General features: G+C 47.0%; 1 protein-coding gene across 2 annotated transcripts; it reads right to left on the bottom strand.

The window, feature by feature from the left end:
* SSUH2 (ssu-2 homolog (C. elegans)) lies at positions 309 to 25,483 on the bottom strand. 2 transcript variants are annotated; one of them, XM_003358510.4, is made up of 12 exons: positions 25,418 to 25,475; positions 17,696 to 17,794; positions 17,255 to 17,336; positions 15,592 to 15,721; positions 13,774 to 13,834; positions 12,244 to 12,368; positions 11,088 to 11,150; positions 9,213 to 9,298; positions 7,791 to 7,883; positions 6,685 to 6,790; positions 4,829 to 4,936; positions 309 to 728 (listed from the first exon to the last, which is right to left on the bottom strand). In XM_003358510.4, the coding sequence occupies exons 1-12, from the start codon at positions 25,443 to 25,445 to the stop codon at positions 582 to 584; spliced, it is 1,128 nt and encodes a 375-aa protein (XP_003358558.3). In that variant the 5' UTR covers positions 25,446 to 25,475; the 3' UTR covers positions 309 to 581. The 2 variants fall into 2 exon arrangements, with proteins under 2 accessions (XP_003358558.3, XP_005669800.2); XM_005669743.3 differs by lacking the exon at positions 17,696 to 17,794 and having other exon boundaries at positions 25,418 to 25,483.

Below are 72,089 nucleotides of genomic sequence, written 5' to 3' on the forward strand. Positions count from 1 at the left end.
AGCCACCCCTTCCTTCAAATCTTCCAGGCAAGGCCCCAGACATCATGGGGCAGAGATCAGCCATCCCACCATGGCTCCATCTAAATTCCTGAGCCACAGAATGAGGAGTACAATTTTGTTTGTTTCTGCAAAGTACACTATTTGTTGTGCACTATTTGAAGCGCACTATTTGGCAACCAATTCCTGTGTACCTTTCAGTCTCTCAAAATCACTCAGCTCCACAAAAGACCCACACTTGCAGAGACACACCAGAACTGAGACGGACCCAGGGAAAAACAAAATCAGCCCCACACTCAATCAGGGCTTTTGCTCAGAGGCCAGAGGCAAAGCCCCCACCCTTTAAGGGACGGTTCCTAAAGGACTGTGTGTAGTATGAATTCTCGTAGGTTAAACACATGACAGATTCCAGCAGAGGGGCTCCAGAAAGACTAGTCATTTGACAGAGGAGTTGAATTTTCTGGAAGGACACACTGGGGTTTGCATGTAATTGTCCAGAGCAGTCAACAGTGAGTCAATGCAGAAACCTCCGCAATCCTCGATGGCAAATGTGAGTGGCAGACGCTGGGGGCAGCTGTGCGATGTCAGAGTATGGTGCAGCCGCAGCAGTACTTCTCGGGGTAATCCACCACGTACACTCTGTGGTCAGTGCCGTAGATGTAGTAGACATAAGTCTTTCCTTGGTACCAATAACGAACTTCCGTGAGAGGGACCAGCTCAATGGTCTGGCGCTGAGCAAACAATCGACCGAGAAAAACCTTAGTGTTCTGATCAAGTCACTCGCCTGCTCAAGAATCTTCAGTGGCTCCCTACTACCTGTGGGCTGAAAGTCATGCTCTGGAGTTGGCCTTTTGGCTCCAGCCTGCCTTCTAGATGCTTCTACTATGCTCCTTCACACACCCTAGCCCTGGCCCAAACTGACTTCTCATCTTTAACCATCATCTGATTCTAAGTTTCATGAGGTAGGGATGCAGACATCCCCAGGGGAGTTTCAGGAGGACTGGAAAGCCAACGGCCAAACAGGACATCTTCCTCATGTTTTTAGGTGGGGAGGGGAGGGGGCAAGGCAGAGAAAGGTGGATGTAATGTCATTTGAAACATTTTTATAGTAAGACAACAATAGAGCTATTAGGGAGTGGATTATATAATTGGGATGAAATCTTAAGAGAAAACCTAGACACCAAAGAAATTCCAAAGTTTGGTGGGCTGCTTTCTCCAGGCTGTTTTCTCAGACCCTTCCCCCTCTACCCCAGGATTTTCAGTGAGAAAAGACTTTAAAGTTTCCCCTCTGTTTACAAATGGGGAGACTGAGGGTCACGGAACTTCGAGTTTGGAAGATCATCCAGGTCAAGTTCCACCTCTGGCTATACCTGCTTCAAGCTCAAATCTCCTCCCTCATGTCCACATCTACCTGAGAGCCTGGGGGGCACCCCACCCAGGGGTCCTAAATCCCTCATTCTCTGATCCCTTTTCTGAGCAGTTTCTCAGAACCTCTGGACAACTACCTGCATAACCCACATGATGAAGTTACTCCTCATCCAGCCACGCTTTCTCAGGACGTACTGCAGGCCAGGCTCTGTGCCAAAACCCCATGTTCCTCCACACAAGCTACTCCCCATCCCAGACTCAGATCTGGGGATCCCAACCCCAGAGGGAGGTGGTATGGGTGGCTCAGGCTCAGACCCTCCTACTTGCAGGAAGTCCCCTCCTTGGGAAAAGAACCCAAGACTCCTCACAGGAGGTGACAGTCCAGAGTCCCTGGGAGGAGAGGGAAACAGGCCAGGGAGGGGACCTCAAGAAGCAGGCTCCTTTGGGTATAGACAGAGGGTGAGTGACACTACAGCCAGAAGAGAGGACTCAGCGTCTGGGCATTTACTTCCCATGAAGCGGTCTGTGTGACCTCCCTCCCTCTTCCTCTCTCTAGGCCTCAGTTTCCTCATCTGTGAAATGGGGATTAAAATTTCTCTATTGCAAACTTGTTAAGAAAACTGAACAAGATCATGAGACTGAGTTTTCTCCATGTGCTGGAAACTGACCTCCAAGCAATACTTTTGGAGATAAAAGAAGATCCCCTTGCCTTGTTGGTACCAGAGACCCAAAATGGGAGCTAAGAAGTAAGAAGCAATGGGAACCAACATGACTGCTTGGAAAGCCAGGGGTCGTGGGTCAGAACCACCCTTGTTTCCAGACTTTTCTACTAAGATCAGATAGCCCAGCAAAACCACACCCGCGTGCCTCTATTTCTGACTGAAGAGGTCTCAGATTGGAAACCACAGGTTGGTCAGGACACCACCTGCCATCCAGCGGTTATCTCATCATCATCGGCCATCCATCTGCTTGCACGCCTTGGCCGTGGCCCTGGAATGGGCAGATCCCAGGTCTGAGAGGGGAGGCCAGGGCACTACACAGTGACAGCTGTCTCCTCACGTGGTTCTACTCACTAACTCCCCAAACCTGAACAAAATAGCAGCATGAATCTTTGTCTATAGATCCAGAGTCAAAGGACAACTTAGGAAAAATATTCACAGAAGTGGCCTCTTCTCCCATTACATTCCTTTTTAAAGGAAAATGCATGTCTGCCCCTGGTTCAACCCTCCCGGCTCTGGACTGACTCACAGATGGCTTGTGTCACCCGAGATGAGGCTGTGTCCTCAAGGAAAGCCCAGGAGACCCAGGGTCTAGACAAAGGCTTGCCACTAAAATGCTGGGTGACCTCAGGCTGTCACTGCCCTCCGCCTAATGAAGGATTCAAAAAGGACTCGAATGGTCAGCCTCAGCAGCAGAAAGGTCCAAGCAAACCACTTGTGCTAAAAGCACATCCTGATCCTCTTGTCAACTCCAGAGTGGACACCTCAATACTGGGGGCTCTTCACTTAATGCCCACCATCCTGTTCCAATGCAAGGGCCCTTACAGACCCATCTGGGGTCTTCTGTGTATGGGACTGAAGAGCAAACATTAGCTCCAGGCGAATGGCCACTGAGGTGTGACTGACACTCAGGGAGCCACTGGCTATACCCCCCACTCCATGTGGCCTGTCCCTCTTTCTTCCCCAACTCCCCCACCCCTTTACCTATCTCTCCTGGGAGCCCTTCCTTAACAAATGATTCACACACAGATCCCCATCTCAGAGCTGCTTCTGTGGAGCCCAACTCAAGGCAAGGTCCAATCGCACCCATTTTACAGATGAGGACATCAAGGCCTACAAACAGAAGAGAGGGGCCAGGAGCCATGACTATGGCCAGAGCTGGAAGCAGGTCCTCACCTGGGAAATGACTATCCCTGCATGTCTGCTGGATGACAAGGGCCCTGAATCCCAAATGCAGCTGATGTCACTGCAAGCCTACCCTGGCTTTCAGAGAGTGGCTTGAGTACCCTGAATGCAGGTGATAATACCATTTCCATGGAGTTGGGAAATTGTTCTACTCCTGGGCTCTTCCACTAAGAAGCTGTGTGAGCTTGCCTAAATTAATCCCACTCTCTAGGCCTCCGCTGATTTACTGGAAGAGTCATGAGGGTCAGCTAGACCAGGGGTAGCCAACAAGGGCCACAGGCCAAAGCCGACCCATCAGCCCGTACAGTGTTACTAGCATTATAAAAATGTTGTCCTCAATACCGGAAAATTTGAAGGTTTCATCTAAAAATCTGGACTTCAGAAAGTCTGAAATCTCTGACCCTGTGCCACACAGAATTGAGGGGAGGCCTGATCTGCCTTCTGGATAAGCAGGCCTCCCACCCACAGCACCACCCACCCACCAAGCCTTTGAGTTTGCAGTGCCCCCATTCCATGCTCTCTGAAGTTCATTCCAGCTCCAAGATGGTCAATATGAATTTTAAATTAAACACATGCTTCTCTCTTTTGCAAAGAGGGGAGGTGTGCACAAAGGAGGTGAACGTTCACTGCCAAAGGAACAGAAGGAACGGGCATTGTGAGCACTGGCTTCTGGCTTTTTGAGCATGAAAACACATGAGCTCATCCTTTCAAAACCTTCTGAAGAGGTCGGAGCATCTTTTTTTCACAGGTGAGAAAATGAACTTGAAGGAGGAGTTCATAACTGGCCCAGGACCACTTCGGGATGTGGGAGAACCAGGATTTGCACCCAGTGTGGAAGATTCAGACCAACACCACCCCTGACGGACCCCTCATGACAGACCCTCGCAGAGCGCAGGTGCTGGATATTTCCTGGTCAAACCTTCATCTTCTACCTGCATTTCTTTCACCCCCATTCCCTCCCATCCTCCATCTCTCTCTCTCTCTCTCTCTCTCTCTCTCTCTCTCTCACACACACACACACACACACACACACACACACACACACACCGACTGGCTCCTGGGAACGCAAGGGGCACCACCGCCATCTAATGCCCATTGATAAGGCTGCACATCAACCAGCGTGAGTCTTGGGAGGCAAGGAAAAGACAGGCCTGGGAGTAAGGAAGACCTCTGAGGGGCTAGACACTGGGCTACAGTCCTGCCTAGGACTCTAGATCTGCAACTTTCCTTTCCCCTCTCTGAATACCAGAGAGTGAGAAACCAAAATCACTCTGAGCCACATTCCCATGCAAAACCCTACAAGTTTCCTGTCACTCTCAGGATAAAATCCAAACCTCTCACCGAGGCCCCAGAGTCTGGCCTGCCCAGCTCTCGCCACACAGCCCCAGGTCTCCAGTACTCCCTGTGCTCCTCGGTCTGGGGCTCCTCCCCTCCACCCCCTCCCCCATCCTTCTGCCCTGCCACTTTCCTGAAGGAGCCTCCCAGCAGAGGCAACAGTGACCTTGGAGCCCCAGCAGCTGGGCAGCTCACCTCCCACCGGCCCCAGCCCACTGGCTCACCTGCTGCAGGACGCGGGCTCGGGAGGCCAATGCAGCGCTGTGCTCGGCGATGCCCCGCTGAGAGGCCAGAGAGATGTCCCTCAGGGGGAAGTCCACAATGGGGTACACCTGGGAGAGACGCAGACCCCTGCCCTGACCTGGAGCCCTGGAGGCTGATGCTGACAGACTGCCAGAGCACCAGCCCCGGGAGGGAGGGCCCGGGTCCTTGGGGAGAGAATGGGTGGAGCTTGTTAAACCTCTGCTGACCCTGTTAGAGCCTCGGGAACGCCAGCAATTAAAAAGAGGTGCTGTCGACAGGAAACTCCCCCACCCTTCCGGCCTTTGCTGCCACCTAACTAGGGATGGTGGTGGGCTTCTTAGAGGGGTGATGCCTGAGGTGAGCCTTTAGGAAGCCAAGGGAGGGATTGGGGCAAAGAAAGGAGCAACTATTATGAGAACTATTATGCAGCAGTGAAGAAGGGACTCCTGCCATTTTCAACAACATGGATGGAAGAGGGCATTATGTTAAGTGAACTAAGTCAGAAAAAGGCAAATACCCTATGAGCTCACTTACATGTGGAATTATTAAAAAAAAAAAAAAAAACAGAAACTCCCAGATACAGATAATTGATTGGTGGTTTCCAAAGATAGGGACTGAGGAGATGGGTGAAATGAGGAAGGGGGTCAACTTCCAGTTATTAGATAAATAAGTCTTGGGGATGTTATGTACCAAATAGTGAGTACAGTTGCTAATTCTGGATCTGATATTTGAAAGTTGCTGAGTAGATCAAGAAGAAAAAAAAATCTTTAACTGTGTGGCAATGGATGTTAACTAGAGTTACTGTGGTGATCATTTCACAATTATACAAATGGAAAATGATGTACACCTGGAACTAATATGTTATATGTCAATCATATCTCAATTTTTAAAATTCATACTACAAAGTGAAAGAAGCCAACCTGAAACAGCTACATACTGTAAAAAGAGAAAAGAAAAGGAAAGAAAATGAAATGAAAAAGGAAGAAAAACTGACCCTCCCAAAGAAAACTGAAGGAGGATGTCCCATAAAGGCCGAATTCCCTGCCAAGGCTGACAACAGGGAGCAGCAAATCTTTTCTATAAAGGGCCAGATAGTAAATACTCATGCTTTGAAGGCCAACTACTGGACTCTGCCCTTGCACCTCAAAAGCAGACGCAGACAATATGTAAACAAACAGGCTGTGTGCCAGTAAAACTTTATTTATAAAAGCAAGCCAAGGGCCAGAGTTTGGTGACTCCTCGTGTACAATATCTGGCTGCTGGCAGCTCTCAGCTCTTAGCTCCTTGCCCTGCCCAGCTCCTTGCCCTCCAGAGTCCCTGCCCTCTGCTGCTCCTCAGGACCTCTGTTCCTCAACTGGATACCATTGCCCCCAGGGTCACACAACCCACTCCCCACTGCCCTGACCCCCACCCCAGAGGAAACACCCCCACTTCCTGTCTCTCTACTTGCTTGTGTGTTTCTCAAAGACCCCAAGCACCAACTGACACAGGTGAAAATACTATTATTACCTTCCCCTCACTGAGTGAGAGATCTCAGGGCAGGATTCTATTTTATTGCGTCCTCATGGCCTAGAATAATACCTGGTGTAGGAGGAAGGTCTCAAGGTTCGTGCAAAGGAAGGAGGGGCAAAACAGGGAGGGAAAAGGAACAGAGAAAGAAGGGAAGATCAAATATGTAAAATTCAAGACAGAACTGGCCCCTTGGTGGCGTCCTGCACAGCCTGTCTTTCCAAAGGAATGCAGTGCCTCCAAAACACCAGAAGACCTCACCTCCCTGGGGCTGGGGGCTGGGGGTGGGGGGCACACCCAGCTCCCCTTGTGGCAAAGCCCTCCTTACCATGGTGTTTTCATCCTTAAAAAGGATCTCTCCTCTGGCTTTAGCAAGCAGCTCCCCAGGGCAGTCCAGCTGGTGCTCAGATACAAACTCAAAAAGGTTGTTCTTCCTGGAATTGAAAAGGATGAGGAACAAAGCCCGTGGGTCTGTTAAGAACATAGGTTATGGGAGTTCCCGTCATGGCGCAGTGGTTAACGAACATGACTAGGAACCATGAGGTTGCGGGTTCGATCCCTGGCCTTGCTCAGTGGGTTAACAATCCGGCATTGCCGTGAGCTGTGGTGTAGGTTGCAGACGCGGCTCGGATCCAGCGTTGCTGTGGCTCTGGCATAGGCTGGTGGCTATAGCTCCAATTCGACCCCTAGCCTGGGAACCTCCATATGCCGCAAGAGCGGCCCAAGAAAATGGCAAAAAGACAAAAAACAAAAAACAAAAAACAAAAAAAAAAAGAAAAGAACATAGGTTATGGAGTTCCTGTCATGGTTCAGTGGTTAACAAACCCAACTAGCAACCATGAAGATGTGGGTTCAATTCCTGGCCTCACTCAGTGGGTTAAGGATCCGGTGTTGCCATGAGCTGTGGTGTAGGTCGCAGACATGGCTCAGATCCCCCATTGCTGTGACTGAGGAGTAGGCCAGCAGCAACAGCTCTAATTGGACCCCTAGCCTGGGAACCTCCATATGCTGCAGGTGCAGCCCTAAAAAGACAAAAAGACAAAAAGACAAAAAAAAAAAAAAAAAGAACGTAGGTTATGGAATCAGGTAGACCAAGGCTGGAGTGCTTGTCTGACTACCAGTGGGACCTTGGGAAAGTGCTTTAGCCTCTCTGGGACTCAGCATCCTCACATGGAAAATGGGAAAGTAGTGAAGTACAGACAATTCTGTTACCTCCTGTCATCCTCACCTGTGATGCGCTTATTATCAAGGTGCCTGACAAACTCTAATGCACTGGAGCTTCCCTGACGTGGGGATTTAGGACCCTGAGACTCCTCTCTAGCAGGTCTCTGCACTGTGAAGCCCCCAGTCGAGTGGGGCTTCTCTGTGAAAACCAATCCAGGTCACATCCCCCAGCCACCCCACCAGGCCACGGTGTCAAGAGCTGCCACATACCACGCGATGACCAGCTGGATGAAGTGCAGCAGCTTCTTCTCCCCCTTGCAGGTGGCACAGGTCTTGTTGCCCCTCCCCGAGCATGTGCTGCATCTGAGAGGAACACCATCAGTACCATTCAGTCATGGCATCCTGGTGGCCTCCGAGCCCCACCCCCACATCCCTCCTCTGAGATGTGGGCTGTGATGGGCAGGGATTTCTTCCATGGCCCACCATCCAGACCTCCTGCTTCTCATAGCAGTGGCCTGATCTCCCATTGGAGACCACACTTTTCCTGCCCAGCCTACATGGTTCCTGAGCTTATCCCCACCCCTTCTGTGACCAGCTTGGGACCTCAGCCAGCCAATCAGCTTATTCCATCTCTCTGGTCACTGCAGCTGATACAAAGATTGACACATGACCCACGTGAGTGCCCTGAGATCCACCCCAGAACTTTTGTTGAAACTATCAGGAAAGGGCCACCCTCTTTCACTGAGGTTACTAAGTTTGGAGCTGCTGGCCCCTCTGCCACCACAGGAGACAGCCTGCCTGAGAATGAAGCTGACACAAAGGTAAGCGGAGTGAGGGATGGAGATAGATTGCTGGTGACATGGTTTAAGCACCTCGATCCAGCTGTACCTGAAGTCATCCTGGAAATATATTCCTAGACTTTTCCATTACATGGGCCTAAACATTGATTTTTTTTGGCTAAAGCTAGCTTGAATTGGAGTTCTTTTACTTATAAATGAGAGAAACCTGAGTTTCCTTCCAAATCAAAAAACTTATTTACCCTCCACAGGTGGCAGGTGCACCCCAGCCTCACCATCTGGCTTGTTAGAGATGGCCTGGGTGTTGTTAGAGATGGCCTGGGTGTTTGGCCTTGATGAGCCAAAAGTATCATCAACTAACATAACTTTGAAAAGTCTCACTCCTCATGGTTTCCTGTTTCCTTTTAAAGATTTATAAATACATGAAAGGACATCATGTCCTAAAGGCAACGGCCCACTGTTTGCAAAGGCCTGTGAACAGGGATGGCACTGTGTTGATTTGGTCAATCAACCGACCTTCCTGGAAGACTCTGCAGTAGGTTATAAACAAGGGTTTGCCTAGACCCAGAATTTTTGGATGATTAAGAATCTCACATTTGGTTGGTTTTCCATATTCACTTCCCCTCCACATGAGCAGGAAGAGGTCTCCTTAACCCCCTGCCTCCCTTCCTGCCTATAGTGCCTCGTCCCTGCCCCATGAGCTCCACCCCCACCTCAAGATACCAGACCTCAAGAAATTCTTACCTAAGTGACGGCATGTCCAATGCACAGAGCTCTGGGGACACAGGGGTGACAAGAAAGACAAGGTGCCCACTTGCCTTACCAAGGGCAGGTGGTAAAAAGCAAGAGCGCCACTGGGGACACTCAGCTCTGTGCCAGGAGGCCCCACTCTTACCTCCGCCGGCCGGACCCTGAGCACATCTGACAACGCCGGGCAGGCTTGGCTTTGCGCTTGGCCCCGCTACAGGATGGGCACCGCACCTGTGAACACATGCAGCCTCAGCCCCCAGCAGCCTCCCAGGGGAGCAGGCAAAGGGCATCCTGAGACCTGGTTCCATTCCAGCCTGTGATCTTCCCTGAGCCATTTCTGTACCTCTTCTCCCTGGCCCTCAGGCCCCTGGTCTGTAACTTCAGAGGGCTAGAGGCAGAATGCCTTTGGACCCCTCCAATTGTAGCTTTAAAGACCCTGCATCCTAACATCCCTGCTCCTCCTGAGACATCAGCCTTCCCTGCTCCTCTCTGACCCCTATGACTCCAGGGACCATCCCCAACCAAACAGCCATGGCTGGAAGGTGGGGGGAGGGGTGGGCTGGGGAGGAACTTGGTGTTGGAGAAGATTGGAGTTCATCTTGGAAAGGCCCCCAGAGATGGGTCAGGCTACACCCCCACAGTGGGCTCAGGAGGGCCCCCAAGACATTCCAGTAAAAGCCTGAGGAAGGAAAGAGCTGTGGAGCAGGTAGAGGGGCAGGCATGCAGCAGGCAGAAGGTGGGCACCAGAAGGGCAGAAGGGCAGGTGGGCAGATAAAGGATAGAGGAGGCCCAGCTTAGAGCAGCAAGTGGTCAGTGTGTGTCCAAGAGATTGGGCATAAATGGGAAGGGGGAGAGCAGAGAACAGTCAGGGACGTGGCCTGACTGCTGGGACCACTAGTAGCCTAGAGATTTCTGAGAGAATGCTGATGCCACGAAGGCCTGGTTGGGTGCCAGGGAGCCACACTGGGCCGAAGAGTGGACTCTTTCCCCATCCTGGAATTTACATCTACCAGAACCTGAGAGTGTAACCTTATTTGAAAATCATCTTGGCAGATGTCATTAGTGAGAGTGAGGTCATACTGGGAAAGGATAGGCCCTACAGCTAATGACTGGTGTCCCTGTCAGGAGGCTGTGAAGTGATGCACATGGAGAGAGGCCAGGAAACCATGGAGGCAGGCAGAGGCTGGGCGATGTGGCTACAAGCCAAGGACCACCAGCCACTGCCAGGCCAGGGGAAGACAGATGGCTTCTCCCTCAGGGCCTCCAGGAGGAGTTACCCCTGCTGACACCTTCATTTTATTTATTTACTTACTTATTTATAATTTTTTTTTATAATTTTTTTTTTGGCTGCACCCACAGCATATGGAAGTTTCTGGCCCAGGGATTGAATCTGAGCCACAGCTGTGGCAACACCAGATCCTTTAACCCACTGTTCCAGGCTAGGGATCAAACCCGCACCTCTGCAGCAACCCAAGCCGCTCCAGTCAGATTCCCAGCCCACTGTGCCACAGAGGGAATTCTGACACCTTGATTTTAGTCTTCCAGCCTTCAGAACTCTGAGCAAATAAATTTGTTATTTTAAGCCACCCAGTTTGTGGTTATTTATTACAGAAGCCCAAGGAAACTAATCCAAAGCCTACATCTATGCTGTCCCTGGAAGGCCCCGGAACTTCACGTCTTGGCACTTGCCCTGTGGTCACTTGTTAGCCTGCCCCACAGACAGAGGATCTCTGTGAGAAGGACCGTAGGTCTTAGTCCTTCTACAGCAAGCAGGTACTTAAACACTCGTAAGTAGAGGAAGAGAAGAAAGAAGAATTAAAATCATAATGCATCAAAGTCAGTAGAGACTGCCCGATCCAATGTTCCCATTTTACAGGTAGGAAAGTGGAGGCCCAGAAAGGGAGGATGAGTGGTCTGAGGTCATCGTGTCCGGGAGCCCCAGGCCCCAATCCAGCCCTACCTCCCTCCCCACGTGGCCTCGCTCCCACATATCACTTACCAACAGCCACACATGACTCACCGTGCCAGCCCCATGGCAGCCGCTGCACTTGTAGCGTCCTCGCCCGTGGCATTTGTGGCATTCCTGAGGGTGAACACTCTCCTCCATCTGGTTTCCCAAGTACCAGCAGCTCCTGGTTTCACCACCCTTACACTCATCCCCACCCCCATGATGTCACCATCCCACACACAGAAGTCCAGCAGTTCAGGCCAAGGTGGGAGGATGGCCATTCACTCTTGTTTGGGACTCTCAAGGGCCTTGAATGCCAAGCCAAGGAGATCACGCTACCATCTCATCAGATCCCCAGCTCAGTCTGTCCTGGATGCTAAGATGGGAGACTGGGTCTCGAGCTCCCACATCCTAACTCACACCCCCAGGCTAAACCACAAAAGCTAGCATCCTTTGCCCACTAGGAAGCTAAAGTGGTCTTTGGGGATAGAAGACATAAAAAATGGAGGGCATTTTTGTGAATGGCAGTGAGCTAGCTACTGGAATTCAATCACTGAATCAAAATCACTTTTCCACCCTGGAGAAAAGAAGGAAACACTTTCTTGATCTCTCAAAGCCCCCTTCATTTTATGATGCTATGAAAACTCATAGGGTAAAATTACATGCTTGAATCAAGTTCTAAAGTGAAAACAAGGCAGGTAATTAGATGAGAAGATAACATAAAACATCTCAGCTGTGTTTTTGTAACACATCAGGCTACTCCCACTGCCTGTCCTGATTATAATTCTATAAAATAGTATGGATGTCAACTTCTGCTCCCCTAATGACTTTCATGCACAAAAAAAAAAAAAAAAAAAAAAAAATCCCGACAATGCCTTAAATTTATTTTATATCCATTTCATTCAGCTATTTATCTACAGGCCAAAAAAATAAAAAAGGTAAAAACACTCAGATGGTCTAAAAATGCAAATGCTTACTATTTAAAGCTTGTGACAATTGTGTACCATCCTGTTGCTGTGTGAATACACCCTAATTTGCAAGAAATTTTGTATGGGACTACATTCCATACACTGGGTTTCTTAAGAATTCTGCCTATTTGTTGACCAAGGAATAACCCACCAGCCTGGCTTCTGGGTTTCTTTTTTAAAAGGATGGAGTTTGAAGCAAACCAGTGGGGCCCAGACAGTTGGCTCAGAGAAAAGGGCAAAGATTCCAATCAGCTCATTACCTTGACCAGTGATGAGTGAGGAACTTGGAACTTCCTGGTATCTTCCTGAAACATTGGGGGGACCTGGACCTTGATGTCCCAAAGCCTGGGGGAAGTCCCTCTTTGTGGCCCATCCACAGAGTGGTCTGACAGAGAAAGGGGTTGTTGGAAGATCAGCAAACGGCTGCGAGGACCAGCTTTCTTTGATTCGCCAAATGGTACAGAGGTTTCATCCAGTGCCAGGCATTAGGCTAGACCCTGGGGCTAAGGGACAGGGAGGCCAGTGTCCCCTTAGGGTCTGTGGTTAAGCACCCATGTATTGAAGTCAAGCAGACCTGACTGACTCCTGGTTTGGGTACTTCCTAGCTGCAAAATTCAGACAAGTTCCTCCATCCTCTGCCCTTCAATTCTCTCTTTTCTAAAATGGGGATAGGAATTCCCGTCGTGGCGCAGTGGTAAACGAATCCGACTAGGAACCATGAGGTTGCGGGTTCGATCCCTGCCCTTGCTCAGTGGGTTAACGATCCGACATTGCCATGAGCTGTGGTGTAGGTTGCAGACACGGCTCGGATCTTGCGTTGCTGTGGCTCTGGCGTAGGCCGGTGACTACAGCTCCGATTAGACCCCTAGCCTGGGAACCTCCATATGCCGCAGCAGCGGCCCAAGAAATGGCAAAAAGACAAAAAAATAGATAAATAAATAAATAAAATAAAATAAAATAAAATGGGGATAAATGGTGAAATCTACTACATAGGATGGTAGTAAAATTTCACAGCAGAAGGCACACCAATGCTTAGCTGAGGGCTGGCACATGCCGAGGACCCATAAACAAGGACTGTCATCACTATGGTCACCACCTGCACCACTGAACTTCTTTCTCCTATTCCTCCTCCATTCAAGGAGATGCATTACACAATATGATGGAATATGATAATAGTAAGTGCTCTGGACAAGAGGTGCAAAAGGGGCTCTGAAAACTCAGAAGACTGACTTATTCTTCTGGGAAGGGGGCAGCAGGAGAAGAAATCTTTAAAGGCTTCATCAAAGAGGGGATGCATGAACAGAGTCTCGAAGGATGAACCAGAGTGGTGAACAGGGAGAAGAGGTGGGGCATGGGGCTTCCCAGGCAGAGACCTTTCAGCCTCTAGGGGGGTTAGCAGAAGTCAGGGTGGCACAGCAAATGGGGTGGGGGTCTAGAGTCCCAAGGAGGTGCTGGGGCTGGCCTGGGAAGCAGGCAGGCACCCGAGCACCCTCTCTGTCTTAGCCGTCTGACCTGGCGTGGAAGCACCAGTCTGTGGCCAAAGGCAAACACTAGACTTTTTCAGGCCCTTCTGCAAACCACTTCCTGGACAGGAAATGGTTTGATCAGCCCTGGAAAGTCTCCAAGAGGAAATCCCCCCACCCCCCAATCTCTTACAGGGGATGGGAAACCGAGGCTCCGAGTAGAGAAGCATCTTACTCAGGGTGAGTGGCTGAGACAAGTCCCAAAGTTCTCCCCCAGCCCCTGCCATATTTGCCCCCAATTAAAACAATTGCAGACAACTCACTTACTAGTAAAGGGCTGAAACGTCCACTCACTTATCCTGGATTCGCTGAAGGTCTCTAGTCGATACTACAGAGGAAAAACAGCATGTACCCGCTCATGCCCTTAGGAAGGCAGAGTTTTCGGCCAAATGATGGAACTCCCAGACCCCAGGCTCAGCGCAGAGAACAAAGGCTCCCACGCAGCGCCCAGTGCCCAAGGGCTGCTCGGAACAGGCTGGCAGCAGTGACTTCTGTCACAGATGATCAGGGACATCTGCAGGGGTCAGTCAGCCCCAGGAAATCTCCTGTGACTGTGACCAGCACACATCTGGGTGACTTTAGTTCCCCATTTCTTTATACACAAAAATGGTCTACAAGGCAAGTTTTGAAGCAAAAATTGTCTTTTGACAGATGGAGGCAGCTGGAATCAGCCACTCCAAGTGCCCCCTTTGGAGGAATTTATCTGATATCAAGACACTCACTCTGAAGTTCCCATCATGGCTAAGTGGTTAACAAACCTGACCAGTATCCATGAGGATGCAGGTTCGATCTCTGGCCTTGCTCAGTGGGTTAAAGATCCGGTGTTGCCGTGAGCTATGGTGTAGGTCGCAGACACGGCTTGGATCCTGAGTTGCTATGGCTGTGGTGTAAGTCAGCAGCTACAGCTCTGATTCACCCCCTAGCCTGGGAACCCCCATATGCTTCAGGAGCAGCCCTAAAAAGACAAAAAGCCAAAAAAAAAAAAGACACTCCGTCTTAATCCTCATCCACAGAATCACAAAACGGGAAGGGACTTTGGCCTGGCTCCTTTTCCACTTGAGGAAAGGACTGCTCAGAGATGTCAGTTGACTTGCCCAAGGTCACACAGCTATGCAGAGACCTTGTACCCCAGATCCCTGCTCTGACCACTTCCTGCGAGACTGGTTTCTGTGTGATTGCGTGCCTTCCAGCCACCAGTGACACTACAGAATGTGAACTTAAACCTGTCCCTATCAAGGCAGAAGGTGACAATGGTGTAGTCTCCGTACCAGACACAGACCCTCCCTGGAGCCTCAGGCCTGAGAGTGGTGGATAAATGATCCTTAGCAAAGATGAAACTTGGGGGAGGTGGAGGGAGCTGGGATCAGGGGAGGAGATAGTCCTTTCCCACCCACCCCTTTGGGAAACAGATTAGTTGTGTCTTTAAAAACAGGGCTTTGGAGTTTCTGTCATGGCTCGGTGGGTTAAGCACCCTGCTAGTATCCATGAAGATGCAGGTTTGATCCCTGGCTTCACTCAGTGGGATAAGGATCTAGCACTGCCATGAGCTGTGGTGTAGGTTGCAGACCTGGCTCGGATCTCGCATTGCTGTGGCTGTGGTGTAGGCTGGCAGCTGCAGCTCTGATTCGACCCCTAGCCTGGGAACTTCCATATACTGGCAGGTGCGGCCCTAAAAAGACAGGGGAAAATAAAGAGGCAAAAAATAAATAAAAATAAAAACAGGGCTTTGGTACCAGCACCCCTAAGTTTGAATCCCAGTTTGGTCACTCCTAGCTGCATGTCTGGGGGAAAGTAACTCCAGCTCTCTAAATGTCCAATTCCTCCTCTTAACTGGTGACAGCAATACCCACTGTGTAGAGCAGCTGGCAGGATTCGATGAGACATATATGTAATGTGCTTTTTGTGATGCCTCATGCAGTCAAGCTGTTCGGTGTGATTGATAAAAATCATTCTTCGTATCATTATCACTATAGACCCCAGAAGTGGCAGAAGGGACTGCAACGTCACTGCCATTCTCACGCACTGCCCCCCTCAAGGCTCCTTTCTCCTGCCCCCACCAGCCACCCACCCCCCCAGGCCTCTCACCCTGCAGAGGGCCTGCTGCTTCAGCTCCCTGATGACAAGGTCGCCAGCGGCCGCACTGCCATAGCAGCACTTGGAGTTCACGAAGCTGAGGAGGGCTTCCCGGGCCACCTCCTCTGTCACCACAGGGACTCTGTTGGGGACCAAGCAGAGGGACGATGGGTGCAGGTAGAGCCTGCAGGCTCACCCAGGCCAGCCAGCCCTTCACTGTGCAGATGGAAACTGAGACGGGAAGACAGGAGCGTCCTGGCTCTGGGTGTCCAACTGGGGAGGGTGCTTCTGGCATCAGGAACTGCGAACAGACGCCCAGGGGCCCAGGGGGGAAAGTGGCAGGTCCTTTGAGAGGACAACAAAACCACTTTGGCTGAAGTGTGGAGCTAGGGAGACAGGTTGATAGAATCTTAGAACTCAAAACAAAAACAAAAAACAAACAAAAAAATGCAATTTAACAGATATGAAAAACTGAGGTCCAGAAAAGATGTGACACAGCTAAAAGGAGGCATTGTTAGGCCAGTCAAGGTGCCTGCCCTTGGGGACCTCAGCCAGAGGAGCTGTGACTAATGGTCATGGAAAGACCCCAGCTGAGAAGCTTCTGACAGCTGTGCCCAGAGAGACTCCCCGTGATCCTGCAGGATGGAAGCTGCAGTAGGTGGGAAGGCAGATTCTAAGTGACCATTCCTCGGCCTTGTCTCTGGATGACTCCCCTCCTTCTAGAAGATTCTCCTGAGGCCCGGCTGCCATGCCCCTCAGCAAAGCCCTCCCGTCCTGACTCCTTCAGTAAGCAGGGGCCCCTTCCTCCCTCCTCTGCACCGCATCTTCATATTTTTCTCCATGGCAGCCCACCTCCAATGTAAGCCACGCCCCATGCACGCTGTGTCCCCAGCAACGCCATCCTGATGGCCTGCGTGTCTGAGGGCAGGTGGAGGTGCACAGCAGATGAAGGGTGTTGGGGGGCAGAGGGGCCAGGATGACTCCACACAGGAAGCAGAGTCTGAAGACACACCCAGTGGGCCAGGGAGAAGAGAGGTAGACCAGGCAGCAGCAGGGCCAGAAGCACCTGGAGGACACTGTGGAAGGCAGGACATGGCCACCCCGCCCAGAGGCAGGAGCTGGAACAGACATGGCTCCACCTCAAAGCTGTATGGGCAGCAGGAGCTCTGCCCTGAGTCCTCCAAGCAGGGAGGTGAGTCAGGAAGCAGAGCTGGGGGTCAGCAGACCTTCAGTAAAGGGCTAGATGGTAAGTATTTTAGGCTCTGTGGACCACACGGCCTCCACATCACCACTCAACTCCACTGTCATAGGGAAAAAGCAGCCACTGTCAGTAAGGAAATAAATATGTGTGACCGTGTGCCGATAAAACTTGATAGACAGAAACAGGCGGTGGACTGGATCTGGCCCAGGGGCCATAGTTTGCAACCCCTGATCTAGACTAGGCTTTCAACACCCCCCTTGATAGCCAGACAGCCTGCAGAGCCTGGTAAAATACACATACTCCTGGCTCCTTCCCTGGAAAATCTGATCCAGTGGGTGTGGTCCCGATGCACCATCAGGGTTGAGATCCAAGGCCCCTGAGATCCCTGACAGGGACTCCCAGGGGGACAGTGGTAACATGGGGATCACCACGTGTGAGCCCATGTGATAGCTCCTGAGGGTTTCCAGAGCTCACCTGTGTTCCAGGAACCAGGACCAGCACCGTTGATCCTGAGGTCTCCCCGGAGCCTCCAAAGGGGGGAAGAATATCTGGTGTCCTGGAGGAGAGGCAGGAGTCAGGGGCTCCACAGTCTGGCTCAAAGGCTCAGGTATGTGTGGGGTGAAAGAAGGAAAGATGGGCTGAATGTGAGAAAGAACAGATGAAGAAGAAGAATGGCAGTTCTAAGATCAGCATTATCCTGGTCTTAAATGGAGATGGACATGGTCATAGAAGGGCCGTGGACATGGCCTATGCCCTCTGTCCTCCTATTCCCTCCCAACAGTGACAAAGGGCTTCTCAGGGCCCCCAGGGGAGAGGGAGCTCTCCCAGCCTGGCCTATTCCAGAGACACCCCCATTACAGCATAAGCCCCAGGAAGAGGCCTCAGGACTCAAGACCCCACCAACGAAAGACTTACTGTCCCCTTGAAGAAACCAGTCACAGCTGGGCAGCCTCTCCAGGAGTTCAGCCGGGGGTGCCAGAGGACTCTCAGCCTCAAAGCTGAGGTCCACCACACCTGCAGAAGAGCGGGGGTGCTGAGCCCGGGGTTGGGGGGATGTGGGGAGCAATGCTGACAGGTGAGGGCTGTGCATCTTAAAGAGGCCATGATTTGGTGGGTCTCTGGCCCCATGGGGACACCCAACACAGGGCAGGCAGTGATGGGGGGTTGGGGTATGACAGCAGCAGCAGAAATAACAATGATGAGAAAAACCTTAAGAAGAGCAGCTCCTATTTGCTGGGCACCTACTGTGTGCCAGTCACCAGGACAAATGATTTATAAACAGCATCATATTCCACAGCCTCGGGAGATAGGTATCAAATGGCAGGTGGGCACACTTCTTTGATGCTTCTCTCATCAACAGTCAGGTCTGTTTCCTCCCCCTAAACCTGGACAGGCTTGTGACTGCTTCACCAGGGGAATATAGGGATCAACGAAGAGATTATAGCTCCTACTTCTGGGCTCCTGAAGCCCCTCAGCTTCATGACTGAGCTGCCAGGTAAGAAATCAGACTGTCCTACTGGGGAGGCCATGTGGAGATGCCCTGAGACTTCTCAGAGAGAATAGAATGCAGCCTTCCAGCCACCCTGCCAAGCCATCAGACATATGAGCAGAGCCATCATGGATCCTCCAGTCCAGAGCAATTGCCTGCTGAATACAATGAGCCACCCTTTTATGGACTGCATGTCTGTACCCAGCCCCCAACGGAGTGATATTAGGAGCTGGGACCTTTGGAAGGGGGTTAGGTTTAAATGAGGTCTTGATGATGGAGCTTCATGAAGATCAATGTCCTTAGAAGAAGAGAGACTAAGGGTTTCTCCCTCTCTCTCCTTTGTGAGTACTCCGTGAGAAGGCAGCTGTCCACAAACCAGAAGTAGGCCCTTTCAGACCTTGGACTTCCCAGCCTCCAAAATAGTGAGAAAAAAAAAATGTTTGTTTTTTGGAATGCCCCTTCATGGCTTAGTCTGTTAAGAACTCACCTAGAATCCATGAGGATGCGTGTTTGATCTATGGCCTTGCTCTGTGAGTTATGGATACAGCCTTGCCATGAGCTACAGTGTAGGTTTTGGATGAAGCTTGGATCTGGCATTGCTCTGACTGAGGTTTAAGGCTGGCAGCTATAGCTCTGATTTGATCCCTAGCCTGGAAACTTCCATATGTCACAGGTGCAGCCCTAAAAAACACAAAAAACAAACAAACAAACAAAAAAGGTTTGTTGTTTAAGCCACCCAGTCCATGGGGTTTTTTGTTTGTTTGTTTGTTTTTGCTTTTTAGGCCCGCAGAATATGGAGGTTCTCAGGCTAGGGGTCTAATTAGATCTACAGCTGCCAGCCACAGCCAAGCCAGATCCAAGCCACATCTGCAACCCACACCACAGCTTACAGCAATGCCGGATCCTTAACCCACTGAGTGAGGCCAGGGATCAAAACTGCAACCTCATGGTTCCTAGTCATGGATTCATTTCCACTGTACCATGACGGGAACTCAAGTATATGGTATTTTTATTACAGCTTACATCAGCTCAAACCAATATAGACCCTAATCAGTCACACATGGAGCAGAAGAATCACCCAGCTGAGCCCCGTCCAAGTTCTTGACCCAGAATACCATGAAATCTGATAAGATGGTTGTTGTGTTGTTTTAAGGCACTGGTGTGTGGGCAGTTGGCCGTGCAACTTCCTCTACTGGGCATCTTTACTCTGAGACTCTACACAGAGCCAACCAAGACTTTCTGGGAGCCCCAATAGTCTAAGGCTCCTCCTGCATCCTTTCTCTTCTCACAGGTATCTGACTTGAACTGTGGTCTAAGAATGGTCCCTGCCTACACCTGCTCCCTCTCCCCCTGTCCCTGCACAGGTCTCCTCTGGATGTCTCAAGCCATATTGGTGTCTGGATCTTGGATGACCCAAATTGACACACCACTAGCACATTCTACCAATGAGGAGACTGAGGCTCAGAGAGGTTGTGATGGGCCCAAGATCACGCAGTCAGTGAGTGATGGAGTTGGAAGAAACCCTGGTTCTTCTGTCTCCAAAGCTGCTGCTCTTTCCAAGTACTTTTTATGAGGCAAAGCCTTTGCAAGAAGTACTCACTACATAACTATTTTTTAAAATCTCATCTTAATCTTCCAGGCTGTGACATAGATGCGTATGGCTCTGAGACTCCAAGGAGGAAAGCATAATAAGACCTGGCCCCTGGAAATGCAGGACAACACATAAAGCATCTCCCATACCTGCTGCCTCACCCCACCCTCCCCCCTGGAGGTGTGAAAGGCAGGACTCGACATGAGGCATCTGAGGCTCAGAGAGTTTACTGAAGTATTCCTAGGGTGCACAGCATTGGAGTTAGAGCAGGACAGAGGCTCCTTACTCCAGTTCCAGTCTAGTGGGCCACCCATTAAAGCTGTTCCCCAAAGCCCCCAGGCTGGTGAATAAGGATCCCTCAGCTCTGTCTTTCTAATGGCCAACTGATCACAGGAAGTTGACTTCAAAGGGTAAACTGACAAAGAGTGGAAGGGGATTCTCTCTGCAGTAACTCTCTGAAGCCCATTCAGGTCATGCTTCCAGCTGATCCACCTCATCTCCTAGATCCTTCTCTTTTCTGCAGCTCTTTAAAACCTATAGCACTTTATCACTACAAAAATTAAAACAATATGTCCTGTCCTTAAGAGGTTAATAAAAAACAGAGGCCAGAAGAATAAGCAGATTGTGGTCAAAACTGGAACAGTCTAGGTTACCTGGAAGTAGAGACAGATGTCAGGTGGTGAGGAAGCCTGAACGCCTGAACTCTTGGCCAAGATCAGTGAAGGAGGGCGTGTCATTAAAAAAATAAACAATGCTGCTATACCAGCACCTCCATCTCCCAGCTGCAGATGTACTTGTCCTCTGACACTAAGAAATACCTATGCATCTCTAAACTTCTTCCTCCTTGCAGGAAACTTCCAAAGGAAGCTGAAATAGAAGAGTGTTTGTAGAGAGTGCCTTTCTCAGCAGGCAAACTTATCTTCATAAGTAAATGATTCTGCCAAGAAGTAGGTGAGAGCCCTGGGGCAGATGTGGGTGTGATGTAAAGTGGCATCATCCCAAAACTTCAAACCCTTGTCCATGTGTCCTAAAGCCACTAAGATGAGAAGTCACCTGGAATTAGTCTTCAAATCGTGGCTCTCAATATTGTTTCACTTCTTGAGTTTATCAGCATTCTAAGCTATTCTCCACCGGGGGCCCAGGGATCAGTAAACATTCTCTACAAATAGCCAGGTGGTAAATATTTCAGACTCTTGGGACGGTATAGTTATCTCAGTTACTCACCTTGGCCATTGTGCCCTGAAAGCAACTGCGAACAATAGACAACTGAGTAAGTGTGGCTTTGTTCCAGCTGAACTTTACAAAACAGACACCAGGTCAGCTTTGGCCCATGAACTGTATTTGGCCCACCCTGACCTGATGCTCATCTGTGTGGGGGGCTTTGAGGAGGATCAGGAAGGGGGAGGCTGGAATTTGAACCTTTCTGGGGCTGAGGTCCATGCATATCCGTGCAGTTTCTATGAGCCCAGTTAACAAAAATCAAGATGAGGGTCAAGGTTGGACTCTAGCTGGGGATGATGAGCATCAGTATCCCTGGGCACAGTGATTAGGAAGCCGGGCTCTGACAGGCTGGTGTCTGAGCCAGTTAACAGGCGACACTGTGCCAGGCCTCATCCTCCTAGCACTTGACTCCCCTGGCTGTGAAAGAGAACAGGTGACATTTGTACTCATCTAACCAGACGAGTTGTACACAGCTCTCAGCCCCAAACTGGGCATGTAACATTCAGTCATTGTTTTGGACCTGAGGAGGGAGGGTCTTCCTTTGTGCTCCTTTAAGCCAGGGGACAAAAGTGAAATGTCAAGCACGGAAGAAAGGCAGGCCTGTCACAGCCCCTCCCCAGGGAGGGCCCCCACCCACCCAGAAGCCTTGGATCTGCTGAGGCATCGATACCCTCCTGGCACAGAAGACAAGGAAACGCCACGTGGCTGCTCTGTCCTGCCGGAAACCAAACAAAAGGGGCAGGAAGCAGGGAAGAATGAGAGGTGGGAAACTCAGAGCTCCATCCATCAACCGGGAGCCACCTTGACCTCTGGCCATTTGTCAGAGCTAAATTAATATCCCCATTATGTTGTGGACAAAAATAAAGACCTCCAAGCTGAAGCGCAGGAGGCTGCGTCATTTCCTGGGCAGATCGCATGGGGCACAACAGGAATGCCGACGTCACAGGACATTGTGTGGCGCCCAGCATGGGGGCCGCCAGCCACATCACCATTTCCACGACATCGGGCTGAGTTCCAGGGCACCCAGCCAGCTGGACCACTGCTCCCTCACACATGCCATGCCCAGGCCAAGGATGGTTCTTGCACGCTTTTGCACCTCATGACAACCACTGTTTTCCCCATTTCGTAGAACAAGATGAGGCTCAAAGATGTGATTTAGGATGAGTTCGCACAGTCACAGCAGAAACAGAAACAGTACTTAGAACTTAGATCCTGGCTGCAAGCCCCACAGCCTTTCCACCTGGGTGAATACTCCCCTGCTCCATGCACACATATCATATGGTTACCAGGAGAGCTTGGCAAAGTGCTCCCCAGGTGGTGTTTCTGCTCACCAGGCACCAGCTATTTTTCTTTTGTATAGGAAGGAATTTTTCTTGTGGAGAAAGATGTCATTAATGGTAACTCCCTTAACTTTCTCTATTTAAAAAGCCAGGTCCTTTAATTTTGGAGGATTAAAGGACTCCGCATCTTCTGCCCCTGATTCCAGGTTAATCATTGTCAAAGCACTGAAATCATGTCGCAACTCTGCTCAGATGGCTCTCCACGGTCCGTGTGCTTTCCTTTGTTTTTTACACTTTTATTTATTCATTTATTAGCCACACCTGCAGCATGAGGAAGTTCCTGGGCCAGGAATCCAACTGGAACCCCAGTAGTGACAACACCAGATCCTTAACCACTAGACCATCAGGGAACTCCCTTTCCTTCATTTTATATCTTACCTTTTCCAAGAAGTGTGAGAGCCCCTTTTGGACAGGGACCCCAACCCCCTGCCAACCCTTGCATACAGTTGGTGCACATAAATGCCTCTGGTTTGAACTTCATTTAAGAGGGTCCAAGAGAGGTTCAAGAAGTCAAATTCACACAGACAGAAAGTAGAATGATGGCTGCCAGGGCCAATGGGGCAGAGGCTGAGGAGCAAGTGTCTAATGGGTGCAGTTTCAGTTGTGTGAGAAAAGATTCTAGAGATGGATGGTGGCAAGGGGTAAGGGTTGCACAACAATGTGAATATAGTGTACACTTAAAAATGGTTAAGTGGTAAATGTTATGTGTACTTTACCACAATTTAAAATAATTCTTAAAAAAAGGTGATTCAGACAATCCTAAGATTAAAAAGAAGAAGGAAAAAAAAATACTGTTTTGCCAAGAACAACCAAATAATTGGCCACGCTATTTAATGGACTTCTTAGCAAGACCAGAAAGCCTGACCAGGTCACCCCCAATCTCACACATCTCAGTGGCTCACTAGTGCCCATAGCTAACATCCAAGCTTCTGGCAGATATGGCCCTATGCTACCCATGCGACAGGAAGAAAAGATTCTCATCTGCCCACCTGATGGGACAAAAGCCTTGTTATGTGGTCCAGAGCAGAGAAAAGGGAAGACAGCAAACGGGGGTGGGGCTGAGAAGGGGGTGGTAAAGAACAGAGCAGAAACAGAATGGGAGAGAGAGGCAAGCCTGCTTAAGGCTTGAGAGAGAAATGTGGGAGCTTTGGGGTAAGTGCCATCGAGAAAACATCTAGGGGAGCAAACAGAAAGTGCACAGTGTGAGTGAGAGCACCAGGGAATCAAATGGCAAAGAAGTTTCCTCCACCCGTGTCAGCCCTCTCTGTGCTCCACCAGACAATGCAGTAAATGAATGTACCACTGGTTTTCAGCTAGTTGGGATGTGGAACTCGTGCTCTGTAGAAAAAGCCCTCATGCCAAGACACGACCACACTCAGCTGGGCTTTCTGAGGGCTGCCTCTCCTTTGAAGAGGCAACTTGCCATGTCACGACCTTGATGTTTGCACTTAGCGCCCCCCGGCCCCCCACCAACACACACACACACACAGACACACACACAGACACAGACACACACACACCCTCTCCATCCCTACTCTGGCTATTCCTGCCCACAACACCAGCCGTTGCCCAGTTCAACCTGACTCAGCCATGACTTCAACTCCTGCGAAGCCGGCGGGTGTGGTTCCCTTATCCGTGCCCACTCCCCATCCTTGCTTTTCTCAAAAGGCTCTGCAAGAATAATGTGCAAAAAGCCACATGGGGTCTGACTCCCCCATGAGACTTTGAACACTTTAAAGGTAGGTTGACAGACCCACCCTGGTCCCCTGTCAGGAGCTTCCTTACTGGGGCATCTTGGGGGAAATCACTTTATTTGTTAGGGCCTTGATCTCATTTCCCTACAGCAGGGCTTTATAGGTCTGCTCATTGGGAGAGACAACTGAGACAACAGACAAGAGCAGTCACTACAAACAGATTCAACAGAGTCCTGAGGACCATCCCTAAGCTATAACATGACTTCAAAGTAACCAAGTTTGGTAACTCTGAAAACGAACTAGTGCCACAGACCTCTCTAGGATTTGAATGAAAGTTTTGGACACTCCACCCCCTGACACACACACAAAGCACATTCACACAACATCTTGCCCTCACCTTCATGGTCTTTAAAGTAAGAACTCCCAATTTATCTCCCTTTACAGATAGGGAAATTGAGGCTCAGAAAGGTTAAGTGACTTGTCCAAGATCACACAGTCAATTTGCAGCAGAGCTAAGACATGAACCCTAGCCTCCCAATTCCCAATCTGATGCTCCATTGTGTTGCCCATTCCAAATTCAGGATAAAAATTTCCTATTTTAAAACATAGCACATCTCTTCCTAAAATACCACTTCCTGGAATTCTGAACGGGATCAGTGGCATCTCTGGAGCCCTGGGACGCAGGTTCCAGCCTAACACACTGAGTTAAGGATCCATAGGTCGAAACTGCAGTTCAGATCTCATCTCTGGTGCGGGAATTCCATTTGCTGAAGGATAGCCAAAAAAAGGAAAAAGAAAAAAAAAAAAAAACTTCCTTCTTTATCTCTTTAAGTAGTTCTTAGTTTCCATTATATTTCTGTCGCACCAATGATAAGATGGGGTCGCCAGGGCTATGTTTCATGTGAGGAAATGAACAAGCCGGCTTTTTGCTAGAGGAAGATCATGCCTAAAGACATTTTACTGACATTTCTTTAAAATTAACCTCATTTAAGAACTAATGCAATTGTGGCAAATGAAAATCTTCATATTCAGGCTCACATGCAGCTCTGGGTAGGGGGAAGGGGGACGACTATCAACCAGAGAAAGGAAGGAAAAAGAATCTAAGATTTGGACCTGCTTCTCCATTGCCCAGAGGCACCTAATATAAGAAGAGCCAGCAGGATGCAAATGGGCTTTTAAGGTGGAAGGAAGGGAAGATAGGAAAGGATGCTCTCAGCAAACGGACAACCAAGGACAGCGGGAAGGTGTTGGCTCAGCACCCCACAGAGGCGGGCACCCCTCACCCTGACCGCCTCTACTTACTGTCCTCGTCACTCAGATCCCTGTCCATGGTCCAGACGTGCAGCCAAGGAAATGTCTGCCTGTGCAGTGGACTCAGGCTGCTGGGATCAGAGAGACTACCCTCAGCCCCTCCCAGAACAGCGGGCCCATTGTTACTGATTTGAATACAACAGAGGGAAACATCTGTGGGGAAGCACCAGGTCCATCAGAGCAACTTCTCTGGACCCGGCCTCCAGGTTCCTGAGCTCCTCCTCACAAGATCCTCTACCTGCCAGGTTCTTGCATGCAGATCTCCACCAGCATGCTCATACAGCCATCTGAAATGGGCCTTTTGAGAAGCCCATTTTTCTGAGCTTGGATTCAAACCCTCATCTAGTTTGACTCTCAAAGTTTCTTGCCCCCTATGCTACATGGTGCAAAGGTAGGAGGCAGGCTCCTGAGTGTGGTGCAGGCAGGAGAAGTGGGGGTACAGAAAATATCAAATGTAATAACCACAGGAAGTTTTCCTCCCCAAGTGAGAGAGGAGATACACGTGGCATCTCTGTCTTGAGCACCAGCCTCCCAGGCTCGCTGGGGAAACTTTAAGGCTGAGATTACAAGGTGAGGCTCTGAAGCCTCACAACACAATGCAGGCAGAGCCAGCTTCCCACCCAGACTTCATGGGCACAGCTGCCACCGCATCAGCCCAGCTGCCTGTGAAACATCTGTGGGATTTCAAAGGGATCTGCCTGTGCTGTCTGAAATAAGGCTCCAAACTCCTGCAGCCCCAACCCTAGCAAGATCTCCCTGCTTCTCTAGGGAAGTGGAAACAATGAACACCAGGACCTGGTCACCAGGTAGTGGAAGCGAAGAGTTCATGACACCTGCACTGCTTCCCTGGAAAGGTCCCCTCACATCCGAGCCTGCAGTTCTCCAGCCAGGGCAGCTTTGCTCCAGAGGGCAAAGCACATACGCTGTGCCCTGCTCACCCAGTCCATCAATGCCCATGGGCTGTGTGTGATGCTCCACAATGAAGACCCATGAAGTGCTGTGGCTGATGTGGCAGTGGCCTGGCTTGGGTGGCCATACTACATACAGGGATGGCTCCAAGGGGACCACAAAACATCCTCTGTCCCACTCTACTGCTTTCACCCTCATCATCCACTACATGCAGAATGCTGGTGACAATCAGGAAAGCAGTAGCAATAATCTGACAAATGCTTCTTAAATACAGTCAGAGGACTTACCCACAAATAGCTTCTATATTTGAAAGGAGCACTGAATTCCTTAAACCTGAGAGTTATCCAAGTTTCATTACTGCCTGTACATGGGAAAGACCAAGAGTCTGAGGAACTCACATAGCCTGCTGATACCTTTATACATTTAGCAATGACTTTAAGCCCTTGTAGAACCACTCCCATGGTAACAGAATTACCATGGATGTGTGTGCCTGAGTGTGTGTGTATTTACTCTAACATAATATATGTGTGTATGTTGTGGTCTATGTATGTGTCTCTATGCTTGTGTGTGTGTGTATGTGTATTTGACCCTAAACATGACAGAGGATTGATAGATAGACTACTTATGGCTTAACTAAACAATATACCACTATGATATCTTGAGTACTTTTTAAGCAGCAATGGATGCTTGCCTAAAACCCTCTTCTTCAACATTTGAAAGAAACAATCAGAGGAAACTACTAAATGGCATACAGAAGAAAAGAATGTTAAATAGAGCTGAGTATGAAAGGGTCAGAAATCTTTAAGCCGCAAAAATGCAGACAACCATGAGGTATATCTTAGGAACCAGGGAGCAGTGATCAAAGGCAGTGAAACTTCCCTGCTGCACACTTGTTAGATCACACAGTAGTAGGTTAACAAATACCTCTTAAAATACATGGAAAATGAACAAACCCACTGCTAGACCTTTCTAATCTTGCTTAGGCATCAAGACCGGAATGCTGTCTGCAATGCCATGCTTGAGTGACTCAGGGCAGACAAGGTATCCATGACCACCTGGTATTCATGGTGTCAGCAGGAACAAGCATCATTAATTCTAATATCCAGGCCAGCATGAAGCCAATACAGGTCCCCACCTCCTGCTAGTATTCAAGGGGCTTTGAGGGGCAGGGGTGGGAAAAGGCATTGTGCCAGGCATTTTACATTCATTCTGTATCACTGCTGTTGATGTCAAGAAGGAGGCTCTTAAGAACTCTTCGTCTTGAACTGTCCCCAATGGTCCACAGATAGGATCCCTCATCACACACCTCATATGTCTTGCTCATGGTTAAATACGCATGAGACATTTGTTGAATGAATGTAGCTATACAGAGCTAATTCCATCCACTGACTGTTGTCTGAAAATCTTGTTTGTTCTTGGAAATAAAGTCTATGTAATCTCAGAGTTTGGTCTCTGGGTGTGGAGGGTACACCATGCCTGCAGGGATCATGCCAGGGCAGAGCAGGACTTCAGAAGGGAGTCTAGAAAGCACAGTGTATGGCACAGCTGCTGGCTATGACACTGAAGGAAATGCCTCTTGGGAGGGTCCAACCAGTACCTTCAGGTATTTAAAGGGCTGCCACGGGAAGCTGAGTCTCAGGACGGGCAACCTTATGAGGAGGCTGCTGAGAGCTGATCTAGAATGAGGGAACATTTCAACTTACCAGGAAGAAGATCTTTCTAGCAACAAATCCCTCTCTTGGGTTGGGCCCTCCAAAGAATGTTAAAGCAGAAGTTTCATGATGAAACAAAGTGGGCAGGAGGAGAACCTAACTGTGATGGCTTCAGAGTCTGTAAACTGGGTTCAGAATCCAAAAGTGGATGCTGCAGCACTATGGCACCTTTTGGGAGCATCCCTAGAGGATAGTGAAAGGAAATCTTCCTGGTGGGGAAAATTCTAAACAGTGCACCTGGTTGTGCACTTTGCCTGAAAGAAGGAATGGCCACAGGTAAGAGTCTATACCAACTCATGGGCTGTGGAAAATGGTCTTGCTGGATGGTCAGGAACTTTGGAAGGAATGTCACTGGAAAACTGGTGACAATGAGGTCTAGTAAAGGGTATATTGACAGATTTCTCTGAGAGCACAAGAATATGCAGACATCTGTATCTCATGTTCATGCTTATCAAAGGATGATTTCAGCTGAGAAGTATTTCAGTCATCCTTTTGAGTTGAGGTGTGGCCCATCCCATGGGTACCAGTCAGGCTCTTTCTGCAGCAACTTCTGTCAGTGCCTGATGGGTCACAGTAGCAGGGATGGAAGTTGTGCTTAGGCTCGGAAACACAGGCTTCCACTCACTAAGCCTGGCCTGGCTATGGCTGAGTGCCAAGTCAGAGACCATCAGAGTCCCAGCATGGCACCAGTGACTGAAGTGATCAACTACCTATCTTGTGGCAGGATGATTACACTGAACAGCTTCCATCATGGAAGACATAGTACTTTGTTCTTCAGAAATAGACACTCTGAATATAGATGTGCCTTCCCTGCACACAGATACTGCTACCATCTCTGGACTGTAACTAAAAGACAGCGAGGCTGCATCTGCTGAGATGGAAGAAAGCATCAGACCAGCTGGTTGGGAGACAGAGGTTTCTGGCAAGTATATCTGATGTTGAAGCCACCAGAAAGCTCACCACATGCTCCTTCAACAGTTCAGGAGGGCCTACCTACTGTGTGCTTGGTCCTTAGAGGTAAACCAGGCAATTCCTGCTCTTGAGGAATGCCCGTCTCAAGTGGGAGACAAATTCATTACCAAGTACTTAAAATACAGAGGCCCAAGGGCCACAGTGGAGGGGTACACAAGATGTTCTGGAATATCAAAGACCAAGTGGGACATGAGATACACACACTGGAGTGGTTGTGGCAGAAAATGCACCACTCACTAGTGCTAGAAACACCTGAAGGAGTATTAGGTGAACTTCCTGGTTACCTGCACATCAGATCTACTTGCAGGGGACTTGTGCCTCTCAACCAGTCAGGGCTGACTATCTCCCTGTCTCAAAAGAGGCAGCTTCTGCTCAGCTCTTATGGGAACTCCCGATCAGCTACAGTCCCTGCTCCCCTCCTGCCTGGGACTCTGCCTCAGACCCTGGAGACTGTCGCTGGGTTTTCTCCCTTCAAAATGGCATCCACCCAACATGGCCACACTGCCTGTACCGGGTTCCTAATTAATCCACTGGGGCTGGCCCTGGGCTCTTGTTTCTCTGTCAACCAAGAAGAATCACCAAGGGGCTTGTCAATATTACAAATCCCCTGTTTCCACCCCCAGAATCCTGATTAAATATGTCAGATGTGGAAGGCTGGATTGTGGCTCTTTTTACAAGACGTCCTTTTGATTCCACTCAGGTGGTCTCGGCTTTTACAACACTGACTTGGGAGTTCCTATTGTGGCACAGTGGAAGCAAATCCAACTAGGATCCGTGAGGACGTAGGTTTGATCCCCAGCCTTGCTCAGTGGGTTAAGGATACAGCGTTGCTGTGAGCTGTGCTATAGGTCAAAGATGTGGTTTGGACCCCACATTGCTATGGCTGTGGTATAGGCCAACAACTGCAGCTCTGATTTGACCCCTAGCCTGGGAATGTCTATATGCCACAGGTGCAGCCCTGGAAAACAAACAAGCAAACCACTGACTTAAAGTACAGCACAGTGCAGCATTTTAACTTCTTTCTTACAAGAGTCATTTTGATACAATCAGGAGGAGTTCCCACTGTGGCACAGTGGGTTAAGGATCTGGTGTTGCTATGGCTGTGGTGTAAGTGGCAGATGCAGCTCCAATTCGACCACTGGCCTCATAACTTCCATATGCCACAGGTGTGGCTGAAAAGATGCAGCCCTAAAAAGACAAAAATAAAATAAAATAAATAAAATAAAAGGCTCAGAGAGGTGAAGTAACTTGCCCAGGATCACACAGTAAGAAGCCAAAGTAGGGTCTCCTCCCTCCAGGGGCTGCAGTGTCCTCCTGCCAAGTACACATGGAACATTCTCAAGGATTGTCCACATACTGGGGCACAAAACTAACCTCAACAAATTTAAGTGTATAGAAATTATTCAGCAACATGTGAGCACCAGTTCCAAATACAGTCTCCCACTTTCCAGATGGATGTCCTGCCCCAGCATCCACAGAGCTCTCACTCACTGAGCATCTGCTAGGATCCAGGCCCTGTCCCAGGCCCTCTCAACAGCCCATCTAAACCTACATCCACCCAGAACCCCTATGGGAGCCAAGCTGCCCAACAAAGGAATTCTGCCCCATGGGGCTGGCAGCTGCGATAACATTGTTAGTGGCTTATCGGCCGGCTGAGTGGATGGAGACGAGTGGTGCCCATGGCAGGAATCAAGGATGGGTGGAAGAGAATGGTCTTGACACAAATAAGAAACTTACCCAAGTGGAAAGTTCCTGGAACACTGTACCCAAGCACCTTCCTCTCCCTGGGAGCCTGGGAAACTGGCACATGCCTTCAGGTCCAATTGTGGGCTCCTGACTGCAGTGACAGAAAAGAGACTAAGATCCTACAAAGCCTTCCAAATGCCCAGTATGAAAGGGATGCTTTCACAGGCACCTTCCCACCTAAACCCCCACAGCTACCCATAAGGTAGATACTGTTCTCTTTTGAGATGAAGAAACAGGGGCTCAGAGAGGTGAGTGACTTACCCAAGATCACACAGCTCATATGTGACAAAGACAGGATTTTAATAAGACCCATTGACACCAAGGCCCTAATGTAGATTGCCAACAATTCTGTGCGTTACCACATGTCATTTGGCACCTCTCCTCTGAGCTCCAGGCCCTCTCCAACTACGACATCTCCACTCAGATGTGTAACAGATGTCTCAAACTGAACTTCTGACCTCTATGCACCCCCTGATTCCTGACTCCCCTCTCCTCTTCACAACCCCATGCGTGTCAACGCATCACATCCTCTGTCTGGGTCACATCACAGTCACACCACTTGCTCCACTTGGGTCTAAGCCCCACCCCCTCTCCCCTGGGCCACTGCAGGAGCTTCCTCCCTGGTTCTCACACTGTTCCCCCACCCCCACCCCCACACATACTCCCTGGGAGCCTGTGCTCAACAGAGTCCTCAGCCTAGTCTTCTGTAACTGCAAGTCATGTAATGGCCCACCCCTCTGTTCAACATCCCCTCCTCTGGCTGCCATCTCACAGGTCCTGAAAGTCGAGTCCTTGCTGTGGTCTGCAAGGCACCCAGCATCCATCATCATCCCTGCCCTTATCCCCTGTCCCTACCCTGGCCTCCTTGTTGCTCCTAAGCCACACCAAGCACACTCCTGCCTCAGGGGTTTTTGCACTGGCTATGCTCCTGCTTGGAATTCCAGATCCCACAACTCATTCCCTTGCCTGTTTTAGGTCTTTTCTCAAATGTCACCTTCCCAGTGCGGCCATCCCTCACCTTCTGCTTAAAGCTGGACACCCCCACCCTGCACCCCCCCCAAAATCCAGCTCTCTACTCCTAGTTCCTGCTTTTGTTTTCATTCACAGTACATACTACTACCCAACACATCAACTACCTTACTATTTTAGGTGGTGTCTCACCACCGTATAAACAGGATGTAGGATCCACGAGGACAGATTTTTGACTGTTTTGTTGCCTGCTGCATGCCTAGCACCCTGAACAGGGCCTGGCAAATGGCAGTAGCTCCATAAATATGTGATAGATGGATGGATGGATGGATGGATGGATGGATGGATGGATGGATGGATAGATGGATGGATGAATGACTGAATACCCTGTTGACATTATTATGCAGTGACTTTATCACCCCATTGTTCTGGACTTCTGAGCAGATTTTTCAAATGAGTTTGTTTCATCTGTGGAGCAACAGAGAAGAAAAAAGAAAAGAAAAGAAAGGAAAGAAAAGGAAAGGAAAGGAAAGGAAAGGAAAGAAAGAAAAGAAAAGGAAACGAAAGGAAAGGAAAGGAAGGAGACGAGAGGAGACGAGAGGAGAGGAAGGGAAAGGAAGGGAAAAGAAAGGAGAACTAGTAGTACTTTTTAAATATTAGTTTGTCCCTGTTTCTAGACTTTCACACTTTCAAAAATAAAGGAACCCAGTTTCAGAGGGCCCCCTTACAAGGACAGAAAGGGGAAATTCACTGTGACTCTGAGGTGGAAATGCTCAACCCAGGTTGCTTTCCCAGAAGCTGTGAATCTGTCCCCAGGAGGAGTCACAACATCCACAGTGACAGCTCAGATCCATCCCCAGCTCAGGCAGGCAACGAGGATAGAGTCTTTGCTCCCAGCAGAAGTCACAGATGCTAATCTCATGAGGCACTGCTGCCAGCAACACCCAAGGCTCCTCCCTCCTTCCTACCTATACAATCCATTTGTCTCCACAGCCAATGCAGAATTTTTAAAGGTCAAACTATTTGGCCGCTTAAATTTTCAAATACAAATGCAATTTTCTCTGTAAGGTGCCACCAACTTCCCAGGCCTCTGGCCAGCACTAACCGTTAGTCCCTGTGACAGCAGGAGGTGCTTCCCTCACAGGTGGTGCCTCTCTTTGAGGCCCAGAGGAGAAGGAAGCAGCTGGGAGGGGCCGTCATTGCTATGTAGAGGTGAATACATGCCGGCCCCTCAGAAATCCTCTTGCCATAACTCCCACCCTACTCATGGGGAAACTGAGGCCAAGAGAAGCAGAGGGACTTGCCCAGGGTCACAGGAGAAGCAAATAAGAGTCCAGGATTTCTTCCATGATAGACACACCTGGTGTTTCCCCCTAAAGTTCCCAGATGTGAAGCGGCTTCCAGAGGCCACGCCCGCAGGGAGCTGGGAGCAAGGTGGGGTGTGGGAATCAGGGAGTTTTCACTCATCATCAGTCACAAATTTGACCCTTACAGGGACCTTGGCAAGTGCTAGAGCCAAATGCACCTGTCCCTTGGCAGGTGCAAAGACATCAAGGTGCCTCCTGCCAAGCTGAAGATGGCAGAAATGACATCTCCTCCACCCCCCTGATACTAGGCTTCGCATCTTGTATCAACTGGAGACACAGCCCTGAGCAAGAATGGACCTGTGGCCATGACTCCAATCTAATAGCCTGCCTCCCCAGGCCGGCCCCTCCCTCCTCGGCCTCTTCTGGCTCAGGGGCTTCAACATTCCCCACCCTATGCCCACCCCCAGCCACACAAACTGAACTGGAAACTTCTAGAGGTCCTCAACTCTGGCCTCCTGCCCATCCCTCCTGCCCCCGTCTCCACAGCACCATCCTCATCCTGGCCCCCTGCCACCCCTCCACTCTGCTGTGCCACCTCCCCCCATTTCACCTGTTCTGCAACACCAGCCTGGGCCAGTCGGGGCTAAGGGATGGGGAGCAGTGGCAAGATGGTTCTAAACAACATGCATGCGCTTCACAAGATGAGTGGAAGTATCAGTCCATCAGCAGATGGAAGGAGGGAAGCTGTGAATGGGCGACACTAAGAGCTGAGTCTGGAGAATGCCAAAAACCTCTCTTCCCTTTTCCTGCTGGGTCACTCACCCAGCCCACCTCAGCCCCTTCTCTCTGGTCCCCCTCCCTCTGCACCAGTGCCTCCCTGACACCCCCAGGGTCTCAGGTTCTCTGGGAAAGGATGGAAACCTTCTGCATCTGGAATGTAAATGGCCTCACCAGCTCTAGATTCCCCCAAATGAAACATCCACAAGGCCAGCAAATCTTCGTGTTACTAATAGAGGCCACATCCCACAGCATAACCTGCATGCTTGTAATATCTACCAAGATTCTGTCCTGCACTGGTAGTGATCAGAAGCCCTCTCCCCAGAAGGAAGGATGGAAAAAAGGAAAAAGGGCGAGGGATTGGAAGCTCCTTTCTGCCACACTTCCATCTCAAGTGTCCTGCTTCAGGTCTTCTGAGGCTCCCTATTACCCACAGAATAGTGTCCAAATATTCATTCTGGCTCCCAAATGCTGTTCCAGCTTTATTCTCACCCTTTCTCCTGATGCACCCATACCCTGAACTCTCCCCAGGGGCCGCATTCCTACCTACCCCCAAAGCCAAGTTCAGTCACAGCTCCAAGCTTCTGTGCATACAGGTCCCTCCATCCCAAACATTCTCCTCCTCCACTCTCTGGTGGTCAAACTCCTGCTCATCCTCTCCAAGGACCATCTCACATGGCCACTCCTCTGGGAAGAAGTGATTGTTCTCTCCTCTCTGTCTCCACAGCAGTCTTCATAGAGCTTATTTATGGATATGAGCATATGACTGCCTCCCTAACACCCCAGGACATCCCCCTGAGGTGAGGGGAGGTGTGCGCCAAGGCGGGGGGTCACTTCCTGAATGCCTGTCTGTCCAGAGGCACATCCACTGTACCTTGCTTCAAACCATCAAACTGGACTGGGAGAAAGAATCCACAAAGAAAATCCAAAACAACAGCCACAGGAATGGACAAGACTAAACGCCTTTCTGGGTCTAAATTAAGACCCACAAATGGAGATTTAGCAGGTTTGATTCAAACCTGGACATGCAGGGGTTCAGTGTTAATTAGTCACAGACCTCAGAGCCAGAAAGGGAAGTCCTCAGACTTCAACCACTCCAAATCCCTCATTTATTTTCTGCTTTTATTTATCTTCACTATTTTTTTTTTTTTTTAGTAGAAGAAATACCCTAATGCTGTAGGGGGAAAAAATCAAACCTACAAAAGATTAAAAATTAAAAGCTAATGGTCTCCAAACAAGAAAAGATGCTCAACATCACTAATCAAAGCCAAATCACAATGGAATTTTACCTTGCACCTGTCAGAATGGCTCTGATCATAAAGACACAAATGACAAGTGCTGGAGAGGATGTGGAGAAAAGGAAGCCTTATGCACTGTTGGTTGGAATGGAAATTGGTGCAATCACTGTGGAAAACAGTGTGGAGATTGCTCAAAATATTAAAGATAAACTACCATATGATCCAGCAATTCCACCCTGGGTATTTATCCAAAGAAAAGGAAAACACTAATTAGAGCTATATGCACTCTATGTTCATCTCAGCATTATTTACAATAGCCAAGCTATGGAAGCAAAATAAGTATCCACCAACAGATGAATGGCTAAGGAAGATGTGGCATATATATACAATGGAATATTAATGGTCATTAAAAAGAGTGAAATCTTGCCATTTTCAACAACATGGACAGACCTAGAGGGTTTTTTATTGAAATAAGTCAGACAAGGAAAGATAAATACTGTATGATATCATTTATATATGGAATATATTAAAAAAAAAACAAAGGCGCAAACATAACAAAACAGAAACCAAGTGAAAGATATAGAGAAAAATAGGCAGTTGCCAGAGGAGAGGGGGTAGGGGGGAGAAATAGGGGAGAGAGATTGAGATGTACAGACTTCCAGTTACAAAATGAATGAGTCACACGAGTCATGGTATGAAATGTACAGTGAGGGGAACACGGTAACTAACTAATATCTTTGTGGGGATATATCCTAACCAGACTTTACTGATGATCATTTTGAAGTGTATAGGAAGAAAATGACTGTGATTAGCTCCTATAACAAGAACAAACATAGTGTTGTAGGTCAATTATACTTGAAAAAACAAAGATGAGGTCAGATCATAAAAGAAGAGGTCAGCTTTGTGATTACCAGAGTCAGAGAGCGGGGTGGGGGGGAATTGGATGAAGGTGATCAAAAGGTATGACCTCCCAATTAGACAATAAATAAAAACTAGGGATGTAACGTACAACATAAATATAATTAACACCACTGTACATTATATATGAAAGTTAAGACAAAAAATCCTAAGGGTTCTCACCAAAAAATATTTTTCTATTTCTTTAATTGTGTATTTATATGAGATGATGGATGTTCACTAAGCTTATGATGATAATCGTTTCATGATGTATGTATGTCAAATCATCATTCTGTATACCTTAAACTAATATACAGTGATGTATGTCAATTTTATCTCAATAAAACTGGAAGAAAAAAATAAATAAATAATGGTCCCCACCTCAAGTGTCCCTATGTAAATTTATACGTAAATCTGCACATAAGTGGAAGGGAGCTTAGAACTTTTAGTTTTAATAAATGAGATTATATAAATATTGCCGAGAACCTTTTATTAAAAACAAAATATATCATGGATCTCTTTCTGTGCCAGTTCATTTTGTTAATAATGATTTTTCTATTAAAGCTGGTTTACAGTGTTCTGTCAATTTTCTACTGTATAGAAAGGTGACCCAGTTACGCATACATGTATAGATTCTTTTTTCTCACATTATCATGCTCCATCATAAGTGACTAGACATAGTTCGCAGTACTATACAGCAGGATCTCATTGTTTATCCATTCCAAAGGCAATAGTTTGCATCTATTAACCCCAAACTCCCAATCCATCCCACTCTAGTTCATTTTTTATTGCTGTAATAAATTTCATATTTAGAGGACAATTCCTGGGGTTAAATCCAGGCACTGGGCTCTATATCATAGCAGAGAAATGACTAAAATATTGTTTATGAGCCTTTTTCTTTTACTGATAATTTTTTTTATTTGGGGGGGGGTGTTTTCTTTCTGTAAATTCTATGGAATCTAACACACACCCTAAAAATGCACACATGTTAAGCACACAGCTCAATGAATTTTCACAAAGTAAAGGCACTCACATAACCAACAGTCAGATCAAAGACAGAACATAACCAGATCCCAAAGGCCTCTTGTACTTCTTTTCAGTAACTACTTCCCTGACTTGAAACACCAAAGTTCAGTTTGTCTGTTTTGGGGTGGGGTGGAGGGTTGTAGGCTGTGCCTGCAGCAGACAGAAGTTCCCAGGCCCAAGCACCACACCAGTGATGTCTCCAAATGCTTGACCGCTAGGCCACCAGGGAACTCCTGTTTTAAAACGTTATGTATACCCTTGAATTCATACAACAGGGACTTAACATCAGTCAGCTCAGGCTACTAAAACACTAGCCTGGTGGCCTTCACAACAGATGTTTATCTCCCACGGTTCTTCTGGAAGCTGGGAGTTGAGACCTCGGTGCCAGGATGGTGGACTCTGGTGGTGCAGGCCGCCACCTTCTCTGCTATTATTCACATGGTGGAGAGAGACCGTGCAAGCTCTCTGGCCTCATCTTGCAAGGCCACCAATACCTCATAGGACCTCTAATTTCAGGACTTCATCTAACTCTAATCCCTCCTCAAGGCCCACCTCGAAATACAACCACATTAGCATGGTTGGGGTTTCAACGAATGGATGGATTTGGGCCTTTTGTGTCTGGCCTCTTCTACTCACCATTACATTTGTGAGAAGTATCCTCGGCATCTCAGCCCCATCCATTCTGAATACTTATAGCAGCCTTTTGCAGAATGTATTGTCATGGAAGAACCACTCTTCTCCTGATGGACTCCCAAATTGTTTCCTATTTCTTAAAATCACAAAAAGTACTGTGATTTTTTTTTTAATCCTTATACCTATGTCTGGATAAATGATTAGAAATAGAACTGCTGTAACTACCTCATTTAACAAACAGATGCTGGGGCCTGGAGGGGCGAATGTGAACACCTCATGGTTTCCACAGATGACCTCACCCCTTGGTGAGCGTCAGCGGGTGTCCTCCCCAAGGCCACACTGAGCTAGTGGTCTCCCCAGGGCCACAGTGAGCAGACAGCAGAAGTAAAGCTAGTGGCACGCTTTCCCACCCTCCCCATTAGTCCACACTCTCTCTACTTCATTTCATCAAAAATATTCACTTGGAATTAGTTATGCACATAAAATCCTTGGAATCCCAAACATGCCTCCAGCCATTTTTCTGACTGACATCTGGAACTAACTGCACAGAAAAAAGATATTGCCTTCCTTTTGTTCAACACAAATCATGCAGCCTAATAATACAGCCTCATAACCATTGAGCACTTGTCGGACTTAACGCTTGAAGGTTTCTAAAGCCAAAGAATTGCATTCAGGTTAATGGCGGAGGAGACAAACAGACATAGACGAAGGTTTTGCAAAGTCTGCTCTGTTCTTTTTCAAGTTCAGGACATGGGGGAATTTCTCAGATTTCTCCACTTTTCTTCTTCCCTCCTTCTGCCCCACTGTGAAGCAGGGGAAATTGAATCTCCAAAGGATATTTTTTTAACTAAACATAAGCCTGTGCTGTTATAGAAACAAGGGTTTTGGTTTTGCTTCGTTTTGTTTTAATAATAATTTGTGTACCATTTCAGCAATGGTCAAGGGAATAAGATTTTAAAGACAGAGAGAGTCCAGGCTAGTGTAAATCTCCAACCAAGCACACAACTCAAAGGCTTCGTATTCAGACTCAGAGGGAGAAACTCACATCTCTGGCAACAGGCACCCTTCCCCTTTCTCATCTGCTACCAAAGAGCTCTCACACCAAGCAACACATCTAGTTGGAAGGGGAGCAAAAGGTCTGGCCAGGATAAACATTAGTAATTGATTCCAAGGACAACTGCAAAAGGAGACCCTTGGAACCCACTACCTCCAGCCCAGTCCTGAGTCCTGGGGTGCCTCTGTTCAGACAGCTGGGCTGGCACTTAAAAGTGAAGGCATTTTCCCCCCACTCACTGGAAGACACAATTTCCAAGCTTCCTTGCAAGGAAAACTGAACCAGGTCTGAGGAGTGACCTTTGGAAAATGGCGGCAGGATGTCAGCAGATACAAAGAGCCACCCTCCCCTGGCCACCGCCCCCATCATGCCCTTCTCCTCCCCTCCCCACAAGAGCAAAAGCCAGTAGATAAACCAAAGTTTAATATGTATAACTGAATCACTTCTGATACAGCAGAAATTATCACAACCTTGGAAATCAACTGTACTCCAATAAATCTATTTTTTTGTTTTTGCCTTTTTTTTGGTTTTTGTCTTTTTAGAGCTGCACCCGCAGCATATGGAGGTTCCCAGGCTAGGGGTCAAATCAGAGCTGTAGCCACTGGCCTATGCCACAGCCACAGCAATGCCAGATCCAAGCCAAATCTGTGACCTACACTGCAGCTCACGGCAATGCCGGATCCTTGGCCCACTGAGCAAGGCCAGGGATTGAACCTGCAACTTCATGGTTCCTAGTCGGATTTGTTAACCACGGAGCCATGATGGGAACTCCTGTTTTTGCTTTTAAAGGCCACACCTGCAGCATATGGATGTTGCCAGGCTAGGGGTCAAATCACAGGTGCAGCTGCCGGCATACACCTACACCACAGCTCACAACAATACTGGATCCTTAACCCACTGAGTGAGGCCAGGGATTGAACCTGCATCCTCACGGATATTAATTGGGCTTGTTATCACTGAGCCACAATGGGAACTCCAATAAAACTATTTTTTTAAGTAAAAAAAAAAAAATTTTTTACTTAAAAATAAAACAGAAAATTTTAAAAGGACAAAAGTTGAGATCTGAATTTTAAATGTGACCCCAGCAAGTTCTGCTCCCCTGCCCTGGGCTTGTTTCTCTGCTTGTGAAGTGAGGTGGGGGCTGGTTCGGGAAAGGGGGTCTCTAGAAACTGTCCCCCCCACAAAACTGTATTATACAGGTCAGAGGTAGCAGAGAAATTAAAAAGATGGATCAAGTTGAAGTTTGATTCACAGCACTTCTGTGGTCACACTGCACAAAACTTGCTTATTGACGGACCATTTCAACTCCCAAGTCCTCAGCTCCCCTGGACCAGCAACAGGTAGCCACGTCTGGGACTTAGAGATGGAGAAACAGCTAATCCACAAATAGCGATCATGCCTCTCCCATGTCCCTGACTGAGTGGAAGTGACATGATAGGAGGGGTGAGGGCCAGGTGCCTCACTCACATTGTCTCACTCTGTCTGTACCAAAACCTAGGGAGGTAGAAATTAACATTACTCCCATTTTGGAGATGAGGAAACTGAGGCACAGGGAGGAAACGACCAAGCTCCTACAGGTGGGAAGTGGCAGGTATGACATGAAAGGGGTTTATCTAACCCCCCACAAACTTCCCACCTCCTCATGCATAGGATTTACCACTCTGGTTTGTAACTGCTCCCCTCCTTATCAAATGCCTTGGTCTACAGTCTAACGTATCTCCACATCTCTAACATTGCACTCAGTAAGTGCATGGGTGGGTGTGTGGACGGATGGATGGATGGGAGGATGATGGCTGAATGAGTTGAAGGATAGACAGATGGATTTGTGGGTAGATGAACGGATGGACGATTGGCTGAATGGGTGAATAGATGGATGAGGGTTGGATAGTGGATGGATGATGGATGGATGATGGGTAGGTAAACAGATTAATACTTGATGCCAAGTGAAGTAAGAAATCACTGAATGTTTGAGAGCAGGAGAGTGATGTAAAGTAACAAGAAGAAGCACAAGATTCAGCCTCTACCTCCACACAGCTTTCAATCCAATTGAAAGCATCAGTGGGGCACGGACACTTGAACTACCTCTTAACACTGAGTGGCCACTTCCCCTGAGGTTCCCCATATTTACAGAGAGTGGATGTGACAAAAGGTCAGCTGGGAGGGACTCCATGCTGCTCTGAGCAGGGAAGGAGTCAGGGAAGGCTGCCTGGAGGAGGCAGGGCTGGAGTTGGGCACTGAAGGATGAGTTAGATGGATGAGGAGGAGGGAACGAAGGCAGACTCCAAAGACCATGCCACTACATCTGCTATAGACCATTCTGCTCCATCCCCCCAAGAGGCAGATACACAAGGAAGGGTTGCAGAGAAGGGAAGGAAGGAAAAAGACCAGGAAAGAGAGAAGGAGGGAAAAGGTTTTGAGGAAGAACAAAAGAGAGGAGGAGGGAGGGAGAAAGAAAGGCAAGCCTTCCCTAGAGTAACCTGTGGAGGAATCAGCTCTGAGTCTTTCTGATCCCCTCGCCCCACCCAAGGGAGAGTCGGGCTGTTGGCATTCATTGCATCTCTTTGCATCCTCCCTGCTTTTTACATCCCTGTGTGCCCAGGACCACAAGCATTATTTTCCCCATAATAACTCCAAGGTATGAAGGAGCCAGCAGCTGTGAGGTCTGGGTCAGAGGAAGACCAGGATGAAGGCCAGCTCCCCAGCTCCTCCCTGTTTTTGTCCCCATCCCTCCCCGCTGCAGCAAGGGCAGGCAAGGAGGGAGATGAGAGGGGCACCCCCCAGGCCGCTGGGGCCAAAGCGTTTCCTCTCTGGTTAACCCTTAATGTCTCTGAACCTCGGTTTCCACATGGGAAAAAATGGGGCTATTCCTCATAGAAGTGTTACAGGGTATATCTATGATGTGATAAGACAAGAGATGACGCGTGTAAAGCAGCCGGTGCTATACCTGAGAACTGGCAGCACCTCAGTAAGTAGGAGACATTACTCTTTGCAGCCATATTGCTTTATTCACATTAGATTAGGGGATTCAACTGAACCCTATTGCTTCCTGCCTGATGCTTGCAGAAACTCTGAGTGAGAGTCCTGGTCTCCTGGTCCTCAGCTGAGAGAAGGCGGGAATGGGTCACTCCAGGACTTTGTGGGACACCTGGCCTCCCTGCCAGGGAAACTGGTCCCCCAGGGCCCCAGCTGTTTGCTTCGCACTGACGCCTTTAAGAGACCTGCCAGCCTTCGCCGGCGACTGGCCCAGGCCGCCAGGCCGGGTGGGGCTGGCTCCACAGAATGCGTGATGCATTTTTGGGCCCCCCAAGGTAAAAATAGTTTTGCTTTGTTAGGCTGGGTGGTTACACACACTTTGGCCTGGCAGCCTGCCTGCTGGAAAGGCAAATGCCAGACTATTTCAGGCTGTCAAAACAAGCCCCTGCCAGGCCCCAACATCCAGCCCCAGACAGCAGTAAGAATAGTCCACTGTCTCATTCTTTCAGGCCAGAAAGCAGAGAAAAGAAGGCTCTGTGCCCACATGACTTCTCCTTCTGTTATCCACAACCACAGCAGCCCCAACCACTGCAGAAAACACACACATGCTCCTCAAGGCCATGGTCCTAAACAAAGCTCAACACAAAAAGGTTGTGGCAGGAATCTTCTTCATCTTCTAGCACTTTCCACACACAAAGCACCACAACAGGCATGTAGCTTTCATTCCATCATCCATTCACAGCAGACCTAGGAGGCACTTATGACCAGCCCCATTTTCTAGAAGAGGAAACTGAGGCTCAGAGACATGAAGTAACTGGCCCAAGGTCACACAGGAAAGCATCAGAGGCTGGATTCAAGTTTTAAGTAAGAAATTCCACCGGGACATTTTCAGTGGCTTTGTGGTGTCTTTGAGATAAATTCTGAATTTCTTAGTATGGCCTTCAAGGTCCTGTGAAGTTTGGCCCCTCCTGCCTTGCAGCGTTTGTATTCCCTCCAAATTCATCTCTTTAAATCCTCCCCACAGTGTGACAGGAGGGTGGGGCCTTTGGAAAGTCAGGAAGGTGGAACCCTCCTGAGGGGACCAGTGCCCCTAGGAGAGACCAGAGAGCTTCCGCTTCCTAGTGAGGCCACGGCCAGGAAGAGGGTCTCGCCACACCCCAGACCTGCCTGCGCCTTGTCCATGAACTTCCCAGCTTTCAGAACTGTCAAAAACAAATGTTGGTTGTTGAAGCCACTCAGTCTATGGTATTTTTGATAGCAGCCTGAGCTAAGAGACCATCCTTTGTGGCCCAGCTCCAGCCCCACCTCCTCCAAGCAGCCTGCTCTGATCTCTCCCTGCCTAGGGCAAAGGCAAGCCTCTTCCCGTCTGACCTCCTGTCATAGCTGCTGTGGGTGTGCAGGGCACCTGTGCAGAGGTGGATGTGGGGGTTAGAGACTTCACCTGTCCACATCCTGTCTTCCTAGGGAGACTGGGAGCTGCTGGAAGGCAGAGGCTACATCTGTGCTTCTGTGCCTCTTATCATCACTCCCCTGTTCCCAAACCTTCAATGGCACAAGATCGTATTCACCCTCTGTCCACGCATCGTACGTCCACATGTTTCTCCATTCACTCAACAAATATCCATGGTGTGCAGAGCAAGGGAAGTGGAACTCAATTAGATACCTATAGTCAGAGGGGAGAGAGATGGGGGAGGAGGCGCATGAAGTACAGCCAATCAAGGCCATGGAAGGGGAGGCGCAGGGGGCTAGAAGTCTTTTCAGGGATGGAGTCACCGGAGTGGACTTTACAGGAAGAATGGTGGTTAATTAGGTGAAACTAGAAGACTATTCTTACCCAGGCTTCACAACCCTCCCTCCGCAGTCTGACTTACTGTCTTTATCCCCGTCAGCCACTGTGTCAGCCATGTCCCAACATGGAAAACCAGCTCGCTCAAGTCAAATCACCAAGAAGTGTCTGTTCTCATAGGATGATTATCCACAAAGGGCCAGGTGGGAGAACCACATGATCAGTGTTGTCATGGAGCTGCTCCCACCTGCTAGCCTGAAAGGGTGAGGGCAGGGGCATCTAGAGAAATCCAGGAGCAGAGAGTTGGGTAGAAGCCCTGGGAGAAGAATAGTGACTTTGTGCCAAGAATGTCCATACCCTGACCTCACTCTCCTTTCACCCCCTGATCACTTGGGTACCATCCATTGGCCACCTCAGCCAGAATCAGCAAGCTGTCCCAGGGTAGACAGCGGGGTGGAGAAGGGTGGAGGGTGACTCCAGAAAGGCAGAGGAAGCTGTCTGGCCCAGACAGCCAAGCATCACTGACAGCTGTCACCTGAGCCCACCATGGCCTTCACACCTCCGTGCCTTTGCTCACTCTGTTCCCTCTCCCTGGAGCCCCGCCCCCCACCCAGCATCATCAAGATCCAATGCTTCCTTCAAGCTGCACTCACAGATCATGTCCTCTGAAAGACATTGCCTTTCCTACTCAGAAAGCATCCATTCTTAGCATTATTCTCTCATGGGTCTTTTTTCCTCCACCCCCTTTCAGGATATAGTCTGTGGCTGATTCATCTTTAGAACCCTGAAGCTTTGCTTCCTCTAAGTCATGAGTCTCAAATATCTCAAGAACTGTGACAGGTCTGAGATTTGCCCTACTTGCAAGCTCACGAGTTAGCCTGCCAGTTTCATGGATGCTGGCAGAAAAGACACCTGGATCAGAGACAAAGAACTTGACTACTCACAGCAGTGGCAGTAGCTAGACAATCAGCGATTCTGCCTCAGTTCCAAGAGCCCTGATTCCCACAGGAACATGCAACAAGACCTAGGTAACACCTGTACGTGCAGTGAGATGCATTATAGGAGAACAATGCTGAGCTAAGCAGGTCCAAATATTTTATGGTGGGCAGTAAGCTCTCTGTTCCAGAGCAAGACTTCCTCTCTTCTCCCATGAATGTCTGCTGTTCAAACATCCTGGTAAAAATAGTCCAGGATATGGGAGTTCCCGTTGTGGCACAGCGAAAACGAATCTGACTAGGAACCATGAGGTTGTGGGTTCGATCTCTGGCCTCATTCAGTGGGTTAAGGATCCGGTGTTGCCCTGAGCTGTGATGTAGGTCACAGACGTGGCTCAGATCTGGTGTTGCTGTGGCTGTGGCTGTGGCATAGGCTGGTGGCCACAGCTCTGATTCAACCGCGCCTGGAAAATTCCATATGCCGTGGGTGTGGCCCTAAAAAGACAAAAAGACAGAAGGAAAAAAAAAAAAAAAAAAAAAAAAAGATAGTCCAGGATAAAGAAGAGACAAGGATGCACCAGACATATGGAAACACCAGAGGCCCATAAGAATCGTCCCCCTGTAGAACCTGTGAGGTGCCCACTGAATGTGATATGTCTGCCTCTGGTCCCCCTCTGCCCTCCTGAAAGCAAACATCAAGCCTGTGTATCTGGAGTTCCTGTCGTGGCTCAGCAGAAACGAACCTGTATCCACAAGGACTTGGGTTTGATGCCTGGCCTCACTCAGTGGGTTAAGATCCGGCATTGCCGTGCACTGTGGTGCAGCTCGAAGACGCGGCTTGGATCTGGTATTGCTATGGCTATGGTGTAGGCCAGCAGCTATAGCTCCAATTTGACCCCTAGCTTGGGAACCTCCATATGCCTAAAAAGAAAAAAAAAAAAAAAAAGACTGTGTATCTGTCAGGACCCTGACCTGGTTGCTCCTGGAGAATCCCTTCCAGGGGCCTCCAGGACTCACCAATAGTGAAATTACCAATAGAGAGCACTTGGGAAGGAGCTGATGGGTAACAAAGAAACTTACTGGTTCTCCCAAACCTATGGGACCCTCAGCCCTGCCTGGGGGTGGGGAAGGGAGACAGGACACAGCTGCTCTGGGTGCAATCCCTCCTCTTACCTTCTATCTGGTGCCTATCACAAGCCACAGAATTCACTTCTGGGCTTCATTTTTCCCATTTGTATAAGGGGCACAATAGCAGGAACTGGCTCACAGGGTGTTGAAATGATGAAGTGACTTCATTCCTGTGAAGTCCTTAGGCTGGCACACAGGAAGGGCTACATGTGTTAGCAAAACAGAAAGAAGGAAAGAAGAACAGAAATGCAGAAGGAGGAGAAGGCTGGGTGCATGGGCCAGACCGTCAAGCTCAGCTCTGGATGTGGGGGGAGGTGGCAGGAGCAGAAGCAGAGCTGAGATGTGAAAAGTGGGGAACATGACTGCGCACCTACACAGGTGGCTGTAATTTCTTACATCACTGACTCTGGCTGCATTTGTATCTTCATTCACAGACAGGATGCGATGACATCCATGTGGCTGGGGATGGCTCCTGGCTCCAGTGGTGCTGCTTGGGACAAATTATTACCCACTAAAAAACAGAGATGAACAAGTCATTTTGGAATCTTTCCACACGCAAAATTAGTACTCTGCTACTGTGCCCAATCTCACTGAGAAAATGATTTGCTCCCTTCAGCAGCCATCCCACGGACCAAATCACTGGAAGACACAAATGGCATGAATGAAAAGAGCCACTGCCACAAACGGAGTGTGCTAACCAACGAGCCAGGCCCTGAGCCAAGGCTTTACATACATCTCCTGGTTGACACGCACCATAAGCCCAGGGACAGCCATTAGCATCATTATCCCCATTTGACAGATCAGAAAGCTAAGTGAAGGTGGAATAACTTGTGGAGGTGAAATAACTTGTGTAGGTGGAATAACTAAGTGGAGGTGAAATAACTTGAACTCAAGTTCTGAGCTAAGATGTAACCCCAGCCAGCTGGACACCACCACACTGCGTGACACTGGAAATCACCTCTTCTTGACACATGCTGAGTCCAAGAAAGAGCCTGCAACCAGAGCTCATAACTCCGGGTCCAGACTTCTGTCCCCAGCCCACTCACCACCCCTCTGATTCTTTGTTCTCTGATAGATTCACCAGTAATTTTTGAGAAAGCAAATACAAAACAATGTAAAATGTAGAGGAAAATAAGAAGGTAGGGATGGAGCAGGAATCACAGCAGTGGGGCCAGGAAGGGCAATTTCCATTTCAGCCAAGTCCAGGAATTCCACGGCTGATTAGAGCAGTGATGTCCACCAGGGGGCGCTATGAATGTATTAACAGATTAAGGGCTTCCAGCCAAAGCCCCTGGGATGCCTTCTCCTTAACAAGACCTCCTCATACAGGGGTCGCCGTGAATACCACTGGATACATACAAGGTAACTGTAAAAAGCGCACAGATGAACTTGAAAAAAATTTAAATAATTATGTATTTTCCAAGAAAATGTAGTTTTCTTCTAAATGCACTTGGCCAAGGAGATTTTTCTTTCTGCCTGGGGTATCAGTATTTTCCTTGATTAAGAGTGAGGGGGTCCTGGAGTTCCCATCGAGGCTCAGCAGATAACAAACCTGACTAGCATCCATGAGGATGTGGGTTCAATCCCCATCCTCACTCATTGGGTTAAGGATCTGGAGATGCCGTGAGCTGTGGTGTAGGTTGCAGATGCAGCTCAGATAATATTTATCTCCCCTTGGATTTTTGTCCCAAATGATTATCGTGAACCTAGTATGCTGAAACGGCACCAGCAGACACCCAGTCTTATTTATTTTCTCTAGTGAATCTCATTACCTCAAAGAATTCTACAAAGCTTCAGAGACATCGTCTATCTGTGGGCTGAGGACCATAGCACAGCATGCATGAGCAAGCAGCAAGCACAATTTCATTTTATTGGTGATGAATTAACCTGAAATTTGATTTTCTCAGCTAAGTCATCTTTTCAGCCTCTGACTATAAAAATCAGACATAACAATACTCTGGAATTCATTTTTAATTTTCTCTCCAAATGAAGTTTTGGCAATACTCAGGATTCTTGGTTTTGATGATCCTCCTTAACAATATGAAGTTCTTACTTAGATTTTTTTTTTATTTCCCCAATACATTATTTTTTTTTCTACTGTACAGCATGGTGACCCAGTTACACATACATGTATACATTCTTTTTTCTCATATTATTATGCTCCATCGTAAGTAACCAGACATAGTCACAGCAGGATCTCATTGCTTATCCATTCCAAAGGCAATAGTCTACATCTATTAACCCCAAGCTCCCAACCCATCCCACTCCCTCCCCCTCCCCCTTGGCAACCACAAGTCTGTTCTCCAAGTCCATGAGATTTTTTTTTTTTGTCTTTTTGTCTTTTTAGGGCCATGCCTGTGGCATATGGAGGTTCTGAGGCTAGGGGTTCAGTCAGAGCTATAGCCGCCAGCCTATGCTGCAGCCATAGCCACAGCCACAGCAACACAGGATCTGAGCCGCATCTGCAACATACACCACAGCTCATGACAATGCCAGATCCTTAACCCACTGAGCAAGGGCAGGGATCAAACCCACATCCTTATAGATGCTGGTTGGGTTTGTTAACCACTGAGCCATGATGGGAACTCCATTGTTTAGATTTTTTTAAAAAACCTATTTGAGAATTCATAAGCTAGATAGGTTCCTGATTCTTTATTCAAGTACAATCTAGCCTCATATATCAAAGAGAATTGTGGCCTATAAAAAAAAAAATCCATCACCTGTTAAAGGTTTGTCTCCAACTCAAACAAAGCCAACCTGCCTCATGGTTAGCCTCAGCCTCCTCTTCCTTTTTTCTTTTCTTTTTTTCTTAGCTATGCCCACAGCATGCAGAAGTTCCCAGGCCAGGGACTGAACCCGCACCACAGCAGTGACAAGGCCAGGTCCTTAACCCACTAGGCCACCAGGGAACTCCTCAGCATCCTCTTTCATTCGAATGAAACACCAGGTCAACATAATAGAAAGTGGTAGAAAGTGATTTAATTACTTATACTTTGTTGTACTGTTTAAATGATAAAATTAATACATCATGTCAAGAGGACATGAGAGCCAACCCCAAAGATTTCCCACTAGCCAAAGCTGGAACAAGTAGAACAAGAAACTAAGTAGCTTGTAATATTTTATTAAAACCCAGTAAATAAATAAATACCCATGAGCCCATTCTCATATTTAAAAGACTAAATAAATAAATAAATGGGAGAGAAGTGATAACGCTTGCTTACAGGCTAATTCCATTAATAACTGGAGAAGGAATGAGGGAACCAGAAGCCAGGATCAGGGTACTACAACAGTAACTGCTACAAGGTCCACAATGAATACTGAAATTAGTGGGTGATAGCTGAAGGAGAAATAGGATATTTGATAACCTAAAGACTCCCCCCAAATATTTATTATTTATGAAGTACAAAAGAGCAACTTTGCAGTGGAGAATGTGGCAGACACCACATATCAAGGTGAACGTCAGCAGGAATAGGCCCACCAAGATCACGTGCCCTAATCCTATGTGCTGAGAAGGGCAGCTCATCCCTGTCACATTCTTCCCCCAAATCCACCACCTGGATCTATCTAACAGTGAGAAAACATCAAACCCAAATCCAGGGACATTCTACAAAATACCTGACTAGTACTCTTCAAAACTGTCAAGGTCCTAGAAGACCAGGAAAGACTGAGGAATGGTCACACACTGGAGACCAGGACCCATGAGGGCTAGATGTGGTGTGTGATTCTGGATGGGGTCCTGGACATTGACCAGGACGTTAACGTCTGAGTCAAGCGTGTAGTCTCCTTCACAGTATAGCCCCAGTATTAAATCTTAGTTTTGATAAATGTGCCAAGTTAACATTAGGGGAAGCTGAATGATGGGATGTGTCAGAACTCTGCAACTCTCTTTTAAGTCTACAATTATTTCACCATTAAATTTTTTAAAAATAACAAATGAACTTATCTACAAAACAGAAACAGACTCACAGACATATAGAAGAGACTCGTGGTTGCCAAGGGCAGTGGGGGGGGGATTAAGTCGGGTGTTGGGAGTAGCAGGTGCAAACTATTGTATATAGAATGGATAAACAACAAGGTTCTACTGTAAAGAATATGGAACTATATTCAATATCCTATGACAAACCATCATAGAAAAGAATATAAAAAAGAATATATATATATGAATGACTGAATCACATTGCAGTACATCAAAAATTAACACAACTTACAATATTAACACAAATATTGTAAATCAACTATACTTCAACTATACTACTGTAACAAGTCAAACCAAAAAGGAGTATAAAGAAAAACTTTGCCTTCCCCTCCCTGCCCAGCCCACTCCTTGAAGTGACTGATTCGATGGTAACTTTGCAGTTCCTTTTGCTCATAAAAATACATTCAGATATATACATACATACTATATATATTAATATATTATTTATATATACACATGTATTAAGGTTCTCCCTTTTTTTTGCTTGATTGTTTTTTAAAAAGTGGGTTGTTGTGAAAAGGTAAATAGTTACTGATTTAAACTTTGTAAAAATCTCTTTTAAAAAGCGGGGGAGTTCCCATCATGGCACAGCAGAAATGAATCCCACTAGTATCCAGGAGGATACAGGTTTGATCTCTGGCCTTGCTTAGTGGGTTAAGGATCTGGCATTGCCATGAGCTGTGGTGTAAGTCGCAGATGGGTCTCAGATCCTGCGTTGCTGTGGCTGTGGTGTAGGCCAGCAGTTACAGCTCCAGTTCAACCCCTAGCCTGGGAACTTCCATATGCTGTGGGTGCACCCCTAAAAAGCAAAAAAAAAAAAAAAAAAAAAAAAAAGTCCACAGGGACATTCTGTTGTAAGGTGCTCATCAAGACATGTGGGAACCTGATTTCTTGCTGGAGCTCTAACAATCTCTACTCAAAACCTTCCCTCTCTCTTTCCACCATATCCTTACCTCTAAGTTTCTAACTCACAGTGACTGTCTTCCATTTACTCATTTCAACCCGCCACAACTGCCCCCGGCCCCCAGCTCAATAAATGTACTCGATTTATACCACTCTTCATGGGAAATAGCCCAAGGAAGCTAATTCCACCTGCAAACACCCCAGTCCTCTCAGCAGCATGAGCTCCATCACCAGAGTCCAAACAAAGCTGCAAAGTATCCTTCAAGATGGCAGGGAAGCTGTAACCATATCACTATCTTGGTTCCTGCCACACTATATTTGACTCAAATGTTTTTCAAGTCAAGAGGGCTGTATGGTGGCATTGCTCAATCTATTTTTTTTTTTTTTAGACATAGCCCATCCCGAGGAAATTATATTTCATCCTTGGCAATAAACATGGATCTACATGTGACATGAGCTTTAGAAATGTAGAGGAAGGGGGTGTTTGCTGCTGTAGTCAGCAAGCAGCACCCCAAGAGAAGAAGGGAGGGACTAGGAATGAGGAGGCTGGCTGCACTTTCAGGGTGATGAATGGTGTTGGTGATGACCTGGGGCGGGGGGGGAGGCAGAACTGTCTCCAGAATCCATCTGTCCTTGGGAAAAATTCCTCTTAGTCTCCCTATACACAGAGTAGCAGCTGAGATCCCATCTTACTGAATAGAATCTAAAGATCCATGTAACGTTACTCAGCCTTCTTTGGGGCAGAGGTTGGGGGATTCTAACTCCCAAGAGGAAGTCATCAAAATAATTGTTTTTGATACTCTTTTGTAGCAACCACACACACACAAAATTACCTTTTTGACACCAGTAGGTCCTGACACTGAATCTCAATCTTACTTTCTGTGTGACCCTAGGAAAATTACCTGCCCTCTCTGAGCCTATTTTCTTCATACATTAAAAGGTGAGAATACTATCCATTTAACATGGTTGCTGTGAGGGTTAAAGAGCTAATGTAGGTGAAGTATCTATGCTAGAGCTTGGCATTTAAAACACTCTATCTTAAAAGGATAAATTGCACAAACCACTTATTGAAATTAGATGGATAGATAGACAGACAGACATTTGGCACTTAGAGCTATTTTGGTGATGTGACAAGATCAGAAAGTGCTTATCTACCCAATTTTGCTTGAAAAAAAAGCAGCCACTATATGCTCAAAAAAGCATCTCAAATCTTCTGCAGGTGCTAGGCAGTGGCTGCAGAAAGTGGCTGGTGGTGCTAGGCTGTTTTCAGGGTACACCTGAAATTGCTCATTCTCCAAAGACAGAATATGAGTTTCATTTTACTTACCATCTGTAAACTACCCCAGTGGAGTGGAATGTGCTTCTTTTCTATAAGAAACAAAGAAAGGGGAAATATACCTATTTTGGATAAGTATTATGGGGAATTATATATTTTGAATAAGTAATCTACTGCACTCATAAACACCATCCATTCTCCTTGAATCCATGTGAAAAGATAAGATTAAATAGGTTCTACCAGCGTTAAAACCCAGCCCAGAACTAAAAGGGAATTGCTGTGTATTCAGTCCTGTTTTCCACGTGTCATTTGTTTTATCTGAATTGGTCCTTACGAGGGCACTCTGAAATAAGGACTATGATTATCTTTTATAAGAAATGAGGCTCAGAAAGGTACAATGCCTAGAAACTGCCTAACAGAGCATTAGCACATAGTAAATAGATAAAATGATGATCATTTACCAAGGTGTCACTGCTAGTGAGTGGCAGAGCAAGGCTGTGTTGAATGTGTGCTTTTGTCTCCTCAAGTCATGGGCTCCCCAATTCTTGGTAAAGATTTCCTGGTCCCCTCTTTCCTTCCCCCTACACTCACACAACAAATCTTTTCTGAGCACCTACTTCATCATCTCCCCAATAGTGCCTTCTTATTTGCAAGGTCTCCCCAATTTGACACTGCCTTTGGGTCTCAAACCTGGAAGGTAAGCAGAGCAGAAACTGTTCTTCTCATTTCACAAGTGAGAAAACTGAAGCTCAGGAAGGTTCTGGGAAGTGCCCACAATTCTTAGATGCTCACATGTGCCCCCACACATGTCCCAAACCCCTGCAGTGAGGATCATTAATTTTTTTGGGGGGGAGATTACAGAAATACTATATATTGATTCATAAAATGGGAAAATCACCAAAGCCCTGATAAACAATATTTTAAAGTCCAATAAGTGTGCTCCTCAAAGACAGCTGGTTTTGGAACATCTCAAAGGTGGCAGGTTGGTGAATCAAAGGCCAAAAGCAAACTACCAAAATTTTCATTTGGCCAAAACAGTCTTTAAAAAAGGGTAAATTAGTTACTAACATTTAAAAATTAAGGGATTTCACATAAATGTCATGATTTCAGCTTCTCTTTAAAAATAAGAGCTAGTAAAAGAGTTGACCAAGAGTCCCTTTTCCAGACAATATGTCTATCCAGTTTGCCTTAGTCCCCACTGCTCCCTATTGTTTTACACCTAGGCTGAGCCTTTCTATTAACCACTGACTCCTACAGTCAAAGTTATAACTACTGAGCACACCAATCCTGTCCATCATCTATGCAAATAATATTTTACATTTGAGATCATCCTATATTAACAATTGTTCACTTGCCTTTTTCAGTTGATCATCAGCGGTTTTCCATATTAGAAATTCTCTAAATATTATCATTGCTGTACAGCATTCCATTATGCTTGTGTCCCTTAATTTATTTCTGACTTTTTGCCATTATAGATGTGATTTTTTGAACATTTGCATTTAGTTTTTTTTCCTCATCTTTTAAAGGTTTATTAAAGTATAGGTGCTTTACAATGTTGTGGTAACTTCTTCTGTACAACAAAGTGATTCAGTTCTACATATACACACATCCATTCTCTCTCAGATTCTTTTCCCAGATAGATTATCACAGACTACTGGGTAGAGTTCTCTGTGCTATACAGCAGGTCCCCATTGGCCAGTCATCCCATATACCTCAGTATGCATATGCCAGTCCCAAATCCCTAGTCCATCCCTCCCCATCACCTGTTCTCCTTGATAAACATAAGTTTGTTTTCAAAGCCTATGAGTCCATTTCTGTTCTGCAATTAAGTTCATTTGTATCCTTTTCTTTAGATTCCACATATAAGTGCGATCATATGTTTGTCTTTCTCTGTTTAGTTTTTTTTTTTTTTCAATGTGTATAAGCACTGGAAGACCAGAATATCTCCCTTTTAAGTCTCCAATTTTAGAATTGATTACGTTGGTCCCCTTTCAATGCCATGCACAACCCATGACCTTAGACACAGTGGTATGGCTTCTTAATAACCCACCACCAAGTGTCAGGACTTTGAGTTCAGGGCATGAAGTGGTTCTCCAGTAGTGGCGTCAAGATATTCACTGTCTTTGGATGTGAAAGGAGGGATCACCAGGACCCAGTGCTGTGGGGAAGACAGGAGCCAGTATGGGCCAGGGCCGCCCAGCCCCCAGCGCCCATGCTGCCCTGGACAGCCCTGCAAGGGCCCATCTCAGCTGCTGTTTCTTCCCCCCTTGGAGCCACTTTTACACCTAACCCCTATGGGAAAGTGTCACTTCATCTGGGAATTTCACCTTTCAGAACATGACTCCGAATGTAGAAAAGAGCCAAAAGGGCCTTGGCAAAGTCAAAGCTCCTGCCATCATCAAAGGCGTCACCAAAACCCCACTCACAGACATGACTCATCTTTGAGACAGAATTTTAACAAGGTTAGTTATCTGATAGCCCAGATCACAGAGGATTAGAAATAGTGACTTAGGAGGGAGCAGAAATTGGAGGCAGCTGACAGTAACAAGAAGTGGCAGGGGCCAGTGAGGGAAGAAATGGAAAAACATATTAAAATCAGCCCAAAGATTCAAACGCCACAGCAATCTGGGGTCCCATGATATTAAAGGCATCATGTGATGGGGGCAGCGCAGAAAGTCACGTGGGAAGGGGTGAAGGCCCCCGACAATGACAATGCTGGGACAACTTCCTTTAGCACAAAACTCATCTGGACCTCACTGCTCATGGCCTGAGGATACATAACCAGCCGCAGAGAGGGACATTGGGGGCAGATCCGGAAGTCCCCAGACACTGGCTGTGGCACCCGGACCCCTCCCCTGCACTCGGGGTCCAGATCAGAGGTGCACAAGGACTGGGGCAGCCCCAAAGGGAGGTCGTGGATGGGGAGGAGGGTGTGGGGATAACATGTCAACCAGAAGGCCCTGAGCTTGGGCCTGGGGGTCAAAAGTTCAGCAGAGAATGAACAAGACCCAGAAACCCTGAGCCCCACCCCCTTGCTCCACTGCCAGATTTGGGCTCCACCCACAGCCTGATTTGGAAGGATTTCTTAACCCTCCAACCCCATTCAGCTGTCGAGTGAAGATGTTCGTCCCTGTGCTACCTGCCTCATGGGCAATCTCGATTGGTGAATTTGTGAAGATAGATGCTATAGAGCTTTCACAGGATTTTATTTTTGCGGTCTGTGGAAATTGTGGGGCCAGGGATAGAACTTGTACCACAGTGGTGACAACACTGGATCCTTAACCACTAGGCCACCAGGGAACTCCCAAGAAGTGAGAGAGCTCTAGAAGCTGTTATTGCCGAGTGGTGACAGCAATGAGGAAAGGACTAGAATCTACAGGCTCCAAAAAGTGAGATCACATTCCTCAGGGCACTTAGTCATCCTGCCAGCCTGCCGATGATCCAGAAAGTTTGCTCAGTGATGAATGGATGTGAAAGAAGCTTTGTTCTAAAACAGAGCAAAAGGAAAACTACAAAAGACATGAGCCAGTTCCTCTACCAAATAGGAAGCCTGGAGTCACCATTTTTTGCCAGGCCATTTTTATAAGATAAATTCATTCTGCACTTATGCATCTTTTATTAGAGTTGAAATCTTTATAAACATCAAGGTATGATTTTAACTTAGTCTATGTTCAACCCAGTGGCGCTGGGGGAGGTTACTTTTGCTTTCATCCTAATGGGGGCTGTCCGTGAATACCACCCCACATCTGATAGGACAGACCAGCTGAAGACTGGGTAAGAAAATTGAAGCCCAAAAGGATGAAAGGACTTGCCCACCAAGCGACTTAGTGGTGAAGATGACATTCAGACCCAAACCCTCTTTTCTTCCAAGACTTTGTAAGCACAATGGTGGCTCTAAGGAAGGACAGAGGCTTTCAGAAGGGAGACCAGGGGGTCTGAAGACTTGGGCATTTTGACTGACACCATCCATCTAAAGGAGGGGGGGGCTGTATCCTCTTAATGAGGACTTACCTTTATTTGGGAAAAGATCCTGAAAAGACATCTGGGGAAAGGAGAGGTCACATGAGGCCACGAGAGAAGAAGAAATGGAGAACCAAATGGCCACGCTTTGAAATTGCCTAAGAACAAGCAGGCAAGGAAGGAGGGGAAAGAGACATGGAGATGTGGCTGAAAATGGGGCCCTAGACATGGAGGCCATGCTCTGTAAAGTCTGGAGGGGGCTGCCCAGGGGCTCACGCAGAGACGCCCACCACCCAGTCAGGATCCAGGAATCCAACCCCTCCCCACACTCCTTCCCCATCTTCACGGGGGAAAAGCCCACCACATTCGCAAATGCATGTGTGCATGGAATTTTGACCAGGGGAGACAGTAAAACTCTTACGTCTGGGTCCACTAAGTGCAAAACAGAGAAAGCAGGATGGCCTACACATTAAAGTAGGAGCTCAGAACTAAAAGTCTCCTTTAGGAGGAATTCTTCCTGAAACTCTGGGGAAGGGTTTAGGCTTCCACAGGGAATGGTGGACAGGGGGCTCCAAGTTAATGTCACCTCCATGATAAGGGACAGGAGACCCCACCTGCTATCTGGGCACAAGGTGTTCCACAAGAATGTGGTCACCAACTCCCTGGACGATTTTGACATGCAATAGAGGAAGCAAACATGTAAGCCACCAAGTCAAATGGTCTCCCAAAGCATCCCACACTAGCCCCACCAGCCTCACCAGTCAACATGATCCCTCTTCAATTCTGCACACAATGTCCGCTGGAGGAGTTCCCTTCCTTGATTCTAGCATGGCACTTGAGATGGAGAGATATGTATCTCCGAAACCTATTTTAAAGCTAATTCTAAATAAACATCACATCTTCAGGGCAAAGAAGAATTGAAGAGTGGTGGCTCTGAAAATTGAGCATTAACGCTGGGACCTCTGGTAAGTGATGGGATGGTCCCTTTAAGCAGGTGGGATAGGGTTGGGGCTTGGGACAGCAGGGAGAGTGATTAGGGGAATCAGCATGCTCCATGGAAGGGCACCAGGCCTGGGCTTTTGTCCCACCTCCACCTCATCTTGCTAAGTGAGCTTGGGAAAGTCACATTAGGCCCAAGTTCCTCTTTTGTAAAACAGGCACAATGACTTCTGCTCTCCCTATTTCAAAGCAAATTCAAAAGTGAAGCAGCAGTGCAGAATGGTGGCATCTTAAGCATAACAAGCAGACAGGCTTGAAAAGTGCACCCACCCTGCTCACCTCCAACCTGGCAGCTACAATGGAAGAAAGAGTCAGGAAAAGCCTTGGGCCTTTGTTCTAAATGCCCCCTGTGTGCCAAGGATAGATACAAAGTATGACGTGAACAACCATGCTCAGGCTGAGTGGAAACTCTAAAGGAAAAATAAAGATGACAACATAATGACAGCAGTGCCACTCACTGTTAAAAGCATGTTATAGATATTATCTCATTTAAGCTTCCCAATGACCCTAAGAGGTTGGTACTATGATTATATTATTCCCATTTTGCGGATAAGGAATCTGAGAAGTTTGTTCAAAGTCATATAGCTAATAAGTGTCAGAGCCAAGGTCTGAACCTGAAATCTGCATTCAAAATCCATTGTGCTATAATAATTATCATAAGTGATAATAATAATGCTATAATAATAGTTATGAGTGATAATATTGCTATCGTGGTTATTAAGAAAAGTATGTCATATCATAATAAAATAATTATTATTAACATCCTTTACATGTGGTTCTCTCCACAGCCCCATGAGGAGGGCATTTTATCCCTATTTTATCAACAGACAAACTGAGGCTCAGGGACTCACTGAGTCCAGGGGCAAAGCCAGATGAACAGATAACCATCAGAAGGCACAGTCAGCAGATAGGTGATAACAGATTTTTTAAAAAATCAAACTTATCAACCTTGAGCTACCACTTGGCTCAAAGTTACCCTCCTTCAGGTGGGACATGTCTTGCAGACTTGAATCCAAATGCAGGAAGGCAAGTCACTTCTCACTTCCACAGTGTACTTCTCAGTGATAGGAAGCACACAATAGGATTCCCTAATGCTCAGAACCCTGGTGGAGATGAAAGGGTTGAGAGGAAACTTACAAAGCACAAGTGACTGATGAGAATAAAAGAATATTTTTGTTTGTTTTTGTTTTTTCTTTTTAGGGCTGCACCGATGGCATATGGAAGCTCCCAGGCAAGAGGTCGGACTGGAGCTGCAGCTGCTGCCGGCCTACACCACAGCCACAGCACCACCTCCAAGCTGCGTCTGTGACATGCACCACAGTTCATCACAAAGCCAGATCCCTTAGCCCACTGAGTGAGGCCAGGGATCGAACCTGCATCCTCATGGATACTAGTCAGGCTCTTAACCTGCAGAGCCACAACAGGAACTCCCAAGAAGATTTTAGTCCAATAAGGAAAAATTAATACGGTATGAATGGTGAGACAGGAAGAATAAAGAATATCTTCAGATGAAACATCATTTTTCCTTTCTTTCTTTAAAAGAAAAGACACTGTCAAATTATTTTCTCCAGGTACCTAGAGAAGTAAAAAAATGAAAAATTTCATCAGGAAAAGAGGAAACATATCTCCCACAGGGGCTGGTAAAATACTAGGAAAGCAACCAAACTAACAGATAGATTTAAGCAGAAAGCTGATTAAAAAGTTATTTGATAACTCAAAGAATCTCTAGAAAGCTCCGAAGATTAGGTTTGCCCCACCATGATCTGTGCTTAAAGTCACGTCACAAAACCCAACCAATGAAGGTGTTACTGAAGCCACCACTGCTATTGTTACTGCTGTGGCTCTGGTCACATGGGTTCAATCTCTAGCTGGGAAATTTCCAAATGCCATGGGCATGCCACACATCAATCAATCAACCTAAGTGACCAAAAAAGATTGAGAAATGTCCACCAGCTTCTCCAAAAGAGGCCAGAAAACTCCTGTCATGACAGATTTGAGGAAGAAAATAGATCTGCCTGAAAGCAGGGAACCAGGCTAAGTGAACTCTTGCTCTTTCTCTCACCTACAGAATTCTAGGTTCCGGGAGCACTGGGATCTTTTAATGATGCCAGGCCATGCCTCAATCCAATGATCTATCAGTTTCTGCAAGCACAGTGAATGATGTTGCATGCGCTCCACCACTGCTAGGAATGAACCAAAATGAAGTCACTCAGAACCCAAAGCTCAACTCTGTTTTATTTTATCAGCATAAAGAGGGCATGATGATTCAGAAGGATTAAAATCACCTCCCCCCAAGTAAGCTTCACCCTTGCAAGTCTTACTAGAACCTAAAACTGGCCCTTCAAGAAGACGGGGCACGGGCACAGGGGCTGGACTCGGGGTATCTGATAACCCGTCTCTCTGGCAAGCCTTCCACATCCTCTCCCTCTGCTGAGGGTGCAGGGGTGTCTCAACCCACACCCCCTGGCCACAGCCAGGAATCCATATGTGACTAGAATCTGGCCAATCACAGAATCCCACTAACCAGACCCAACTAGGGTGGCCCAAGCCGGGTCAATCAGGCCCCTCTTGGAGTTTCCCAATTTGGAGGTGAGACAGAGGAACCCTGCCTCTGGGCTCTTGATGCTGGAAAAGGTTGAAGCTGATACCTGAGCAGCCATCTTCCTGTTCCATGGAGAAAGGCTGTCAGCCACAAGAAGAAATGGAGCCCTCTGGAAATCAGAAGAGACCTGAGAGGTAGAGAGTGAGGCACAGCAAGCATCTTGGTGACATCATACCCCTGCTCTGGGACCCGAGGCACCGGCTCCTAAAGCCGCTCCCCACTTCTTCCCGGAACGTGAGCCCACTAGAATCCCTGCTTTGTCGGGGACATAGGAGTCATAACAATGCTGATAATCAATGACTAGAATGACTATGCTCTAGGAATAACTCTGCAAATACTGACATAAAAGTCATCATGCAAAAATCTAAGGTGGAGCCAACATTCAGCCAGTCTGCACTTCCGCTCCAGTTCAGAGAGCTTTTCTTAATCTCTCTGTAGCCGAGTTACCCCCACTGTAAAATGGGGATCAGACACAGAAGCAGCCTCCATAGGTTGTTGTGGGACTCGAGGGGGACAGCTCAGGGGACATCCTTCCAGCTTGAACATTTCACGACCCTGCTACCATCCCAAGTCTTTGAGATGAGTGGCTGAGGACCAGAGATGCCACCAGTGACCCGCACAAGTTGCACAGCTTGGTAAACACAGGCGACAGACTCAAAGTCCAGTGCTCCTTCTACTCCAGCACAACCTCAGAGACAGCAAGAGATGCCCAGATGATGCCTGGCACTGGTAGAAGAAGAATCTGACAAATTGCCAAGAGGTGCAAGTCAAAGTCATCATTTTGAAAGCCCTGGGTTCCCTGACCAAACAGGCAACTGTGAGCAGAGAGAGCTGCCCTTGTCTGGGGCCCAGGGACCTGGAAGGATACCTTGGGATGGGGGTGAGAGTGTCCCAACAGGTCATGAAGGGGACTGGACCCCCAAGGTCATTTCTTCTGCAGTGACTAATGTGGGAGCAAAACTCATTGTCTACTTGAGGATGTGCTTGCATGATTTTTCTTCCACTAAAGAGTTCAGAGAACTAAGAAGCAAAAGGGAAAATGGGGTGAAAGAGAGAGGAGGCCCAAGTGTACAATCGGCAGTGGACCTGAGACACCAGGTACTCAGAAACCCATTCCTGCTCAGACTGCAGACTGATCTCAAGCCAATTCATTTCACTGCAAATTGAACTTGTGGTATTCCAAGTGCTCAGCCTCTGGCAACATTGAACTTAACAGAGGTACACAGAGCTCTATGATTACAGCTTGAGCTGGAAAAAACATATCAACCATCTGTAAGCAGACAGACTTATCAGAGTTAGTATCTCCATAAACAGCTGATACAGACCATTAAACTGTGAAGATGAGTGTGAAAAAGACATGAGGAAGAAGTGTGCCCAGGAGAGAGTAGAAATAATAAAAAAATATAAAGTAAAAAATAAAAAAAAAACATAGAAAGACCTGTTTGACACTACCAAACAATTGAAGAAAGAAATGTAAGTAGAAAAAATGTACCAAAGGAATGTAATTAGAAACTATGATATGTCACATGGCATCTATTAAATCAGCAAAAATAAAAAAATAACAATTAATGCCCAGAGATGGCAAAGTTGAAGGAAAAATGGTAAATTCAAATATTGCTGGTGGCAGAGTATTATGGAAAGTAATCCGGAAACATTTCTAGAGCCAGAAAATTATTGATACCCTATGGCCTAATGATCACACTCCAAGGAAATTTATCTAAAAGGATCTGAAATGCAACGTCCAAAGATGTTGTTGGCCCTGTGGCATAAATTAATAGTACAACGAAGAAACATTTAAAAACGATCTAAATGTCCACAGTATAGAAAAAGATCAGCAAATTATAATATGTTCACCTCAGAGAATATTTTGGAGCCATTTAAGATGATAATTGTGAGGACTGTATAACCATTTACAGAGTGTTTTTTAATACATCTACTGTGCAAAAAGGAAAATGTACAGTTGACCCTTGAACAGTAGGGTTTGAATTGTGAAGGTCCATGTGTATGCAAATTTTTTTCAATAGCTATTACTATTGGACTGCGCGATTTGAGATGGGTTGAAGCCAATACAGAGGAACTACGTATGCTAAGGTTCAATTATATATTATACTCAGATTTTCAACTGTGCAGAGGTTTAGCACCCCAACCCCTGTGTTACTCAAGAGTCAGCTGCATAGAAGAAGGGTTATAATTATGGAAAACCTCTATTTCTAGGCATAGAAATATAAAAGAAGCCCAAAATAATGACGAGTGCTGTTAACTCGGTAGAGTGATGGGGAGTGGCTGGTTTTCAGCCTCAGCTTTCTCATCCAGGAATTTTGGCAGTATTCTCCATCTCCCCCTCTTTCTCTCCCTGGTGGTGCAGCTGGGGAGCGGCCCAGGGAGCCTGAGGTGAGAGTGGAAAAACGCCTCATGGGAAGGTAAGTACAGAGGATGCCTTCTGGCCAGCACTGTTCACACCCCAAATGCTTCTGTCTTCAAGTCCAGCCTCCCAACACTATTCCCCACACTATTCCCCACGCTCTTCTTGTCAATAAAGGACTCAGGCTTTCAGCACCCAGAGGTCTGTTGGGAAGAAAGAAGAGTAACCATGGGAACCCCAGCAGGAAGGAAGCTTGAAGGTCTTGAGGTGACCCCCCACCCCCACCCGGGGTTTCCAGTTTCTAAAGCAGTTCTGAAGCTTTGATCTCCTCAAGACTCACAAGAAGCCTGGGAAGAGGTACAATCAGAAAATACTGTTTGAGTCAGAAACTGAGGCTCAGAGAGGTGAACCACCCTCCCCACGGTTGCACAGAGTGTAAGCAGCAGAGATGGCAGGACACAGGCCCAATGACCCCAAAGCCCATGTTCTGTTGCCTCAATAGGGAGGTGACTGGCACAAGTTCAGCTGCCCCTGAAACCTTCCTGACAAAGAAATTTTGATTCATCTGAAATCTCCAGAGGGAAAGAACACTGGTTGTTTCCAAACTTGAGCATGCATCACAATCAACTTGAGGGGACTTTTAAGCACAGATCACCGGGCCCCACCTCGGTCTGGGGTGGGAGCCCAAGAACCTGCACATCTGACAAGCTTCCAGGTGATGCCCGTGCTGTTGGTCCAAGGACTGCACTTTGAGAACCACTGGTCTGGAGATCTTGACAAGGACTTGAACTGAAAGATGCACTTGGGGCAGTAGGAAAGAAATGATACACATGAAAACCAAGGATAAAAATGCATCCTTCTGCTCCCACCAGGGAAGTGAAATGAGAAAAGAAAATGGGAGGTAGGCTGAGGGTTTGAGCCCTAATTCCCTTGCAACACCACCACCAATTTCTATTAAAGCAACTAGAACCCCACATGCGCCCTATAAGTTTAGTGGGCTGGAGGGGGAAGTGATTGAGTGTCATGTGGGAACGGGAGTAAGATACAGGGCCAGCAATGGCCAGAGGGACAGGGTGGCTATCTGGACTCCAGCCACCTGGAAATCAGGGGAAGGGCTTTTAACATCCAAGGCAGTGTGGTATCAGGAGAAAAATCCATGGGCAGAGGCAGATGACGTGTAAATCAAATAAATAATGGGGGTGGGCTTCCATGGCCTCTCTCAAGTGCTGGCATGAGATTACTATCATGCATTTATGTGGGTGATATGAATGAAATGGTCTCATTCAGTGGCCCCACCTCCTCCGAGGTGAGTGAGGAGCCTGGGCACAGGGAGGTCAAGATCCCGAACCCTGAACCACAGTAGCTGGCGTGATCCCCAGGATTCCACCAATGGAGATTAATGCCTTCAGGGAAGGATTCAGCATCTTCCAGAATCCTCTGGTAATATGTCCTTAGAAAGGTGACTCATCTGTCAGCTCAACAAATATTTGCAGAGCATCAAGCAGATGCCAGGGTGATATAAAATCACGAGACCGTCATGAGCTAATGCTTTAGTGGGTGTGAGTTGGCAACCAGCCTGTCTCGTTTCTCATTGAAAATGGTCAGCAGAGTGAAAGAACGGGGAACTGATGAATCTGGTATGCTGCGATTCACACAGCGGGTGTCAGCAGGCTGGCACTGGTAGGATGGGGACACTCATTAAACCACCCAGTCTATGACACTGTGTTATGGCTGCTCAGGCAAAGGTCTCCAGGATGCTACATGTCCCCAGGCACTAGGGGGCGGTACAGGAGGGCTGCTGCCAAAGTGCAGGAGCCCCAGGGTGCGCACCAGGGCAGGACCAAAGATCAAGGGCAGCTGGTGACATCAGGGCAGAGGCATCCAGCAAGCATTCTCCAGAGAGAGCTTCGGTTGGGGCATCTGCCTTGTGTCCACACGGAAGGGACAGCTACAGAGAGCACAAGATGAGGTCTGGGCATCACCTGGGGACTCCATCTGAGAAAGGAGACAATAACACCTCCCCTGTGCCTCTGACACTGCCTGGTCTTGCTGGATGCCCACCCCCTCCCCAATCTTCATCCCCATATTTCTGGGACTCCCCAGAGGATATCTTATTGGTGTCCCCCCCTTGTTGTTATGGCGGTTTAAAGTTCAACTCCAGACACCCAGTGGCCCCTGCTGCTGCTTCACCCCACGTCTCTCCCTGGCTCCAGTCTCACCCACCAGAGCTTCCACCTCAGGGTTTGATGCACACGACACTCAGACACAGTGTGCAGCCTCCCATGCTGCTGATCCTGTTAATGTCTGCTCCAGGAGTTCCCATTGTGGCACAGCAGAAATGAATCCGACTAGGAACCATGAGGTTGCAGGTTCGATCCCTGGCCTTGTTCAGCGGGTTAAGGATCCGGGGTTGCCATGAGCTGTGGTGCGGGTCGAAGACATGGCTTGGATCCTGTGTTGCTCTGGCTGTGGTGTAGGCCGGCAGCTGCAGTTCCAATTGGACCCCTAGCCTGGGAACCTCCATATGCCGCCAGTGTGGCCCTAAAAAGACAAAAAACCAAAAAAAAAAAAAGTAGGCTCCACCCATCAGGACCTCTCCCAGCACCTCCCCTCCTGGCTGCAGCCCCAAGGGAACCCCCATGATCCCTGCCCCCCAGAGAGACTGACTCTTAAGGGGAAGCTCAAGAAACCATTCATGTAATCAGACCCTGGTCCCTCCAAGCCAGAACCCTCCTACCCCCTTGCAAAAATAGTCCCAGAAGCCATGTATAGCATCTCTGCACAGGCTCCTGGTCTCCCCTCTCCACCAAGAGGCCATCTGCAGGTGCAAACCACAGATCATCCTGTTCTCCTTCAGAACCACCCTGTGGCTCCAGGCAAAACTTTGACATCACTGAATTCAAATCTCAGCACCACCACTAAAAGCTGTGTGACCTCAGGCACATTATTGCACCTCTCTGAACCTCAGTAGCTCCCACCTTCTTCTGAGTTATGATGGAGATCCAATGAGAAAAACATTGGAAAAATATTACAACCATATTTAGCAGGAGCAATAATATTTTAAGCTCTCGCCATGAGCCAGTCACTACTATGCTTTCCACGTGTTAATTCATATGTTCATTCATTTAATCCAAGGAGTTAGAAAACACAATTACCCCATTTTACAGAGGAGGAAACTGAAACATGGTGAGATTAAGAACCTTGCCCAAAGTCACACTGGGTATGTAATAGAGCCAGGATGCATCTCATTTATACAGCCCAATTTATATCTCCTCTTCTCAGTAATAGTCATCTCAGGATTTCCTGTGTTTAATATGAAACATCATTTCAAAAGTACTCAGAATCCAGCTGCAAGCTGCTCAGATTTCTTGACTCATCTGTGACATGAGTCATTCCATGAGCATGACAACAGCCACTCCTAACGCTTCCAGAGCTATACAAAGCCTTGTTTGCCATCAGCTGCTACCCTCCTGGTGAAGCAGACATTCAACTCGACTGGAGCTGGAACCTGGTTCACAATCCTCCCCTTCTCTCTGTGGGGAGCCAGCCCAGATGGGCCAGGGTCCTAGATCTGTGCTGTTCACATGAATATTTGTAACAAAGCACAGCTTTTATTCTATCATTTGTAAAAATTCATTCATAGAATTTTCCAGCTGAGCATTTCCGCTCCCTTCCCAGATGTGAATCCATGTGGTATTACCTCCATTTATTCACTCAACAAATATCTACAGAGGCTCTGCTATGTGCCAGGCACTATGTTCTCAAAAGTTAAATTGAAGAGAACAATTTATTCCCAGTTCCTATTCATTTGCCATGAACCAACTTCTTCCAGAACTTCATTTTGGTCTAGGAAGGGGCCAGTACAGTTAATTTCTCAGAACTTCTGGTTCAAAACCTTGAAAGTCCTATAGGTTCAGTGACTCTGCAGGTAACCGGACTTCATTAAAGCAAAAACTAGGAGTTCCCGTCATGGCTCAGTGGTTAACAAATCTGACTAGGAACTGTGAGGTTGCGGGTTCGATCCCTGGCCTTGCTCAGTGGGTTAAGGATCCGGGATTACCGTGAGCTGTTATGTAAGGTCGCAGGTGCAGCTCGGATCCCGAGTTGCTGTGGCTGTGGCACAGGCCAGCAGCTACAGCTCTGATTAGACCCCTAGCCTGGGAACCTCCATATGCCATAGGAGCAGCCCTAGCAAAGGCAAAAACAAAAAATAAAAATCAAAAAATACAGCAAAGACTGTCCTGTTCCAACCCCCCTCCACGAGGCCCACCTAGGGCAGCATACAAGGCCACTGGTTCCCTCCACACTTCTCTCCTCCTCTGGTTCTCCCTCCTCTCTGAGTTTGCAAGCTTTCTTCCCCCATCTATCTTGGTCTCCCTGCCCCAACTCCAAAGCCACTTCCTCCCCAGCACCTCTCCAGGGCAAGATGCCCAGCATCTGCCTCCACTGTGTTTTGCCCCAACCACCAGGCAATCCTGTGACACCAGCTGGGTGTCCAAATATTCAATTCCTTTTTTTTTAATTTTTATACATTTTTAGAGTATAGTTGATTTATAGTGTTATGTCAATTAGCTCAATTCTGACACTATCTGGAGATCAGATTCCATGGGTTAAGGGCTCAGTCCTACAAGACAACCTTCCCACCCCACCGCCTCAACACACACATTTCAGACACCAATCATAAATCCCGGTTGTTACCCGGGCTTCTGACCAACTGGCTGCAGATTGGAGGTCCCTTAAAACCCTGTTCTCAAGCTCCATCAATTTGCTAGAGTGACTCACAGAACTCATAGGAACGGTTTTTTTGTTTTTTTTTGTTTTTTTTGTTTTTTTTTTCCTTACCAGATTAACAGTTTTTTTGGTTTATTCTACAAAGATACAACTCAGGAGCAGCCAGGTGGAAGGAGTGCATTGGACAAGGTACAGGTGAAGGGACACAGAGCTTCCACGCCCTCTACAGGTGCATATCTCTCCCAGGACCTCCACATGTTCACCAAGCTAGAAGCTCGGAAAACTCCAGCCTTTTGGGTTCCTATGGAGTCTTCATTACATAAACACGATCAAATATCATTGGCCACTGATGACTGCTCAATATCTAACCACTCTCCCCTCCAGGGAGGTCGGGGGTGTGGGGCTGTGCCAGGAATGGAGACAAAGTCCAAATACATATTTATTATTATAAATCACAGGATCACACCGCCCTTTCTCACACCCTTGGCTTCAAGCCACCAACCAACTGGACCACACTTTGGTCCACTAAAGGGGGATAAAATTAAGGTCTGCAAAGGGACATTCTGTTTCCCCAAATAGGACTAATTCCTCCTATGGTACAGTATATAAACTGTGGATGTAAACATGCATGTTGGCAAAAATTAAAACTTCTCTTTACAAGCCCATGCCAGTGCTATAGCACATGAAATGAAATACTGTCATGCTAGCCTCACATAGTTGACCAAAACAAAGACCTTATATCTCTGAACAAAATAAGGCCAATCCTCAACCACAGAAGTTCTATTTTAATAAGAATGGCTTTTATTTACCTGGCAGAAGGGCCAAGTTCACAGATAAACGCAACGGGAATTCATCTCCTTTGCTGCCTCAGTTTAATGATCCTATTTAATGTCCCCAAACGTTTTTCCTGGCGATCAAGGACTTAAAAAAAAAAAAAAAATTCCCTTAAACGTCTGACAGTCATTTCCCAGATACCCTATTATCTTTGTCTCTTTTGAGCTAGTTGAGGTTAAATTTTAAGCCAGAGTTTACAAGCCCATAGCAGTGAAGACATTTTATTTCTTGTTGGAAGCTCAGCAGTTAATCCTGTACTTCCAATGGTTACAGGAGCCACTTGCTCTGTAACTCCCAAAGCTGTCTTCCTAATTTCCAATCTGTCAAGATCCTTTCTCGTGGCAAATGTACATTTTGCCACTCTTCTTGCCTGAGTTTTGAAAAAGTTTGTACTGATTCCCCTAAAAGACCAGCCACAGCTAAGCAGCTTCACAGCAGTACGGGGCCTCTCATCTTCAGTAAGTCAGCTGCCCTTCTGCTTCACAATAGCCATTTTAGCACATGTCATTTTAATACTAAATTTGGCCTCTTCTTCCAAAGACCATGGCAACAGGAAGGCTCAGACATGTGAAGCTTTATGAAGATAGTGAGGGGTCACAGGGAGAAGTCACACTGCACAGCTGACAGCAGTCACCCTCAAATCCTCACCATGAACCCCTTCTCTTCCCCAGTCTGTCTCTCTAGCCCCAGTCACCTGGGAGCTCCATGGCCCTGACCTCTCCCTCCTCACTGCCAAACTGCTGGTTCTGCAACTGAGAATCAATGACCCCAGTGTTCACAGCAGCACTGTTTACAACTGCCAAGGTATGGAAGCAACCTAAGTGGCCATCAACAGCTGAATGGAAAAAGACGTGGTATTCATATACAATGGAATACTACTCGGCCAAAAAAAAAAAAGAATGAAAATTTGCCATTTGGACCAACATGGATGGACTCGGAAGACATTATACTTAGTGAAATAAGTCGGACTGAAAAAGATATATAACTTCTATTATTTTTTTAGACTCCACATATAAGTGACATATATAATGTCAATGTCTAAAAAATGTAACAAGTTCCTCTGTGGCTCAGCCAGTTAAGGATCTGACGTGGTCACTGCTGCACCTCTGGTCGCTGCTGTGGCTCAGGTACAATACCTGCTCTGGAAACCAGGAACTTTCACATGCCATGGCACAACCAAAAAAAATAGAAAGAAAGAAAGATAGAAAGAAAGAGAGAGAGAGAGAGAAAGGAAGGAAGGAAGGAAGGAAGGAAGGAAGGAAGGAAGGAAGGAAGGAAGGAAGGAAGAAAGAAAGAAAGAAAGAAAGAAAGAAAGAAAGAAAGAAAGAAAGAAAGAAAGAAAGAAAGAAAGAAAGAAAAGAAAATATAGGAGTTCCCACTGTGGCTCAGAGGATTAAGGACCCAACATTGTCTCTGCGAGGACGTGGGTTTGATCCCTGGCCTCACTCAGTGGGTTAAGGATCCAGCGCTGCCATAAACTACAGCATAGGTCAGAGATGCAGCTTAGATTCACTGCTGCCCTGGCTGGGCAGAGGCCTCACTATAGCTCCAATTCGACCCCTAGCCAGAGAATTTCCATATGCCACAGATGTGGCTTTAAAAATATAAAATAAAACAAAATAAACTAGTGAATATGACAAAAAGGAAACAAACTCACAGATATAGAGAGCAAATGTGTTTGTTAGCAGGGAGAGGGGAAAGAGCAGTATAGGGGCCAGGGGGTGGAAGGTACAAACTACTGGGTGTAAGGTAGCCTCAAGGATGTATTTTGCATCATGGGGAATATTGCCAATATTTATGTATTTGGAAAATAAGCTTTAAAATTGCACACAAAAATTTAAAATAAAAAATAAGGATTAAAAGCATTTCAAATAAAGTAAAATAACATAAAACTGGGAATCCCTGAGAGGAGAGCTCTAACGATTACTGATGCCAGGTTCTAGCTTAGAGATACCAACTTTGTTGGTCTTCACAGCCCAGGAGGACTAAAACCCCAGACAGTTTCGCCTCAGCCCCTCCTCACTTAGGCTGAGCCATTCAGCACCCTCCTCAAGCTTGAACACCCCTCTCCTCTGTGAGGCAGGAGAGCCTGTGGTCTCCAGTTTTCCACAGTCCCCACCACTCCTTACCAAACCCCACGTGGAGACTGAGCTTTCTTTTTGTTTAACTTTTTTATTACTGAATGAATTTATTACATTTATAGTTGTACAATGATCAACACAACCAAATTGTATAGGATTTCTATCCCACACCCCCAGCACATCCCCCACCTCCCAAACTGTCTCCTCCAGAGACCATAAGTTTTTCAATGTCTGTGAGTCAGCATCTGTTCTGCAAAGAAGTTCAGTCTGTCCTTTTATCAGATTCCACATGTCAGTGACAGCATTTGATGTTGGTGTCTCATTGTATGGCTGACTTCACTTAGCATTACAATTTCTAGGTCCATCCATGTTGCTAAAAAATGCCAGTATTTCGTTCCTTTTAACATCTGAGTAATAGTCCATTGTGTATATGTACCACATCTTCTTGATCCACTCCTCTGTCGATGGACATTTAGATTGTTTCCCTGTTTTGGCTATTTCAAATAGTGCTGCAATGAACATTGGAGAATATGTGTCATTGTGAGTCATGGTTTTCTCTGGATAGATGCTGAGGAGTGGGATTGCTGGATCAAATGGTAGTTCTATTTTTAGTTTCTGAGGTATCTTCATACTGCTTTCCACAGTGGTTGCACCAACTTACAATCCCACAAACAGTGTACTAGGGTTCCTTTTTTTCCACACCCTCTCCAGCATTTATTTGATGATGGCCATTCTTGCTGGTGTAAGGTGCTACCTCATAGTGGTTTTGATTTGCATTGCTCTAATAATGAGTGATGTTGAACAACTTTTCATGTATTTTTTGGCCATCTGTATGTCTTCTTTGGAGAAACGTCTGTTTAGATCTTCTGCCCGTTTTTTTGATGGGGTTTTTTCTTTTTTTTTTTTTTTTTTTTTTTTGGTATTGAGTGGTAGGAGGTGTTTATAAATTTTGGAGATTAATTTGCAAAGATTTTCTCCCATTCTGTGAGTTGTCTTTGTGTTTTGTTTAGGGCTTCCTTTGCTGTGCAGAATCTTTTAAGTTTTATTAGGATCCATTTGTTTATTTTTGTTTTTACTCTCATTACTGTAAGAGGTGATCTGAGAAGATGTTGCTGTTGTTTACGTTGAAGAGTGTTTGGCCTGTGTTTTCCTCTAAGAGATTTATAGTGTCTGGTCTTACTAGGTCTTTAATCCATTTTGAGTTTATTTTTGTGTATGGTGTTAGGGAGTGCTCTAATTTCATTCTTTTCCATGTGGCTGTCCAATTTTCCCAGCACCATTTATTGAAGGGGCTGTCATTTCTCCATTGCATATTCTTGCCTCCTTTGTCATAGATGAGTTGGCTGTGGGTGCATGGGTTGAATTCTGGGCTTTCTATCCTGTTCCACTGATCCATATTTCTGTCTTTGTGCCAGTTCCATATGGTTTTGATGATTGTTGCTTTGTAGTGTAGTTTGAAGTCCGGGAGCCTGATTCCTCCAGCTCCATTTTTCTTTTTCAGGATGTCTTTGGCTCTTCTGGGTCTTTTGTGCTTCCAAACAAACTTTAAGATATTTTGTTTGGGTTCTGTGAATGATGTCCTTGGTAATTTGATAGGGATTGCATTGAATCTGTAGATTGTCTTGGATAGTATAGTCATCTTGATAGTATTGACTCTTCCAATCCAAGAGCATGGTATGTCTTTCCATCTATTTGTGTCATCTTTGATTTCTTTCATCAGTGTCTTATAGTTTTCAGAGTACAGGTCTTTTGTCCTCTTTAGGTAGGTTTACTCCTGGGTATTTTATTCTTTTGGATGCAATGGTACACGGGATTGCTTCCCTAATTTCTCTTTCTGATCTTTCATTGTTAGTATATAGAAATGCAGTCGATTTCTGTGTATTAATTGTGTATCCTGTGACTTTGCCAAATTCATTGATGAGCTCTAACATTTTTTTTTAACAGAGTCTTTAGGATTTTCTAGGTACAGTATCATGTCATCTGGAAATAGTGATAGTTTTACTTTTTCCTTTCCAATTTGGATTGCTTTTATTTCTTTTACCTCTCTGATTGCTGTGAGTAGGACTTCCAAAACTATGCTGAATAGTAGTGGTGGTGATAGTGAACACCCTTGATCAAGTGGGATTTATCCCAGGGATGCAAGGGTTCTTCAACATCCACAAATCAAACAGTATGATACACCACATTAATAAACTGAAGAATAAAATCCATATGATCTTCTCAATAGATGCAAAAAAAGCCTTTGACAAAATTCAACACCCATTTCTGATTAAAAAAAAAAAACTTCAGAAAGTAGGCATAGAGGGAAACTTCCTCAACATAATAAAGGCCATATATGACAAACCCAGAGCTAACATCCTTCTCAATGGTGAAAAGCTGAAAGAATTCCCGCTGAGATCAGGAGGCTGAGCTTTCTTGGCATCATCATTAGTGATATAAATTCTATAGCAAATCCTGACTAAAATGTTTACTTTCCAGCCCCAAAGTTTGCCCATCTCTCTATTTTTCCAATCCTTGACTCCCTTTCACTCTCTGTCCTAACAAATCTGACCTCAGGAAGCTCAGCTCTTTCTGGAGCAGTATCTCACACGTTTGGGAAACTGAGAGTCAGTTCTCCCTTAAGAGTAAACCCTACCAGCTATCACTATCAAGAGGGCCTACAATAAGCCAGGCACTGGGTTAAAGAAAAATCTGCCACTGACTCACTAGTCCTTGGGACTACCCAGAATGAATCTTATACCTTAACCCTTCAGGGATTTTAATAAAATTTTTCTGTTTCTCCCTGTTGAGACTACTCTTCTCCAATCCAAATTTGTTCTATTTCTAATTAAGACATGTTTCAAGATCTTGTGCCATCTTACTCACCCTCTCTAGATA

Source organism: Sus scrofa, chromosome 13, assembly GCF_000003025.6.
Source record: "Sus scrofa isolate TJ Tabasco breed Duroc chromosome 13, Sscrofa11.1, whole genome shotgun sequence".
Taxonomy (NCBI): Eukaryota; Metazoa; Chordata; class Mammalia; order Artiodactyla; family Suidae; genus Sus; species Sus scrofa.

Bases quoted from the DNA above. Each gene is read 5' to 3' on its own strand.
- SSUH2 (XM_003358510.4), bottom strand. From the start codon at position 25,445: ATGGACAGGGATCTGAGTGACGAGGACA. The intron at 13,835-15,591 runs GTGAGAGGCCTG...TTTCCTCTGTAG, and splicing joins AGCAGCAGGCCCTCTGCAGG to TATCGACTAGAGACCTTCAG. The intron at 7,884-9,212 runs GTAAGAGTGGGG...TGTTCCTCTCAG, and splicing joins TCAGGGTCCGGCCGGCGGAG to ATGCAGCACATGCTCGGGGA.